This window comes from Micromys minutus, assembly GCF_963924665.1.
Source record: "Micromys minutus genome assembly, chromosome: 8".
Lineage (NCBI taxonomy): Eukaryota > Metazoa > Chordata > Mammalia > Rodentia > Muridae > Micromys > Micromys minutus.
Window position 1 is genome coordinate 44,203,314 of NC_137977.1, and position 72,089 is coordinate 44,275,402.

The following is a 72,089-nucleotide window of genomic DNA, read 5'->3' on the forward strand; positions in this document are numbered from 1 at the left end:
GGGTTTCTAAGGGAACTAGCTGAGAAGTTTACATGAACATTGAATAATAAGGCTTCTTTTGTAAATAGAGCATCAGTGTAATGGTATGTGGTCTGCTCAAGCAGCTGCATCAGGAACTATGTTGAAATTACATTAAAGCAAGATGCAGTCTCTCTGTGTCGTTCATGTCATAATGTGAAGTGAGAATCTCAGCAGCAGAAACAGATTCACACGTCATATGAGAGCTCCTTACAGGGGGTTGGTTCTTCTTAAGAATGTGATCCAAGAAATATAAAACGCTAACACATTTTGTACATTTAGGAGGTGGAAGAACAATCCTCTAAGCTCTCAGACAAACTGACAATTAATTGCCATTATGTAATATTCATGAGCCAGAAATTACCATGGATGATGGTGACCATGATAACATGGTACATAAAGTCAAAACGAGAGTAGTGATAAGGTACCATAGTGACACATGTAAGAGGAAACAAAGCTTGTTTAAGTCCTTTCAGTCTACTGATAAACAGGATGTGTGGTGCATGGTGATGTGTAAGTGGGTCCTTGTCCAGTAAAAACAGAAGAGAGGAAATACCGCCCACATAAAATGCAACAGACACAAGAAGCTTGCTGGAAGTGACGTGCTGCTCGTATTTGAATCTGTAATTGTTCACATTGCTTATTTCCATTAGGAACACTTTAAAAATATACCTTTAAGAACTTGCTACACATGAGAGACTAGTTCTAGTAGGAAAGACACATCTAAAAGGGGTTGTTGTTGGATGATAATTAGACTTTGGTCATTCATTCTTTAAAAGCATACTTACTGATAAATTGGTCGGGGCATTTTTGTTTTGTTTTTGAGATGGGTTCTCACTCTGCAGTCCTGCCTGGCCTGGAACTCACTGTATAGACCAGCTGACCTAGAACTCACAGAGCCTGTGTCGACCTCCCAAGTGCTGGTATTACAAGAGCATGCTACCATACCAAGCTAAAAATATATAGTTTAAAAACTCATCCCCAGTTTTAGTAGATAAAATTGGCATCTAAAGAAATTCTCTAGATACAGTAAATAATTTTTAAACTGAATTAGATAATTGAACAAACTGAGCCTATTTATTTTCAAATTATACTTTCAATCCAGTATTGAAGTATGAATGTGTGAATTAAATCTTTTCAGCATTTCTGGAATTTAAAGGACCATCATATACATTAGGACTTTTAAAGCAGCCCTTTCATAGGCATCTTAGGACTATTTTGCAAAGTGCCATGATAAACAACATGTAACACATTAATAAACAAGTTTGCCCATTCATCGTCTGTGTGTATGTGCTAAAAGCAGGTGTGGATTCCCGTGCATGCAGGTGTGGATGCAGGTGCATGCAGGTGTGGATGCAGGTGCATGCAGGTGTGGATGCAGGTGCATGCAGGTGTGGATGCCCGTGCATGCAGGTGTGGATGCAGGTGCATGCAGGTGTGGATGTAGGTATATGAACTTGGATATATTCATATGACTGTGGATGCCTGAGGAGAGCATCAGGTGTTTTTCTTAATCAATCTTCACCTTTACATTTGAAACAGGTTTTCTCGTCGAACCTGAGATCCACTCATGTAGCTAGGCTGGGTGGCCAGCTAATAGATTCAGGGAATCCACCTGCTTCTGCCTCACCAGTACTGGGACAGCAGACTTGATTCCTTTTATATGGGTGAAGAATCAAACTGGGGTCCTAATGCTTAACTGCAAACTCTATACCACCTGAACCACCTTCTCAGCCTCTGGTCCATTTGGTATTAATTTTTAGATGATAAGTCTTCTCTATGAAATTCAATACATATATCCAAGAGAATAATGCACTCTCATGTTCATTGAAACATTTACAATAGCCATGAAATTAAAGTATGTGCTAATGAATGGAGAAAGAAAACGTGATGTGTGCATGCGGAATACTACTCTGTCATTAAAGTATAAGATTCTGTCATTTGTGACATGCGTAGAACTGGAAAGTTCTGTGATGTGCAAAGTAAGCCAGGCTAAGAAAGGCACACACTGCATGATACGATAGCTACTATGCCAATTTTCCAGAATCTAGAATGACCAAAAAGGCCCCTGGCACATAAGTGAGGGATTTGGTTTTGTTAGACTTTCAGCAAGCTTGTGGGAGATTTCATGATTTCTTGTATGTGTATGCGACATATCTTAATTTTGGTAGGACCTTTACCTTGGCATGGGATATTGACCCGTATAATGGTGACATCTAGCTCAGATCTGTCATACATTCGTCACTCTCTGTTCCTGACTATAGACACAATGCAACTGGCTCCTGCTGCTGTGATTTTCCCACCATGATGATACCTTTGAAATGTAAGCAAAAATAAGCCCTTTCTCCCTTAGGTTGCTTTAGTTGAAATGTTTTGTACAATAATGTAAAAATAAGCTAAGACCAATGATTTCATATGCGCAGTTTGAGAAGATTAATCTCATGGGCATTGAGAGTATAATGAAACCTACCAGGCTGGGATGGGGAAGAGCAGGGAAGGAGGGAACAAGCTGATTAGTGTGTACTATGCTAGTGAGTTTCTCACTGTGGTAACAAAGCAAATGCTAGAAACAAACAAACAAAATGTTAAAAAGAAAAAGGTTATTTGGGCTCAACTTTTAGAAATTCCAGTTCATAATCAGTTGGTTCCAACACTTTGGGGGCCATGGTGCATCACAAAACCTTTACCACATGGTGGCTGAGAAGCAAGAGAATAAATATCTGAGAAAAAATCTTCAGGAAGGGAAGGATGTATCACTTTGTCTCATGGTTCCAAAGACCTTCATCCATCCTACTGGGAAGAAACTTGCACTGCAGAAAACAGAAAGCTGGAACAGATGATATTCCATCCCCAGGAATTTACTTCAGTCCTTTGTAATAGTAAAACCCCCTTCCTAGGTTCCTCATTTTAGCAAATAAGGTTGTTGGTAATACTGTGGGCTGTGATGGCTGTTTCCTTTAGGAATAACAACCACCAAGGTATTGTATTCCTTGTGTTCACATTATTGCCTATAAGTAAAAATATTATTGAGGTCTTTAGGTGCCACAAATACTGTTCTGAAAATATTATCTAGCCAATATTTTACATTCAACCTTACTAAACATACTTGAACTATAAAAACCTGGAGCTAAACTCTATGTTAAGATATGAGAGGAAGGATAAGTCTGCAAAGTTAAGTTATTTGGAAATACAAAAAGCTATCACAGTGATGTGATAAGATCAATGTGACTTAACAGGTAACCCTGATCTATGCAGAGAAAATTTCTATGAAGAAGTGTTTTAAATGGGAAAACAGGTTTCCATCAGAACTAAAAATATGGTCAAGTGTGTAGAATGAGAGTGAAAGCAGTTAGATGAAAGAACATATTTGAACTACAGTGTTGGATCAGAAAAATATCTGAGAAATTAAAAGGTGGCTGTGGTGGTTTGAAAAAGAATGCCCCCCATGGGCTCATGCATTTGAATACTTGGACCTTACTTGGTGAAACTGTTTGGGAAGGATTAAGAGGTGTGGCCTTGTTGGAGGAAGTGTGTTAGTGGGGATGGCCTTTGAGACTTGCACCATTTCAAGTTTTCTTACTCTTCTTCCTGCTTCTTACAAAAATACTTAACATTTGCTGGAACCACAATTCAAATAAATTCTTACATTATAAGTTGTCTTGGTTATGGTATTTTATCACAGCAATTGTAAGGTATATATAATTGGTGAGGAACAGATATAACCCAAAGGCTGGGGGGAGCAAATTTTATGTAAGTAAAAGTGTTTCTTACACTAAAATCAATGAGATAACACTGAAGAACTTTATTCACAGAGGAGACTTCATTGAACGAAAGGAAAAAGTGGAACTATTGTCAGATATATATATATATATATATATATATATATATATATATATATATATATATATATATATATATATATATATATATATATATATATATATATATATATATATGGTTATCAGTTTCTAGAGACTGAAGCCTGACTTTAATCTTTAATTCTTCAACTAGTTTCTTGAATTGGGACAGTTTTAAGAAGATGAAGAATCTGACATCTAGTTGAAGAATAAATAATAGGGTTTTGATATCTTGTGCAAAAGGAGAAAATGAAGTATTAAAAACATTAACTCATAATTAAAAGATATTACATGAATAGTCAATTATGAGAAAGGTAACAGAAATTGTAATTTTTGTCTCACAGGAGTGTGGACAGTCTTCTTACTGATGCTACTCTACAAAAATCTTCTAAACACAATTGCTGAATGCAACAACTACATGTCTTATTGAATGTGAAGAAATCATACTGGTGCTATTGGAGCCTTCACCCCTACTAACTAGTATCCATGTATTAAAAGCACTCAGCATGCTACCATACAAGAGGAGAAAGGTGAGCACAAACCCAGCTACAAAATCTTCAGTGTACATTGGTGAACTGCCTGTAAGTTGCACTGGGGTAATATTGGCGCAAACATGATGGGAGTAACCAACCACTCTCTGGTTGGATTCAGGGTCTACTTCATGAGATGGAACATGTGTCTAAACATCTGAGACTAGATAGTCTGGAAATGTAGGGGAAAGCCAAATACTGTTGTTCGGCTAAAGGAACATAATAATAAAAATGACTCCTGATAATATTTTGCTCTATCCATAGATTATGTCTTGCCGAGCCATTATCAGAGAAGCTTCCTTCTACAGTAGATGAAAAATAATACAGATACTTACAACTTGAAAAAGTGGTGAGAGTCAAAGACCTCAGAGCATTCAGTTTTAAATAGGACTTCTTGGTATTCGGGGAGCTGTACAGAAAAGGAACCTTAAAGAACCAGTAGAGATGGAACACACAAAGGAAACGGTGCCCTCCATATGCAATAGGACTGGTGCTCAGATGAACTCACAGAGCAGCAAGCAGCAAGCACAGGGTCTACACAGGTCCACATCAGATGGGGTCCCAGAACTGAGCAGGAGGGTGAACACAAGCTCCCCTCTCTAATCCAGACATTATCTCCAAGTATTAACCACTTGTATAGGAAAAAATAGTTTTCTATAATGGAGTCTGACTGGATATATAAACCACATGCCCAGAAGGAGAAGATCAATACAAAACAATCTTAACTGTAGTTTTGGAGATTATTTTTGTCTTGTAATATTTTGGATCATATTTTTGGCTGAGTATTTTTTTTATACCTTACCAGTGTTTTGCTTATGCATTATGGTTTCCTATTTTGTTTTTATGATGTGTGAGTATATGTTTGCATGCGTATGTATATATTTATAATGTTTTATTTCATTATTCTTTCTTTTCTCTGTGTTTGTTCTGATGTGTTTGGTTTTATATTTGCCTGTTTGTATTCTAAAGAAACTAAGAAGGTATGGAGTTGGATGGGTGGAGAAGTATTGGGATCTTAGAAGAGATGAGGGAGGAGAAGCACTGATTAGAATATGTTATATACAAATTACTTTTAATTTAAAGAATAACTTAGATTCAAATTAATGCGTCTGTTGTATATTAGATTCCTTGGTTGTAAACAAGAGAAATCATTAAAAATTAAGTAAGGACATTTTTACTACAACATTCACATGAAATAAGGAGATCCATTCAGTCAAGATGACCTTTCAGAAGCCAGGTGAGACTGCTCACTCTTGGAGGCAGTTGGGTATCTAATGAATATTCATACAGTAATGAATATTCATACAGCAAATGAAGGTCTGTTTCAGGACCTAAGACTGTTTTTCAATAAGTTACTGAGGGTATTTTATTATTCTGGATTCTTAGAAGTTAAGGAGTCAGCTGTTTGTTTTATCTTGTGTTATATTATATGTCTGCACATTATGTATTATATTATATTTATTATATTATATTATATTAATTATATTATATTATAATATACATTGGTATATAATATATATAGTGTATTAACATGTATCCCTTCAGTTTTCTTCATGTCTTTGAGTTCTTCTACTTAGATTCATTCCCTGACTGCCAATTTTATTTATTCTTTAATGTTCTCATGTATGTATGTATGAGTGTATATGTACACATATATGTAGATGCCCACATTCACATCTATACTTGTTTGGGAGGTCAGAGGAAACCCTTGGGTATTGGTCCTTGGGCACTTCCCTTTCTTTATTATTTGAGACAGAGTCTCACACTAGTCTGGTCTGACACTTTGCTAGGCTAGGGGACTAGGAATATACAGAGGTCTACCTATCTCCATCTCCCATTGTACCATTGCTGAGATTAAGGGTTTATGCTACCATGCCTAGATTTTAAAATGGATTCTATGGATCAGAAGTCAACCCTTCATGCGTATAAGACAAGCTCTTTATTAACTGAGACATTTCTCCAGATTTCGAATGCCCTTTCCTATAATAGTTGTTGTTGTTGTTGTTGTTATTTAATTTCCTCCTTCTCTTTTTTCTCTCCAACACTTTCCATGAACCCTTGCCTGATCTCATTCAAAGGCATCATCTCTTTTCTTTAGTTGTCATTACATATAGATATGTGTGTTTGTGTGTGTTCCTAAAGATATAAAAACAACTTGCTCAGTCTGCATGATGTTAAGTATATGTGTAAGAACTCAGAGCTGATCACTTAATACACTTAATATTAAACAACCTACTGACAGATCTTTTCTAAAACCCCATCCACTGATTTACTAAGATACATTCTAAATATAATTTTCACCTCCTTAGCAAAGAAACTTCTCTTTGGGACAGATGGAGACCACTACAGAAAACCATAACCAATCAAAATGCAGAGAGCAAAAGCTCATGTAGTTCTAAGCAATATATTCCCAACACAATTTCTGTACCCAAGACTCATGGATCATTGTGAAATAGGAGACAGAAAGATAGAAGTTTGCTGTGAGATAGTGTCTTCTATCAGAAGGCTTTCTATAGAAAAGCTCATGAAATCACATCAACATGGTCACCTAAACAAGACCAATGGGCATGTGAACATCAAACTATACAAAGAACTACTGGCAACTGGAAAACCAATTTTAATTCACAGAAGCCTGTGATTGTTAAGTGAAGCTCTGTTAGGCTACGTCACAGCTGTTTCTCCACCTACATATGGATTAGGTTACTCCCAGTCCTGTGTCCTTTCTGTCCAGTGATTCTTATATTTGCATATAATGTCAGGTCACATCCTCTTTCATTTACGATATTTTGTAAAATGCTTCCTTTGGTAGTGAGTAAAGATGGAGGCACTCTCTCTCATGAAAAATCTATGGGTAAGCCCATCCTCATGAAGATAGAAAAGTCTGCTCCAACATCTTTTATGAGATGTGGATGAGGACCAAAGCAGTGGTGGTAAAAAATCCCTCTATGTGCTGACACACAAGAACCAGTACAAGAGGAGCCCCACCAGGGACTCTTTTATACCTACAGTCACCTTCGTTTATCAACACATTTCAGGAAATTAAAGAAAAAATGGAATAGAAGTTATTTCCTGCCTTTTTCGTTTGCTTTGAAAAGCATGAGGTGTCCTGGTGAGCTCAGTACACCGCATTGATGACGACAGAACTGCTAACAGCTAATATTTTACTAAAGTGACCAGAATAAAAGCATGCTGTTATAACAAATGGGTTGGGTTGGAAGCAACACATTTCAAAAATACTTTTTTCATCCCCCACCCCTCCTCTCTTCCTTTCTGTTTCCAACCTCCACATTTTTGGACATCCTGCGCCTTTTGTATGTACGTCTGCGTGGGTGAATATGATGAGAAGCAGTTGAATAAACTTCCTTTAAAGCCACTAAAGCTCTTGTAGAGGCTAAAAGGGGGTGGGAGGTGAACCAGAGCTTTACAGTTAACAAGAGATCTTTGAGTGCAGATTTTAATCCACTGGAGTCCTGAGCCCCAGTCCATATGTTTTCTTTGAAAAAATATGAAGACCTGACTGGGGTTCCTTAAGGAATTATGACCTTTGTGCAGGGAAAAATCTGCATGTATAATTCAGTTGTAGATCTTCTCCTTTGCTTGTGTATACACAGTTAGAGGCATTTGGAATCCTTAGTTAGAATTTCTCGTTTTGGCTGTAGCCTCCCTGTGGTTTCTAGTCAACATATTATATGCTCTTGGGGAGTTTAGCTAACATTCTAGGAAATGGGGTGGTTCAGTTCCTTGCTTCCAAATATAACTTCTCTAAACAAATGACAGATATTCAAAATGAGTAAGTCATGGATAGTTAGAACTATAAATTTTTGCCATAAATGCAAATCAGCAAATTAGCTCCATTATAAACTCGGGGTTTGAAAGAATATATCTGACCTGCCAAAAAATTAGAGGTAAGATTTGATCTAAGAAGGTTGAAAATTCTTTGATATGTTTCTTTTTATTTTAGAAATGTATTTTTAACATTTATTTCTCTCCAATTACTACAGCTCCCCATTCTTTCTTTTACAATGTTTAAAATGCCGTCACTCACTCACACACACACACACACACACGCACACGCACACGCACACGCACACGCACACAAACACTGGTTTTATCATCCTTAGTTATGATTGGATTCTACCAGCTTACGATGGAACTGAAGTTGACCTTACAGGATTCCTGTATGTGGCATGATATGTATGTTGCTCCTTCTTGCCCTGTATGGTCTCAAGCCTCTCCAAAGCCAATGTTTAGATTTTTAAGATAATGATGATAACAGATACACACCATACTAATTTTATACTGTAATATTAAAAAAAGAAAACATTTTAGAATGTACATCTCTGAAGTCAGGAAGTAAAACAGCAAACAGTTATATTGAATTTTGCTGGAAGATGACATAGCTTACGCATTGATTTATTTTTAGATATGATACATTTTTAAGTGAAGAAAGTGATGCAGAAACCTAAACTGAATAAGCCAGAAAAGCAGTTTACATATGAATATGTTATATGAAAGATTTTATCAGTTCTTGTTAACACTAAATTCAGACCTTTTATTTTACTACTTATAAAAGACAGGAAAATTGTTCACTTCTATGAAAAAAATAAATAAATGAATTTTCCTATTTCTCCTGAGTACAGACATTCATTAAATTACATTAAAAAATTGGCCCCATGCATTATAAAAACATTATCATACGTTAAAATGCAAAATATCAATTTTTAAATTTAAGTTGCCTCCAATAGAAACACCTAGGGGGATTCTGGTGATTCAAATAACTCTTAAAACACCAGATGGAATGACTTCATGCACCAAGCATCTGCTTCATATTTTAAAAGTATTTGATGTCAATTCTGATATTATTAGAATTAGATTGTTGGTATATTTTTAAAACTTTCATGTGGATTAATTCTTATTAATTTATTAAACATTATTACTTAACTCCAGAATTATGAAAAACATTGACTGAACAATGGGCCATGTATGTGTATATTTAGGTTCTCTTGCTTTTTGCCCCCATCCTTCCAGTCTCCTCTCTTCCTTTGAAGCTAAGCGTCTATCTAGAAAACACAGGCCACACCATTCAATGTTCGTTCTCTCTACATTTCTTCCATTTTGAAGTTAGTTGCTGATACTGGTATGCACTGTAGTATTCATTCATGAAGAATAAAATAGGTGTCTTTACCACAATATATATTCTGCCAGATTTTGTATCCTCAATGTTTGTGTGTGTGTGTGTGTGTGTGTGTGTGTGTGTAAAGGGGATTTGTAGCTGAACTAAATAGCTGAGACTGAGATAAACCCAAACTTATGACAAGACCATATTTGGTGCTAAGAACTTGTAGAACTTTCATTGTATGGAGGGCAGATGAAATTTATCCCTCTTACAACTAGATATTGTTCTGGCATGTTCACATGCCTTTCCTTTTATGGAGAATGAGTAACCCTTGCTCAAACAAGTGGGCACAGTAGCTGCTTATCTTCTGCTGTCTCTACCTTTAAGGCAGCAGAGAACTCCTTAGAGTGGGTATCCTCATTGTCAAGCAACAGATGCCTGGCAGAAAGAGTTTGGGAGAGGATGGAAGATTGAGTTTCACCACTTTTCCTTGACTCTGTTTAACTGGCACTCAATTTCCTGACTTTTATTTCTCTTTATTGATACAAAGAGATTTTTTAAACAGCCTTGGTTCTAAATGAAAGAGTCAATCATCGGTACAGACTGTCCTTTTTAAACTCAGAGTAGTAAGATAATACTGAATCGTTAAAATGCTCCATTTTGTTGGCACACAACAACCCAGAATGACTAGATGAGATTAGCCTTTATTTGCATGCACGCACACATACACATATGCACAACACAAACAAACAAAATACAAAAAAAAAAAAAAGAGAATGGCCTCAGAAGCCAGGCTGTATGAACTGAGGGTGACATTGAATGACCGAGATAGTGAAGATGTCAGTGTGACTTAGAGTCAGTAAAAATCTCTGATGAAGAATTGGAAAAAGGAAGGGAGCATGGAGATGGACAGACCAACAAGTGCACAATGGAATAAGTTTGAAATTAAAGCAGATGGAGAAAGGGGAGATGAGTGAGGGCAGAGAGAAGTGGGAGTGAGAGGCAATGGAGATAGAGAGGAGGGGGAGATTGCCTGTGAAAAATGCTCTAGTAAACATCAGTTACACTGTAATGTAAGAGAACTGATTCTATCTACAATATAACAAGTTGTTTCCAGTTGTTTTCTTTTTTATTGGATATTCTCTGTATTTACATTTTTGTCCATTGATGAGAATGGGGTGTTGAAGTTTCCCACTACTATTGTGTGTAGTGCAATATATGCTTTGAGCTTTAGTAGAGTTTCTTTTATGAATGCAGGTGCCTCTGTATTTGGAGCATAGATGTTCAGGATTGAGAGTTCATCTTGATAGATTTTTTTCATTTGGTAAGTAAAGTGTCCTTCCTGTCATTTTTGATGACTTTTGATTGAAAATCTATTTTATTCGATATTAGGATGTCTATTCCAGCTTGTTTCTTGGGACCATTTTCATAGAAAGTTTTTCCTCAACGTTTTACTCTGAGGTAGTTTGTGTCTTTGTTGCTGAGATGAGTTTCTTGTATACAGCAAAATTCTGGATCCTATTTATGTGTCCAGTCTAATAATCTATGTTTTTTTTTTATTGGAGAGTTGAGTCCATTAATGTTAAGAGATATTAAGGAATAGTGATTATTGTTTTCTGCTATTTTTGTTGTTAGAGGTAGAATTATGTTTGTGTGCTTTTTATCTTTGGGGTTTGTTGCAAGAAGATTATTTTCTTGCTTTTCCTAGAGTGATGTTTCCCTCTTTGTGGTAGAGTTTTTCATCTATTATCTTTTGTAGGTCTGGATTTGTGGATAGATAGTGTATAAATTTTGTTTTGTCCTAGATTTTTTTTTTTGTTTCTCTATCTATGGTAATTGAGAGTTTTGATGGATATAGTAACCTGGGCTGGCATTTATGTTCTCTTAGGGTCTGTATGACGTCTGTCCAGGGTCTTCTTGCTTTCATAGTCTCTGTTGAAAAGTCTTATATAATTCTGATTGGTCTGCCTTTATATGTTACTTGTCCTCTTCTCTTACTGCTTTTAGAATTCTTTGTTTTGAACATTTTTTTGTTTTGACAATTACATGTCTCAAAGAATTTTTTCTGGTCCAATCTATTTGGAATTCTGTAGGCTTCATGTATGTTCATAGACATCTCTTTCTTTAGGTTAGGGAAGTTTTCTTCTATAATTTTGTTGAAAATATTTACTGGGCCTTTTAGTTGGAAGTCTGCACTCTTTTCTACAACTACTATCCTTAGGTTTGGTCTTCTTATTGTGTCCTGGATTTCCTGGATGTTTTGGGCCAGAAGCTTTTTGCATTTTGCATTTTCTCTGACTGTTTTGTCAATGCTTTCCATGGTATCTTCTGCCTCTGAGATTCTCTCTTCCATCTCTTGTATTCAGTTGGTGATGTCTATGACTTCTAATATGTTTCCTGGGTTTTCTAACTTCAGGGTTGTCCCCCTTTGTGATTCCTTCATTATTTTTATTTCTTTTTTCAATTCCTTCACCTGTTTGGTTGTGCTTTCCTGTAGCTCTTTAAGTGATTTGTGTGTGTGTGTGTGTGTGTGTGTGTGTGTGTGTGTGTGTGTGTGTGTGTGTGTTTCTTCTTTAAGGGCTTCAATTTGTTTGTGTGTGTTCTCCTGGCTTTCCTGTACTTCTTTAAGTGTGTTATTTATGTACTTCTCGAGGGCCTCTATCATCATCATGAAGTATGATTTTAAGTCTAAATCATTGTTTTCTGGTGAGTTGGGATATGTACTGCTTGCTGTGGTTGGAGGTTATCTGATGTCGCCAGGTTGTCTTGGTTTTTGTTTCTTAGGTTCTTGCGCTTGCCTCTTGCCATCTTGTTATAGGTGATGCAAGGTGATCTTGTTGTCTCTGACTGGACCTTGTCTCTCCTGTGGGTCTATGGCCCGTCGTCTCCAGAGGGAGAATGCTCCTGGGTGTTTGGCTCTCTGTTCTGATGGAACTGCCCAGTTCTGATGCAATTGGTCAGTCAGGCTCTGGCGTTGGGTCAGAAGTGTCTGTTCCCAGGCAGCACTGCTACCTGTTCCATGAGATTTCTGGACGGCCTCTCCTGGGATAGGCAGTGGAGAGGGAGTGTGGACTCACCCCTAGGCTCAGAAGTGAAAGCTCTCATGCAGCTTTTCTGGGTGTCCAGCAATCTGCCAGAAGGCTGCCAGTCCCAATGCAACTCAAGGTATTTTCATATTTATGATTATATATTGATTTTATGTCATAATTGAGTGGAGTCCCACACACATAATGACCAGTGTACATAATCTAGATCTCTATGCTCAGAATGTTAGTCCTTGGCATCATAGATGGGTGAACTGAATCTAATTAATTGCTAGGCAAGTAAAACCATTGTTTGGATCTTAAACTAAATGAAGCAAGTTTTCTGTTATTAAATGATCGGATGTTTTTATTATGCTGTCCAGAGTGAAGATGCTATTTCTGTCCATTGCTATTTATTATGTGTGCTTAAAACTACCGTCTCAAGATGGCCACAGCACATCTGAGACTGGCTGCAGCAGCATCTCATAAAGTCATCTGAGACGAGACGTCCCTCTGCATGGCTATAAATGAGAAGGACAAAAAAAAAGTTTTAAAGGAAACTGATTATTTGAAAGGGTGGAAATAATTGTCTCTCTGAGAGCTGTCCCTTTTAATGTGTTAACTTCTTTTCCTTTGATTTTCATCTTCTCCTGGAGAAGGCAATTATAACCACTGTATACTTTTATAGTAAATGTGACTTTGTCCATTGGTTAACTAGGATTTCAGTTTTTAAGTATTGCCTTTTTAGGCAGAGAAAAAGCTAAAACTTTTGAGCTAATTGAGAATGAACTGACTTTTTTTTTCTTTTTTTTTTTTCTGAGCTGACTTACCTCATTGAAGTTGTCCATTGGGGTAGAATGCATAATAACTAAGGGCCTGGCAGAGGTCCCAGTGACCTCTGAACAGTGCACATGCATGTACCACTACCAGGTGGCCTAGAGCAGACATCAAAGTTCATTGTGTTTGCAATTTCCTGATTTCCACCTGTAGAAGGAGTCACAGCCTTTACCAATTGTTTTAACTAGATTAATGGGCTACACGTTTATTGGTATTTCTTGGGTAGAGGCATTATTATAAGTAAGTGGGTGTTCAGAAAATACTTGTAATAGAATTAGGAGATAGTCAAATCACATTGTGGTTCTGCTATGCTGAGAAGCAAGAGTCCATGAGCCCCTGTTTGTCATGACATAAATATATACCTGTATCATTTGTATCTCTGTATGTTAATTTTTGGTGGGTGTCAGGGATAGGTTGCCATGTATTCCAGTCTGGATTTGAACTTGTTATAAAGCTAAGAAGAAAGTTGTGCTTCTGATTCTTTTGCCTCTGTCTCCCAAACTCGGATTATAGGTATATGTCCCCAGGCTGATTTATGGGGTTCTGGGGAACAAGGATTTGTATATGCCAGGCAAACATACCTATTGAGCTATGTTCTGATAGCTGAAGACATAGCTATATAAAACTATAGTTGTGTATAGAATCTGAAACCTGGGTAATGGTAAGCTTCTATGTAACCTGAAGTAACCAGCATCTATGAGGGGACTGTAGGAAACCAATGCCTGCTATACGAAGAACACTCTGCCATCAGAACCTGCCTTGTTCATCCTTTGAAGGCTTTTGGTGTCAGGGACAGTGAGAAGACAATATTTTGTTCTGGTCCACATTTATTGCATTGTCTTTACCAATGCTCTAGAGAGCTCTGTGGTCTTCTAGCTCATTTCCTTGAATAGGTACTGCAAAGAAAATGCTTCTAGGACATATGGCAGCTGCATGAAATCAGTTCTGCTCTGGCATTCTGTGTCCCAGGCCCCCACACTTTCATTAACAACAGAACTAACTCAGGTTTCCTAGGTTCTGAGGATGTGCCCAGGATGCCTAGGTTCTGAGGATGTGCCCAGGTGGAGGGCATCAGGATGCCTAGGTTCTGAGGATATGCCCAGGTGGAGGGCATCAGGATGCCTAGGTTCTGAGGATGTGCCCAGGTGGAGGGCATCAGGATGCCTATGTTCTGAGGATGTGCCCAGGTGGAGGGCATCAGGATGCCTAGGTTCTGAGGACGTGCCCAGGTGGAGGGCATCAGGATGCCTAGGTTCTGAGGATGTGCCCAGGCGGAGGGCACCGACAGCTCTTCTCAGAGCTCTCAGTGCACAGGGACTCATAGCACTAGGGCAGAAGTCCAGTGAGCAGTTCGCTCACATTCTAGAGTCCTTAGGATTTGTCCCTGAACCATTCAAGCTTAGAGTTCTGCAAGACTTATCGTAAAGCGCCATACTCTCACCTGCCACTGAAGAAGATAATCACTGCTTTGTTAAAGCGAAAGTATAACTTAGCCAAAGACAAGCCAAGAAAAGTGAAAAGAAAAACACAGCATGCTCAGTGACTGGAAACAGAGAATGTCACATGACGAATTCCCCTAGTAGGCTTGAGAATCATCCCTTAGGCTCTGTAGTCACATTCTGCAGAACCCCTATGCTCACAACCACTCCTATGTCCACAACTACTCCTAATTGCCCATAGCTATTCCTAATTGCCCACAGCTACTCCTATGCTCACAACTACTCCTAATTGTCCTCTGAAACTACCAACTGTGTGTACAAACTATGTCATAGTGGAGAGTAAACCAAAAACTTCCCAATGTTTCATATTGCTTAATGAACCTCTCTGTCCAGCAAGAGCCTAAACCCTGGAGGTATATGTTTCTAGTCTAATGTGCATATTCAATGTGTATTACATACATTCAGATGTATTTACATATATACATAGAAAATATACATGAAACAAGAAAAGATCATTGTACTCCCTAGTTTTGTGTCAACTTGACACAACCTAGAGTAATCTGAGAGGAGAAAAATCTTAACTGAAAAAAATGTTTTGACTCCCACTCTCTCTGCCTATATCCTCCACCAAGTCTGTCCCACTTATTTTAACTAGAAAACTCTTTATTGCCTTCGAATGCTACAGATCATGACTAAGAAATTGCTAATGGCGTGTGGACCAAAAGTTCAAGCCATTTGCCACCTGGAACAGCAGAGATCCGGGGATGCAGGCCTTATGAGACTACACTGTGAGTAGCCAGGGCACAGAGAAGTCTGGGCTGAGCATGCAGAAAGCGTAACCCCCGCTCCCTGTTGGGTCAGGGGACTAGAAACACTGGAATAGGGACTTGATATCTGCCCGGGAAGTCATCATGTGCAGACCAAACACTCAGGCTGTTTGCCACCAGGAACAGCAGAGCTACAGGGACACAGGCCTGGCAAGACTGTGCTGTGAGTAGCCAGGGCACAGTGAAGGCTAGGCCTAGCATGTTCAGAAGGCATGGCCCTCCAGTTGGTTCAGGGGAGCAGGAACTATACCATAGGGACTCGGTGTCTGCCCAGTAGGCCCTTGCATGTGGACCAAATGTTCAAGCCATTTGTCACCTGGAACAGCGGAGATACAGGGACATAGGGCAGGTACACGGGAGAGATGAGAACCAATCACTGACAAAAAGAGCACATATAATCACAAACAACAAGATAGCAAGAGGAAAGCAAAGGAACTTACACAATGGAAACCAAGACAACCTGGCAACATCAGAACCCAGCTCTCCCATCACAGCAAGCAGTAGAATGCCAAACACTACAGAAAAAGAAGACTCAGACCTGAAATTATAACTCAAGATGAGGATGGAGATCTTTGAGAAGAGCATGAATAACTCACTTAAACAAGAATGAGAGGACAACCATAAACAAATAAATGCTTTGAAAGAGGAAACGCGAAAAACACACAAGGAAATCAAAGAACTAGAGGAAGACAGAACCAAAGATGAAGGAATTGAAAATGGAAATGGAAACAATAAAGAAAACACTAAAAGAGACAACCCTGGAGGTGGAAAACCAAAATAAGAAATCAGGAGTCACAGATGCAAACATCTCCAACAGACTACAAGAGATGGAAGAGAGAATCTTGGGGGCAGAAGACAACATTGAAAAAATAGATAAAACAGTCAGAAAAGATGCAAAAGCCAAAAAGCTCCTAACCCAAAATGTCCAGGAGAACCAGGACACAATGAGAAGACCAAACCTAAGGATAATAGGAATAGAAGAGGGCGAAGAATATTAACTAAGAGGCACAGTAAATATGTTCAACCAAATTGTAGAAGAAAATATTCCTACCCTCAAGAATGAGATGACCATGAGCATAAAAGAAGCCTACAGAACTCTAAATAGAGTGGAACAGAAAAGAAATTTCTCCTGATACATAATAGTCAAAATGCCAATGCCCAAAGCAAAGAAAGAATACTAAAAGCAGTAAGGGAAAAAGGTCATGTAATATATAAAGGCAGACCAATCAGAATCACACCCAATTTCTCAACAGAGACTATGAAAGCTAGAGGATTCTGGACAAACATCATACAGACTCTAAAAGAACACAAACGTCAGCCCAGACTGCTATACCCAGCAAAACTCTCAATCACCGTAGATGGAGAGACAAAGATATTCCAAGACAAAACTAAATATACACAATATCTGACCACAAATCCAGCACTACAAAGAATTATGGGTGGAAAACCCAATACAAAGAAGGAAACTACATCCTAGTAAAAAACAAAATAACTTAGCAAGACACCAAAAGAAGAAAGACACACAGGCATAATTCTACCTCTAAAAGCAAATATACCAGGAAACAGCAACCACTATTCCTTAATATCTGTTAACATAAATAGACTCAATTCTTCAATAAAAAGAAATAGGCTATCAAACTGGATACATAAACAGAATCCAACATTTTGCTGCATACAGGAAACTCATCAAAGAGACAAAGACAGACACTATCTCAGAGTACAAGTTTGGGGGAAAAATTCCAAGCAACGGCCCAAAGAAACAAGTTGGAGTAGCCATTCTAATATTGAATAAAAGTTACCAAAAAAGATAAGGAAGGAAACTTTTTACTCATTACAGCGAAAATTTATCAGGAGGAACTTTCAATCCTTCACATATATGCTCCAATACAAGAGCACCCATATTCATTAAAAAAAAAAAAACCCTACTAAACCTCAGAAAATGCACTGCACCCCACGCAATAATAGTGGGAGCCCTCAACACCACACTCTCATCAATGACAGATCATGGAAGCAGAAACTGAACAAAGACACAGTGAAATAAGCAGAGGTTATGAACCAATTGGAATTGGTAGATACCTACAGAACATTTCATCCTAAAACTAAAGAATACACCTTCTTCTCAGCACCTCACAGTACCTTCTCCAAAATTGACCATATAATTGGTCACAAAACAAGCCTCAATAAATATAAAAAGATTGAAATACTTCCTTGCATCCTATCAGATCACCAATGACTAAGGCTGGTCTTTAATAACAACAAAGACAACAAAAATCCCATATACACATGGAAACTGAACAATGCTCTATTAAATGATAGCATGGTCAAAGAAGAAATAAAGAATGAAATTAAAGATTTTCTAGAATTTAATGAAAATGAAAACACAACATACCTAAACCGATGGAATACAATAAAAGCAGTACTGAGAGGAAAACTCATAGCTCTGAGTGCTGACAAAAAGAAACTAGAGAGAACATATACTAGCAACTTGATAGCACAGATAGCTCTAGAACAAAAGGAAGCAGATACACACAATAGGAGTAGATGAAAAGAAATAAACAAACTCGGAGCAGAAATTGACCAAATAGAAACAAAAAGAACCATTCAAAAAATTAACTAAACCAAGAGCTGGTTCTTTGAGAAAATTAACAAGATTGATAAACCCTTAGCCATACTTACTAGAGGGCAAAGAGAGAGTATCCAAATTAACAAAATCAGAAAGGAAAGTGGAGACATAACAGCTGAAACTGAGGAAGTTCAAGAAATCATCAGATACTACTATAAAAGCCTATACTCAACAAAGCTGGAGAATCTGGAGGAAATGGATGAATTCCTAGACAGATACCACATACTAAAGTTAAACCAGGACCAGGTAAACAAACTAAATAATCCCATAACACCTAAAGAAATGGAAGCAGTCATCAAAAGCCTCCCAACCAAAAAAATGCAGAGGTTCAGATGGGTTCAGTGAAGAATGCTATCAGACATTTATTGACGATCTAATACCAATACTCTGCAAACAATTCCACAGAATAAAGTCAGATGGAACACTACCTAACTCATTTTTTGAGGCCACAATAACGCTATTTCCTAAACTACACAAAGACCCTACAAGGAAAGAGAACTTCAGACCAATCTGACTTATGAATATTAATGCAAAAATACTCAACAAAATCCTTGCATACCAAATCCAAGAACACATCAAAATGATCATTCACCATGATCACGTGGGCTTCATCCCTGGGATGCAGGGATGGTCTAATATACAGAAATCCATCAAGGTAATCTATCATATAAACAAACTCAAAGAAAAAATCCACATGGTCATCTCCCTAGATGCTGAGAAATAATTTGACAAAATTCAACACCCCTTCATGATCAAAGTCTTGAAAAGAACAGGAATCCAAGGCCCATACCTAAACATAATAAAAGCAATATACAGCAAAACAATAGCCAACATCAAACTTAATGGTGAGAAACTTGAAGCTATCCCAATAAAATCAGGGACTAGACGAGGCTGCCCACTGTCCCCCTACCTATTCAACATAGTACTAGAAGTCCTGGCTGGAGAAATTAGACAGCAAAAGGAAATCAAAGTGATACAATTTGGAAAGGAAGAAGTAAAAATATCACTGTTTGCAGATGACATGATACTATATGTAAGTGACCCCAAAAATTCCACCAGAGAACTCCTACAGCTGATAAAAATGTTCAGCAAAGTGGCTGGATACAAAATTAACTCAAACAAATCAGTAGCCTTCCTCTACTCCAAGGACAAACATGCAGAGAAAGAAATTAGGGAAAGGATACACTTCACAATAGTCACAAACAATATGAAATACCTTGGTGTGACTCTAACTAAACAAGTGAAGGACCTGTACGACAAGAACTTCAAATCTCTGAAGAATTAAATCGAGGAAGATCTCAAAAAATGGAAAACCCTCCAGTGCTCATGGATGGAAGGATCAACATTGTAAAAATGGCCATCTTACCAAAAGCAATCTACAGATTCAATGCAATCCCCATCAAAATTCCAACCAAATTCTTCATAGAGTTGGAAAGAGCAATGTGCAATTACATCTGGAATAACAAAAAATTTAGAATAGCAAAATCTATCCTCAACAACAAGAAAACATCTGGAAGAATCACCATCCATGATCTCTAGTTATATTACAAGGTAATTGTGTTAAAAAAAAAAAACTGCATGGTACTGGTACAGAGATAGGCACGTGGATCAAGGGAATAGAATAGAAGATTCAGAAATGAACCCTCACATATATGGTCACTTGATTTTTGACAAAGGTTCTATAAACATTCAATGGAAAAAGAACAGGCTCTTTAACAAATGGTGTTGTTTCAACTGGCACTAGGTATGCAGAAGAATAAATATAGACCCTTTCTTATCTCCTTGTACAAAGTTCAAGTGCAAGTGGGTCAGTGATCTCCACATTAAACCAGGTACACTGAATCTATTAGAAGAGAAAGTAGGGTAAAGTTTAGAACACATAAGCACAGGGGAAATTTTCCTGAACAGAGCACCAATGGCTTGTGCTGGAAGGTCAAAGATCAACAAATGGGACTTAATGAGATTGCCAAGGTTCTGTAAGGCTAAGGACACTGTCAAGAAAACAAATGGCAGAAAACAGATTGGGAAAAGAACTTTACCAACCCCACATATGATAGAGGCCTAATATCTAAGGTATACAAAGAACTCAAGAAGTTAGACACCAGAAAATCAAACAACCGTATTAAAAAATGGGGTACAAAGCTAAACAAAAAGTTCTCAATTGAAGAATATCAACTGGCTGAGAGGCATCTAGGGTAGTTCTAGACATCCTTAATCATCAGGGAAATGCAAATCAAAACAACCCTGAAATTCCACGGCACACAAGACAGAATGACTAAGATTAAAAATTCAAATGACAGCAGATGCTGGCTAGGATGCGGAGAAAGAGGAATACTTTTCCACTGTTGATGGGTTTGTAAACTGGTACAACCACTCTGGAAATCATTCTGTCAGTCCCTTAGAAAATTGGACATAGTCCTACCTGAAGACCCAGTTATTCTTTTTTGGATATATAACCCAGAGATGCTCCAACATACAACAAAGACACATGCACCACAATGTTCATTGCAGCCCTATTTATAATAGCCAGAAGCTGGAAACAACCCAGATATCTTTCCATAGATAAATAGATACAAAAATTGTGGTATGTTTACACAATAGAGTACTACTCAGCTATCAGAAACAATGACTATATGAAATTCCTAAGAAAATGAATGCATCTCTAGAATATCATCCTGAGTGAGGTAACCCAGTCACAAAAGAACAGACATAATATGCAGTCACTGATAATTGGACACTAACCCCAGAAAGTTCTGAACACCCCAGAAACAACTCACAGACTGTATGAAGCTCACAAAAACAAAGGTTAATAATAATAATAATAATAATAATAATAATAATAATAATAATAATAATAATAATAATAATAAAAGTAAAAGTCTCAGTCCTTCTTAGGGAAAAATATAAATGCATAGCACCCTTCAGAGTGTGGTACACCTGGACCTCAAATCATTAATAGCCTTGTAGCAATTTTTGGTATTTATAGATCATTATGTTCAATCTATACCCAACTAGAAATCTGTTTCCATGTTACGTTCTGTAATACATGCTCTTCATGCTTATGATAACTAGTGGGATTTCAATGCATGCTATCAAACCTCTAAAAGAATTAAGTACTGACAAAAATATTCATATAGTGTTATGCCACAATGCCTTTAAAAATCTGTATATGTATCACTTTTTTAAAAAAATAAAGTGGTAAGAAAAAAATATTTCCAGAAATTCAGGGTGAAGGCAAGTCCATGGGATATTTTCTTAACTGCTGATTGATCAAGGAAATCTTAGTCCATTGTAGGTGGGGCCATTGCTGAGCTGGTGTCCTGGGTTCTATAAGAAAGCTAGCTGAGCAATCCATGTGGAGCAAGCCTGTAAGCAGCATCCCTCTATGGCCTCTGCATCAGCTCCTGCCTTCAGGTTCCTGCTTTTTTGAGTTCCTCTCCTGACATTCTTCAATGATTAACAGTGATGTGCCCATGTAAGCTCACTTACTCTTTCATCTTCAAGTTTCTCTGGTCATGATGTTTCACCACAGCAATAGTAACTCTAAGGCAATAAATTATGGGTATGCAGTATGTATTTCAAACCAAACATGTAAGGGAAATCATGAAAAGACTACTGGAACTAAGAAAATTTTGAAGGTGATTGCTTTGAAGACTAACCTGGGAGAAACAGCAATTTTTAAATGCATTGATGGTGACAATGAGTTCACATGAGGAGACCCATGGCCCCAGGTGCATATGTAGCAGAGAAAAGCATTTTCTGGCATCAATGGGAGAAGAGACCTTTGGTCCAACGAAGGCTTGTTTTCCCAGTGTAGGGAAATGCCAAGGTGCTGAGGTAGGAGAGGGTGAGTGAAAGAGGGAGGGAGAACCTTCATGGAGGAAATGGGATAGAGAGGGGGGATGAGATTAGGGGAGAAAGGGATAACATCTGAAATGTAAATGCAGAGAATACCCAACAATAAAAAAAAGAAAGTGTGCTGGAAGAGCATCCTAGTCACACAGAGTGGGATGACTTAGATGTGAATATAAAACAAACAATACAGAGCCATATACAATTACACATACAGACAATACAACTAAATACATATATAGGACTAAAGGCATCTGAGATGAATATCAAAATAGTTCATAATTTATAATTTCCCTTTAACAAAGGACTGGGATAGATCTTTCAAATACTTTATTTTTTTTAACGCTGCCTTTCTGGTTTTTTTTTCCAACTTCTCCATTTTTTTTTTGTTTGTTTGTTTGTGTGATTGATTGATTGATTGACTCCAAGGGCTTTTTCTGTCTTTTTTTCCCTGGAACTCAGTGTCCCCTTTATTGCCTTGAAGCTGATGGAGGTGTCAGAAAGTACACTTCTGGCAGTCAGTGCAGATTGTTTCTTTTCTCCAACCAGGACCTTGTCCCAGTTCCCACCACATGTACAATAATGACATGCAAAGACAAGGAAGAGAAAATGAGGTATTTTCTTGGCCCTTGGAAAGGCCAAATGGAGTCACCAAGGGAGTAGAGCAAGACTGAGCTGTCTAAGGACACTCGGACCGAAGCATGCCGACGATCCCAGATCCAGTCTATGAGAAAGAACCAAGTTCAAGATAAAAGAGGGAAGAACATAAAAGTGTGTCCTACAAACTGTATGAAACCATATTTCATGTCCAAATGTCTTACCAGTGGCAAATGGAAAAGGCCATTCGAATGTCAAATGAGATAAGTACCAAGAATTAATAACTGATTTAGAAGCTTGGAAGTCAGGGCCATTGTTATGGAGAAAAGAAATGCATCAGTCTCTCACTGAGGAAACACTTTCAACATCATTTTTAGCATAAGCATGTGAGTATTGCAGCTGGGTTGCAGTCAGGACATTCAAATTTACAGCAAGGCTGAGAAGAGCCGGGCATCTGGATGAGAGGAGGCAAATGTCACAGACCTACACAGTGCTGTCCAGGTTTGAAGGCATTTCAGAAGCGAGCAAAAAATATGAGATGAAGATGGGAAGATTTCATTAAGAACACAATGATGTTTAAAATAACTACAACTTTATTTTCACGCACACACACTCACACGCACACACACACAAACATGTGCAAACAGAAAAGCAAATTTAGCTGTCTTAACTTGCATGTCTTCAAATTCAGTAGCTGCAAATCAGTACATATTTTATTTCATTATCCTGGTTCATTCAAGGTCCTTTCATATTTTTCTGATAAATGCTGTTTTAGGCATTTAATAGACAATCTATAAACTAATAAGCCTTGGATGTGCACGAATACAGGTTCGGGGTGTGCAATGCCATAGTGCCTAACAGAACAGTCTCTGGCTGCTCTCACCCTGTAATTATCAGCTTCAGCTTTTTAAGGTGGCAGCAGCAAAAGCAAAAGCAGAGGCAGGGGCAGGGGCAGGGGCAGGGGCAGGGGCAGAGGCAGGGGCAGGGGCAGGGGCAGGGGCAGGGGTAGGGGCAGGAGCAGACATTTCATGTTAGAGGTGTGGGAGCTTATGCTGAGTTCTGTGTTGGAGGAAATACCATTTGATTTCAATTCCTTGTTTTTAATGTCCTTTTTCCACTACTCTGGTGGAAAATTTAGGGGCCTAATCTCCATGCAGCCAAGCCAGTTTTAAACAGAGCCCTCTTCACACAGGGAACTACCAAGAGCATGTGATAAGAAGTAAGATAACAGAGCCAGGCACATCACTGAAAGCCTCTGAGCCTGTTTTCCCACATGAAACAAAAGATAGCTAAATGTCAACAACCCTAGTCACAAGACCCTGGTCTCTCAGGCCAAAGAGTTAGCATGCCTGAGACCAACGTGTCAGAATCAGATAATACTCTGAATGCTGTGGGCTGTCCCTGTCTGAGGTTTCCTTTGCTACTCAGTTTGACAGTGCATACATAAAGACTACTTTCTACTCTCCCTAGATGAGATCTGCAAACACTGTGCAATGGTCTGTCCCTACCTTTCCGACCCCATGGGCACTGCATTCAATATGTACCACACTACAATATCCTGCCATTCTTAGTTTTCTAAGAATACTCCCCCTCTTCCCGGAAACTACATACACTCTTTTCTTTGACAAGAATGTCCTTGTCTCAATCATATCTCTAATTTTGCCTGAATAAATCCTAAGTTAGTAGTGTCTGTAAGCCTAGGACATAATGCTTAGCAAAGAAGATATACTAAGAAACATGTCATTAGAAAATTTGTGAGGACATCATATAATTCAAATTATTGAAGGTTCCAGCAGTAGTGAAATGAGACCAAGAAGGATGTTGTAGGCCTTCATCATTCTTCTTCTGGTCTTTTGAGACATGGTTTCTCTGTAGCCTTGACTGTCCTAGAACCCCCTATGTGGACCAGGGTGGCCTTGAACTCACAGAGATCCACCTGCCGCTACCTCCTGAATCCGGAGATTAAAGACACTATCACCCAAGATTACTTTTTGTACTTTATTTCCAGATCGATTCCTTGATTATGCTTCTTACAGGTAACATTACTGGGGCATTGTGTAGGTGAACCAAACACTGTGATTAAAGCCAGCACAAGAGAAAGTAATGCAAGAAAGAGAAGGCACCAGGAAACATGGAAGGGTGCTGCTTCCATAAAATGGCGTCTTACAATGTATACTCTAGAACATATAAACCTCACATACAGTTGAAACCTAAATATGCAGACTCCATGGGTAGTCTAAAATGCCAAGCTAAAATGTGACTGCATGATCCTTAGCTATTGTTGCCCTAAAGATCACCTGGAAGAACCCAATATGAGTCTCTGTAAGATCCTGCTCATATGCTAGGTCTCAGCCAGTTCCCATAATAAACTGAAGTGCTTCAAGGATGATTAAATGTTGGAAATAATTGTGCATGTTTGATTGCTTGTATAAAATAAGAGACTACTTAGGAAATTATAAGCAAAAACATTCATACATATATGTGAAGTGATGAACGTACACGCCCCAGGGCAACATAAAATTCTACAAATAAAAGATCAATTGGACTAAATAACTCGCAGGATATTTTTAATCCAAAAACGAATCTGTCAGGAGAGTTATTTAGTTAATTAACGTATCTAAAAATGTTTTGGGCAGAAGGCAGAGTTCAGTAAGTAGATAAGAATACTTTCCACACTAGCATGGGGACCTGAGTTGAGTCCCCAGGACGCATGTTAAAAGCCTGATGGAGTTATGCATAAGCCTGCAACCCCAGTGGGAAGGGGCTGGAGACGGGAAGATAGGATCACTGGGGCTTATTGGCTGCCAGCCTAGCTCCAGATTCAGTGAGAGAACCAGTCTGGTCTGAAAGGAATAAGGCAGAGATAGTATCGTGGTGGAAACTGAAGAGAGGGTGAACTGCTGAGTCTACAGCACCAGGGATGAGAAGCGAACACTTGAAGCTGGCCATGAGATAGCCAAGCCTCACAGATAAGGAGGAAGACAGGACTCTGGGAACAATGCCAGTGTTGGCTGGCTGGCGTCAATGGAGCCCCCTTTCCCTACAGAACATGCACAAGGCACCATTGTCCTTCCACGGAGTGCTCGTAACACAGCTAATTGTAACGGACTAAACTTGCAAGGAAAGATAGCTTCGAGAAAGAAATTTCCACCTATTCCAGAGAAGACGTCACCCAAGATTAGCCCCAGAGACAAAGACCTAACTAAAGAGGTAACCAAAGAAAACAACAGCAACATTTGAATGGCAGTGATAGGTGATAATCTCTCCTGTAACAGAATCAAAGAGAAAATAATTTAACTTGCAGCTAGCAGACCCTGCCAAGGACATGGGTTCTGGGGATTTAGTCTAGGTCCCCATGCTTTTAGATCAGTAGGATTGAAACACTGGTAATGCTGAGCAAAGTCACAGACTAGTAAGCTAGCCCAAGCTTCACTGCAGGGCCACACCTCTGACTGGATGGGAAACAGTAACACTGCCTTCACACCCCTGGCTGGACCAAACTAATATGTGCACTGTGTGGGGTTCCCCCATGGCTTGACCTTTACATGTCCAAAGAATTAATCAATCTCACTAGAAATGACCCCACTCTTTGACTAGTTTCTGCCCACACCCTATGAAAAGCTCCTAGAATCTAGTGCCTAGGCCAACAGCTCACAAGCAGCCTTTCCTTTGTGGGACTTGTGTTGCACAGGAGCTAATCTAATCTCTGGAGTTCTGTTTGCTTTCTTCCACAAAGCTTTGGTCTTTCTTTTTATAATAAAAGCAATTCTTTTAGATTTATAATAATTTTTTTTTCTCTATGAAAAAATCTCCTTGGTAGACTAAGCTGTGGTTCCACTGCTTATGAATTTCCTCTTTGGTCATGAAACAAGGATCTGGAGACACTAGTCAGTAAACATGTGAGGGCCATGAGCAGGACTGAAGTCCTAAGTTTAATCTTCTGGAATGAGAAAGTCTGCATCATGCCCCAAGACCCATGACGTTCCAATTGTCACATTTTAATAGAGTAAGAAATAGAGCATTCTCCCATAGCCTGCTCACACACACACACACACACACACACACACACACACACACACACAGAGAGAGAGAGAGAGAGAGAGAGAGAGAGAGAGAGAGAGAGAGAGACTCTTGGGTCCATGTATTTGTATGCACATGGGCACACACACTAAGTTCCATTACCTGCTTTCATACAAACACATACTCATATACAAATATACATACACAATAAACAAAAATATGGAGAAAGATAAAAGTAACTGACAAAATGACCACAAATATGAACAATGTGAAGGTCAGATTAAAAACAGCTGAGAGGCTAGTGAAAAGTTAGCTTACTGAGATCTAAGGAGGGTCCATTAGCATCTGTATTGATTAGCTGTGTCCACTTGAAACAAATAAAACCACCCTGGCTGAGAGTCTGAGTGACAGACAGTCTAAGTCAGGTAGGTTGGCTTATGGGCATGTCAGTGGGCAATTATTTTAGTTAAATTAACTGATATGGAAAGACCCACTCACTGAGGGTGGGCCATTCCCCAGGCTCTGGGTTCTGGATTGCATCTGAGTATTGAAAATTAAGTGAGCACAGACACACATGCATCCATTTTCCCTCTGCTCTTGAATGTGGATGTGACTAATCGTTTCAGCATCTTCCTCCTCTCCAGTGATACATGGATGATAAAGTGGAACTGTGAGCTGAAATAAAGTCTCTCTCTTAAATCAGTTCTATCAGGATACTTTAGCATTCAGATGCAAATTCAAAACAGAGTAAATGGGAAGGCATCTATATTTTGATACATTTTGGTATATGAAATTGTGCAAAACAAAGAGAAGTTTTAAAAATGTGAGAAATAAGTTATGAAAGTAGATTACTCATTTACCTTTATTCAGCATTTTCAAACACAGCAGGGAACCTGTACTTGGCCATGTATGTGACTTCCCATTGTTTAATGTTTATTTTTCTAGGCCATTTTAAAAAACTCATTCAAATGTATGTTAAAATTTGATCTGCTTACCATACCAGCGCAATGAGTGTATTGCTCATCTACCTGGAATTCTTTTGTAGTGAATAAGATGGTGTTTGCTTTGTACTCTGATATTTTCACACTGCAGAGTTTTTAATCAATGAATCATGAGACCTTTGGTGGAAAGGGGGTCAAATGACTCTTTTACAGGGTTCACCTAAGACTATTGGAAATATCAGATGTTTACATTACAATTCGTAACAGTAGCAAAATTAGAGCTATGAAGCAGTAGCAAAGGTAATTTATGGTTGAGGGTCAGCACATTATTAAGAGGTCGCAGCATTAGGAAGGTTGAGGAACACTGCTCTAAAGTAATAATAGGAAACAATGTCTTAAAAGCTGTACAATCAAACAACCTGATGCAAATGTGTAGGCTTAGGGTTTCTATTTTTCAAAACCTAATTTAGTAAGGGTTCTCAAGTGCTTTGACACCCACATCCAAAGGTAGGTAAGAAAAGATGGCCAATAGGACAAGGAGATTTAAACCTGTTTAGAAGCCGTTCTTTGGGGCAATTCCAATCTCTGTTGTCAGGATACCAGCAGTCTAGTTTAGCAGTGTCAGGATTCCAACAGTCCAGTTCAGTGTCACCAAACATGAATAAGCAGCAGTGGCACCATTCAGAAGGAACAGCCAGACCTCCACTGAATTTGGCAGGAGTCAACAGAGGTGACAAGAACCAGCCAGAAAGCCAGGGGAAGTTTTCTGCCATGCCTCTCTCAACCAAGAACAGTTAAGACACAAGACCAATGAAGCATTGGGTAGCAATGCAAGTGCCCTGTCACTGCTGTTGGGTCCTCCATATACTCTTTCCAAACACCACATGTCTTTCACATCTCTTGCTTTAGCAGAACATCACCTGGGTCTGCACCAGAGGACACAAACAGAAATTCCCTCTTCACAAATGAGAATGCTCTAGTAAAGAGAGAAGCATGTACAGATACGCAATGCGTAAATAGCACACATGTATACAATGTAACAAACTCAGACATTATATTAGATTTGAATATGGAACTGCAATTAGACATATGTCAAAATGCATCTTTGAGCTAAAAATGGAAATATGGCAGCTTATATTGTAATATCATTTATTGAAATTAATGTAGACTGTCCATTAATTCGGTTACATGTAAACCCATGTTGGAATGTGAGTACAGAGGGCATAAATGAAATGGGAATGCAGATCTATTAGGAAAGAGAATGGGCTCGGGGATAAAAAATAAAGGAAAAAAAGCAACAAGAAAAAAAAAGAAACAAGACAGTTGGGCTTTGTATAGATCAGCAAAAAAAAAAAAAAAAAAAAAAAAAAAAAAAAAACTGTGACCATTATAATTGAAAGGAAAGAGGAAAGTATCGTCAAGTAAGGAGAGAAGCAAAGGCACTGATGAACCAGCAGCTATTTCATACTGTGATGTGAGGGCAGCAGGGAAACATGCTTGGACAGGATGATGCTTATAGTGAGCTCTGACTTACAAATATCATTAGCAGGAACACCGGAGGAAAGATCATGTGAGGGAGAACAGCATGGGAAGCTGTATGACGAGAGAGGTCTACATACTAGCACACAGATTCTAAAATTAGCTCAGTGGCATCTATTTTTGGCAGTCTGGCAAGAGCCATCATGGTAAAAATAACAAATAAATACGATTCTTAGTGAACATATAAAAGACTCAAATAAAATAACCAATCAGAATAATGGAGAGTAAAGATACCAACAGACAATTGGTGGAGTGGAAAATCTGATTGGCCAATAAATACAGGAAGAGTATAATTTTGATTTACTAAACTCTGTAATTTAAAAACCACACTTGATGGAAAATTCCAGCTCTTGTTCAAATGCAGAAATTTATAGGAGGGACTTGAGGCCAAAAAGATGTTAGTCTGGAGTCTGTCCAGTACTCCAGTCCCAAGCTACAGCAAAGAGAAATCTCTGGTTCCACTCTGTAAAAAGACTTGCAGCCAGTGGTTAACTAAATCTGGAGCTGTAATAAAGCCAAAGTGTTTCTTGGTCAGATACAGGTTAGACTGACAGTTCATACCAGTAGAGACAAAAGAGTAAAGGATACATTTTAGTGGGAGGGAAATAACTATTATGTAGGTCTTAGCTTTATATTTAAAATTTTGACAGTTTTATATATGAATACTGTATTTACGCAACTTCTACCACTCTCTTCTTACATCAGCTCCTCCCATACCATGTTCTTTTACACACACATATGTTTTTTTTTAAACTCAACACATAAAGAGGTATCAGTCTCTTCTGTCTTTCTGTACCCTGACCATAACAAAATTCAACAAGCAAAAGAGAAATTACACACCAAGATAGGAGACCTAAGCCAAACTGCAACATTCACTACACTAAATATAAGTGATCTAAATATTCCAAAGAAATATTAGGATGTCACAAATTGAACGAAGGACTGTCTTGCTTGTAAGGTTTATGTCTTGATTGCTCCCCCTCAATCATATGTCTCATTTCAGCACTAATCACTGAAAACTGTCCTTGCTCCACGGTATTTATTTTGCTTATTTATCAAGGAATAAGTTAAATACATACGTGCTGAGTTCTTTGCAGTTCTATCAATTTTCTCACATATACTGATGCTGTGTTGTTAGCTGTGCACATTTGAAACATTGTATCTCTGTCTGTATCTGCTCTGCGCTCTTTGAATCTCTAACCACCTCCCTTGCCTGGAAGTCTGTTCAGATGGCAATATAGCTGCCTCCACATTCTTTCATTAGTGTCAGTATTCTACACCATTCCGCATGTGTCTTCATTGTTACTGTTAGGCCAGCATTTGAGGTGGTCACTGTTACAGGTAAACTGGCACCTCCACCATTTGTTGTTACGGTTTTCAATTCATCATTCCTGTTCTTTTTTTGTTTGTTTGCTTATATGTTTGTTTTGGGGTTTTGTTGTTGTTCCTAATTCATTTATTTATTTTTATTGGTTATTTTATTTATTCAAATGTCAAGTGTCGTCCCCCTTCCTGGTCTCCCCTCCACAAACCCCACATCCCATTTCTCCTCTCCTTTGCCTCTAAGAGGGTGCTTCTCAACCCATTCACCCACTCCTGACTCCCAACACTGGCATTCCCCTACACTGGAGCATCAAGCCTCCAAAAGACCAAGGGCATCCCTCCCACTGATGCCAGACAAGGCCATCCTCTGCTACATATGCGTCTAGAGCCATGGGTCCCTTCATATGTACTCTTTGGTCGATGGTTTGTTTCCTGGGAGCTCTGAAGGGGGGGGGGAGTCCTGGTTAGTTTATATTGTTGTTTATATTTTTTATTTTATAAACTCTTAACCATCTTCCGGAAATTTAACTGAACATGTTATAAGATTCCATATTCTTTCCTTTGGTATAGCAATCATACTTTTTTCAAACAAACAAAAAGAAAAACCAACTCTGTATATGGTAGATCCTGTCTATAGAGCCAGCATTTTGGAAGGACTGGATGGAAATATTGCCAAGAGGTCAAGGACGGCCTGGGCTATAGAATAAGACTCTATTAGAAAAGCAAGGTCCCACAAAGTTAAAAAACTGTCTTTTCTGGCTGGTCTAGAGTTGTTGTGTATGTTTACATCTTCGTCCAGTCTATTTTCAATTAACACTGAACAATGTTAAGTACCTACTAATAAAAATATGCTTGGTCCTTTCCACCCATGCTTTGGGTTATTTCTAGCATTCATCTTATTTTTGAATTAGTATCTAAATGCATATCTATACATAAGTATATATAATCAAATATACTGTAATAAAATTTGAAAATGCTTTTGTTAAATTGAGAACATGGAAACATTCATCCAACGTTTATTCACTTTCTGTTGCTTTTGCTTTATTTATTCTGATCTGAGTGGCTGAAATGCAGCGTTGTCCTTTTACTTTCAAAAAATACCTTCACTGTTTTTTGTAAGCTACCCTTGTAGTGAGCCCATTCTCCTCGTTTTTATTTGGGGAGATGTTAATTTCTTGCTTGCTACTTTATTAGTTATGTTTATACCTTTGCAGCTTGACACACGTCTAATACAGTCGAATCATCCTTAGAATTCAGCTGCCTTGTCTCCCTACCCCGCCCCCTTCCTCATCCTTGTTTTTCGTTTTGTTTTGTAACTTATTAAGTTTATCCAGGACCTGTTGTGTGAACAAAGGCTGGAGATTGGAGGGTTAATTCCTTCACTTCTAAGAAATAATACCACAGGGTACATAATTCTGAGTTAATAAACCCCTCCCCCAGTCTCTCTGTAGGAACATTAAGGACTTCATTTTCTCTTGGCTGGTTTCTGTTGAGAGCCACATTTAGTTCCTATCTTTGCTCTCCTGTAGGTCAAGTGCTTTCTCCTTCACTTTCTTTGGATTGTTTTATCTTTGATTTCTTGATGTTTAAATATATGTCCCCCTCCCTCCACCCCTCCCTCCTTCTCTCTCTCTCTCTCTCTCTCTCTCTCTCTCTCTCTGTGTGTGTGTGTGTGTATGTGTGTGTGTGTGTGTGGTGTGTGTGTGTGTGTGTGGTGTGTGTGTGTGGTCTGTGTGTGGTATATGTGTGTGTGGTGTGTGTGTGTGTGGTGTGTGTGTGTGTTTGTGGTGTGTGTAGTGTGTGTGTGTGGTGTGTGTGGTGTGTGTGTGTATGGTGTGTGTGTGTGATGTGTGTGTGTGTGGTATGTGTGTTGTGTGTGGTGTGTGTGTGTGTGTGTGTGTGTGTGTGTGTGGTGTGTATGTGTATGGTGTGTGTGTGATGTGTGTGTGTGGTGTGTGTAGTGTGTGTGTATGTGGTGTGTGTGTGTGTGGTGTGTGTGTGTGTGTGGTGTGTGTGTGTGTGGTGTGTGTGGTGTGTGTGTGTGTGTGTGTGTGTGTGTGTGTGTGCTCGAACTTGTATGCTTCTCTCTGTGGGGGAGTGTGTGAGCATGTCAGTATGGAAGTGAGTGTGTGTAGGCTGAAGGGGGTATTTATGTCATTGGTTTTATTCCATGCTCTTCCAGAATCTATGATTATTTGATAGGGATGAGGTAGAATTCGAGTCATGATTTGTTCAAATGATTTCTTCATTTCCTGTGGGGATAGTCTTCTGTGTATTCTGTATTATTTGCAGTATTCTCACAGGGTTTTTATTTTTTAAACTCCTTTTCAAATATTTTTTCTTTCTCAACACTTTTCAGTTCTATAAATATTTCCAACCTAATCATCTGAAGCAGTCTTCCTTCCTGTCCTACTGACACCATTTCTTCCCATCTATTGCCTGGCACCTTCACTGTTTTGCATACAGTATTAATGGATTCTTTCCTGTTGTTTCCTTTTTCTATTAGACCCCCCTCAGTGTATGCCTCACAATGAGAATCACCTGTCCATAATTCTAGCACACATTTGCCTTATCACCTTAGCTGAGCCTGGTTCTGATCAATCCCTTTAAAGTGTATTGTTCGGGGTTTTGGTTTGGTTTTTGCCTTTTTGGTGTGTTCTATAATTCTCTGACAGACAAAGTTGAGATGCATGAAAACAAACAAGTGAAATACAAACCGCCAAAATAAGCCTGAGTAAATAGAGCAGTAATGCAGCAGTCAGATGTGGGGCGGGTGGCATGTCCTGCCTTGTGCTTAAATCATTCTTTTGGTGCCCTGAGTTGTGAGGTTCCCTGGTGCTTCTTAGCTGCCCTGGGAAAATATGGTGGAGGGAGGCTGAATGGGAATATTCTTTCTCCACATGGAAAAAGTGGCTCCTTAGGGTCTACATCCTTACGAGGAACACAATGTTCTGGCACATTTTAAAATAGTTTCTTTTTATTTTCCTTCCTGCTGGAAGCATAAAAGGAGTTTCTGTTATATTTCCTGAGGAATCCGGGAGCATTTCTGGAGGTGGAAGTCCCATGGGCATCTGGGCCTTCTCATGTGTTGCAGGATTATCGGATCACACTATGAATCTGAAGATTGTGTTGTTGACTGGAAAGACCTGTTTCTAGTTGTGGTGGGACTCAGCCTTAGCACCCAACTTTAATCCCAAACAATGAAGGTAAATTTAGTTTGTAGAAGGAAGCACCCATGTTTGAATGTGTTGTCTAATTGAGTGACAGATACGGTGACAAGTCAGAGTGGGACATTCCCAACTCTGTTGAGAGGAAAGAGAAGCCACTTGAGCAATGCAGAGGAACAGAAGAGAGAGGAGGCAGTTTTACCAGGACAGTTGTAGAGAGATATGTTGCAGAGAAAGAACAAGCTATCAAGTGAAGACAGAATGAACCAGAGAAGGAGAATGAACCAGAGTTACTTTGAGGCCGGGCAGAGCAAAACTTCAGAGGCCAAGACGGAGCTAGATTGAATCAGTCAGCTTGAAGAGGTGTTTGGGGCAGAACAATTGAGTTAGGCCAGCCAGTGAGAAATCAAAAAGAACTAGGAAGTGGTGATTTTATTCCATAGCAGTTCTCAGAGGCTGGAGACATTCTCGGTCTAGATTAGTTTAGGTTAGAAGCCTCCAGGATTTGCCTAGGTCTGCAAACGGAGACAGTAAGCCTCAGAGATGCCAATTACATCAGGCAAATAAAAGTTACTTTTCCACTTGTGGAGAGCTTTCTCTGGTGCTTTACATTCTCAGGCTTGTTCATACCAGGTCTCCAGGAGAGTGAGTTAGGTTTTCTCAACCACAGCTCTGACTTCCGTGGATGTTTTCACATGAAATTGATCTAGACTCTGCCTTCACTTGTCTGTTTCTTTAGATATAGGGATGTCAGTTTGCCAAGGGCCTCGTTTTCTAGTGCATTTTAGGAGAGCTGCTGAACTTCCATTTCTTCAGCTTTTAATCTATCAGTGTAGATTTATGTTAAAGCAATATATGATTGGACAGTGGGGGAGGTAGGCGGAGAAAAGGTAGGAAAACGGAAGAGGAGCAGAGACTGAGGAGAAGATCTAGATGGAGCTGGAGAAAGCTGATTGGGATCCTGGTGGCTGTAATGGGTGATAGGTAGCTAGAAATATTTTAGGGGATTCTATAGGTCTTTTATCTCATATGGGCAGTTTGTGTCTTTGCCCATTGGATGTAATCATATTATACAGAGTGTTTGTGAAATGAAAATTTAATTATAAACCTACATAAAAAGCTATCAGGCATTGGAGTAATGTCTGTGATGGGTGGTGAAGGAAAGAAAACGCCAGGGCAGTAACCACCACCCATGGCAGAAACTGCAGGGCAGACAGAGTGAAGCACCCAGGAAAGGAATCCTGTAAAGAGGGCAGCTGTGGACCAAGTGACTGAGTCTGTGTGTTTGCCTCCATACTAAAGAGGCACCTGAGGAGTGAGACCACGGGGGCTGATAAAGAGATAAGCCAATCCATTTTTAATATTTACTGCAACAGGTGGCACACCAAAGTGTTAGGCAAGAATCCACTGAAAAGTTTACAGCTATCAGACTAAGAGTTACTTAGAAAGTTTTTATTTTCTAAGTAAGAGGGGGTCAGCACCATGTTGAGTCACATGATTTCTCAAGTGCAGGAGCCTTAAAGGAAACACAGAGGGAGCCTCTGCTGACTGGCTGTAGATGCCATGCTGTGAGAAGGCAGGGTAATGCAGATTGAAATGCTTTTGCTGGTTTTCACAATATTGTTTAGATTATGTATTAAGAGATATTTGTTTGTTTTAAGATGGTACACAGAATTAATGATCAAGTCAAGTTTGTTTGTTTAGTTAGAAGAGATTACAGAGTTTATCTGAATTTCTTGGGAATTTTCACAAGTGGTTTGGAACTGAGATGTCCGTACACCAGGCAGATGGAATACAGACATATATTAGGGAAGTTATTTTTTTATATAAATTGAACAACTTTAATTAAAAAGAGAAAGATAAATGTACAGATTTTAAGCATTTTTGCATAAAAGTATACGAATACATTTATGTCAGTACTTGATTTTTTTTAAAGGTTTGATAGTATGCATTAAAATCTTACTAGTTACAATGAGCATGAAGTACATGTAAAACAAGATGTAACCTGGAAATAGTCAAAGCTTTCTTGGTGTGTAAAGATTAAGCATAATGGTTTTTCATTTTTTTTTCTTTTTGGCCTTTGTTTTTTCTTGAACTTCATATAGTCTGTGCGTTGTTTCTGGGGTGTTCAGAGCATTCTGGGGTTAGTTCCAATTATCAGTGACTGCATAGTATGTCTGTTCTTTTGTGACTGGGTTATCATACTAAGGATGACATTCTCTAGATGCACCCATTTTCTTGGGAATTTCATAAAGTCATTGTTTCTGATAGCTGAGTAATACTACATTGTGTAAATATACCACAATTTTTGTATCCATTCATCTACTGAAGGGCATCTGGGTTCTATCCAGCTTCTGGCTATTATAAATAGGGCTTCTATGAACATTGTGGTGCATGTGTCTTGTATGTTGGAGCTTCTCTGGGGTATATGCCCAGAAAGGGAATAACTGATTCTTCAGGTAGTACTATGTCCAATTTTCTGAAGAATCGCCAGACTGATTTCCAGAGTGGTTGTACCAGTTTACAACCCCACCAACAGTGAAGTGGTCCTCTTTCTCTGAATCCTCCCCAGCATCTGCTGTTATCTGAATTTTTGTTCTTATCCATTCTGGTTGGTGTGAGGAGGAATCTCAGGGTTGTTTTGATTTGCATTTTCCTGATGGGTAATGATGTAGAGAACTTCCTTAGATGCTTCTCAGCCATTCGATATTACTCAATTGAGAACTTCCTGTTTATCTCTGTACCCTATTTTAATAGTGTTGTTTGATTCTCTGGTGTCTAACTTGTTGAGTTCTTCGTATACCTTGGATATTAGGCCTCTTTCAGATGTGGGGTTTGTAAAGATCTTTTCCCAACCGGTTTGTTTTCTTAACAGTATCCTTAGCCTTAGAGAAACGTTGCAAACTCATTAAGTCCCATTTGTCAATATTTGACGTTAGAGCACGAGTCATTGGTGTTCTGTCCAGGAAATTTTCTACTGTGCCAATGTGTTCGAAGCTTTTCCCTAATTTCTCTTGTAATAGTTTCAGTGTACCTGGTTCAATGTGGAGACCTTTGATCCGCTTGCACTTGAGCTTTGTACAAGGAGATAAGAAAGGGTCTATTTTCATTCTTCTGCATGCTGAGTGCCAGTTGGACCAACACCATTTATTGAAGAGGCTGTCCTTTTTCCATTGAATATTTACAACTATTTTGTCAAACATCAAGTGACCATGTATGTGAGGGCTCATTTCTGGATCTTCTATTCTATTCCATTGATCCATCTTCCTATCTCTGTACAACTACCATGCAGTTTTTAGGACAATTGCCTTGTAATATAGCTTGAGGTCAGGGATCGTGATTCCCGAAGATGTTTGCTTGTTGTTGATAATAGATTCCAATATTCTAGGTCTTTTGTTATTCCAGATGAAATTGCACATTGTTCTGTCCAACTCTGTAAAGAATTGTGTTGAAATTTTAATGGGGATTGCATTGAATCTGTAGATTGCTTTTGGTAAGATGGCCATTTTTAAAATGTTGATCCTTCCAATCCATGAGCATGGGAGATCTTTCCATTTTCTGAGATATTACTTGATTTCCTTCTTTACAGATTTGAAGTTCTTGTCATACAGGCCTTTCACTTGCTTAGTTAGAGTCACACCAAGGTATTTCATATTTATGTTACTATTGTAAAGGATATCTTTTCCCTAATATCTTCCCCCCCACATGATTGTCTTTTGAGTAGAGGAAAGCTACTTATTTGTTTGAGTTAATTTCATATCCAGTCACTTTGCTCAACTTGTTTATCAGCTGTAGAAGTTCTCTGGTGGAATTTTTGGGGTCACTTACAACACTATCATGTCATCTGCAAATAGTGATGTTTTTATTTCTTCCTTTCAAATTTGTATCACTTTGATTTCCTTTTGCTGTCTAATTGCTCCAGCCAAAACTTCCAGTACTATGTTGAATAGGTAGGGGGAGACTGGGCATCCTTGACAAGACCCTGATTTTATTAGGATAACTTCAAGTTTCTCACCATTAAGTTTGATGTTGGCTATTGGTTTGCTGTATATTGCTTTTATTATGTTTAGGTATGGGCCTTGGATTCCTGTTCTTTTCAAGACTTTTGACATGAAGGGGTGTTGAATTTTGTCAAATTATTTCTCAGCATCTAGTGAGATGACCATGTGGTTTTTTTTCTTTGAGTTTGTTTATATGATGGATTACCTTGATGGATTTCTGTATATTAGACCATCCCTGCATCTCAGGGATGAAGCCCACTTGATCATGGTGAATGATCATTTTGATGTGTTCTTGGATTTGGTTTACAAAAATTTTGTTGAGTATTCTTGCATCAATGTTCATAAGTCAGATTAGTCTGAAGTTCTCTTTCCTTGTATGGTCTTTGTGTTGTTTAGGAACGAGAGTTATTTTAGCATCACAAAAATAAGTTAGGTAGTGTTCCATCTGACTCAATTTTGTGAAATAGTTTGGAGAGTATTGGCATTAGGTCATCAATAAATTTCTGATAGAATTCTGCACTGAACCCATCTGGACCTGGGCTTTTATTGGTTGGTCGACTTTTGATGACTGCCTCTATTTCTTTAGGTGTTATGGGATTATTTAGATGGTTTACCTGGTCCTGGTTTAACTTTAGTATGTGGTATCTGTCTAGGAATTCATCCATTTCTTTGAGATTTTCCAGCTTTGTTGAGTATAGGCTTTTATAGTAATATCTGATGATTTCTTAAATTTCCTAAGTTTCAGTTATTATGTCTTCATTTTCCTTTCTGATTTTGTTAATTTGGATCTTCTCTCTTTGCCCTCTACTTAGAATGGCTAAGGGTTTCTCAATCTTGTTAATTTTATCAAAGAACCAGCTCTTGTTTTTGATGATTTTTAATGGTTATTTTTGTTTCTATTTGTTCTATTTCTGCCCTAAGTTTGATTATTTCTTGAGGTCTACTCCTCTTGGGTGTATCTGCTCCCTTTTGTTCTAGAGTTTTCTATAGTGCTGTCAAGTTGCTAGTGTATGCTTTCTCCAGTTCTTTTAGAAAGCACTCAGAGCTGTGAGTTTTCCTCTCAGTGCTGCTTTCACTGCATCCCATGGGTTTGGGTATGTTGTATTTACATTTTCATTGAATTCTAGAAAATCCTTATTTTCTTTCTTTATTTCTTCTTTGACTCTGCTATCGTTTAAAAGAGCATTATTTAGGTTCCATGTGCATATGGGCTTTTTGTTGTCTGTTTTGTTATTAAAGACCATCCTTAGACCATGGTGATCTGAAAGGATGCATGGAAATATTTCAATCTTCTTATATCTATTAAGGCTTGTTTTGTGACATATTCTATGGTCAGTTTTGGAGAAGGTGCCATTAGGTGCTGAGAAGGTGTATTCTTTTTATTAAGGATAATATGCTCTGCAGATGACTATTAATTCCAATTTTATATAATCTCTGCTAATTTCGCTGTGTCCTTGTTCAGTTTCTGCTTCCATGATCTGTCATTGATGAGAGTGGGGTGTTGAGGTCTCTCACTAGTATTGTCTGGGATACAGTGTATCTTTTGAGCTTTAGTAGGGTTTCTTTTATGAATATGGGTGCTCTTGTATTTGGAGCATATATGCTAAGGATTGAGAGTTCCTTCTGAAAAAATTTCCCTGTAATGAGTAAAAAGTGTCCTTCCTTATATTTTTTGATAACTTTTGGTTGAAAATCTACTTTATTTGATATTAGAATGGCTACACCAGCTTGGATCCTGGGACTGTTTGCTTGGAAGTTTTTTTTCCAACCTTTTACTCTGAGATAATGCTAGTCTTTGTCTCTGAGATGAGTTTTCTGTATGCAACAAAATGCTGGATTCTGTTTATGTATCCAGTCTGATAGCCTATATTTTTTATTGTGGAATTGAGTCTATTTATGTTAACAGATATTAAGGAATAATGATTGCTGTTTCCTGCTATTTTTGCTTTTAGAGGTAGCATTGTGCCTGTGTGTCTTTCTTCATTTGGTTTTCTTGCTTAGGTATTTTCTTGTTTTTCCTAGGATGTAGTTTTCCTCCTTGTATTGGGTTTTCCACCTATAATTCGTTGTAGTGCTGGGTTTGTGCTCAGATATTGTGTTAATTTAGTTTTCTCTTGGAATATCTTGGTCTCTCCATCTATGGTGATTGAGAGTTTTGCTGGGTATAGCAGCATGTGTTGACACTTGTGTTCTCTTTGGGTCTGCATGTTCGTCCAAGATCTTATAACTTTCATAGTCTCTGTTGAGAAGTCAGGTGTGATTCTGATTGGTCTGCCTTTATATGTTACATGACCTTTTTTCCTTACTGATTTTAATATTCTTTCTTTGCTTTAGGCACTTGGTTTTTTTACTATTATGTGTCAGGAGGAATTTCTTTTCTGGTCCACTATAATTGGAGTTCTGTAGGCTTCTTTTATGCTCATGGTCATCTCATTCTTAAGGGTAGGGATGTCTTCTTCTACAATTTTGTTGAACATATTTACTGTGCCTCTTAGTTGATATTCTTCGCCCTCTTCTATTCCTATTATCCTTAGGTTTGGTCTTCTCATTGTGTCCTGGTTCTCCTGGACATTTTGGGTTAGGAGCTTTTTGGCTTTTGCATCTTCTCTGACTGTTTTGTCTATGTTTTCAATGTTGTCTTCTGCCCCCAAGATTCTGTCTTCCATCTCTTGTAGTCTGTTGGAGATACTTGCATCTGTGACTCCTGATTTCTTTTTTAGGTTTTCTATCTCTAGGGTTGTCTCTTTTAGTGTTTTCTTTATTGTTTCCATTTCCATTTTAAATTCCTTCTTCAATTTCTTTATCTCTTTGGTTTTGTTTTCCTCTAGTTCTTTGATTTCTTTGAGAGTTTTTCTTGTTTCCTCTTTAAAAGCTTCTATTTCTTTATGTTTTTCCTCCTGGTCTTGTTTTAGGATCTTTATCATCATCTTAAGGTATGATTTTGGTCTGACTCTTCTTTTTCTGGGGTGTTTGGCATTATGCTGTTTGCTGTGATGGGAGAGCTGGGTTCTGTTGTTGCCAGGTTGTCTTGGTTTCCCTTGGATAAGTTCTTTTGTTTTCCTCTTGCCATCTTGTTGTCTACGGTTATACATGCTCATGTTGTCAGTGATTCCTTCCCATCTCTCCTGTGTACCTGTCCTGTGTCCCTGGATCTCAGATGTTCCTGGTGGCAGATTGCCTGCGTGCCTCTTCTGCATGCACAGGTCCTCCAGTTGGAAACCAAGTCCCTATGGCAGAGTTCCTGCTCCCCTGAACCAATCGCGGGATGGGGAAAAGGCTTTCTGGGCGCTCAGCCGTGAGCTCTCTGTGCCCCAGATAATCGTAGTGCAGTCTCACAAGGACTGCGTCTTTTGACCTCTGCTGTTTCTCAGGAAGTTATTAATAAATGAAGATCCGATGCTCCAGACGAGAGAAGGACAGATTGAAATACTTTGGACTAAAGTCCAAGTTTTATACAATTGTTTAGCAACTGTATAAAACATTGGCTCAAAATTAGATAAAATTAGTCACTGTCTCTGGGAGAGAGTGGTGATTTTTTTCAAGTGAAAAAGGTCATTATTGATAGAGGTCTGTAAACCAGACAGAGTGAATATAGAAATATTTCAGGGAAGTTATAAATAAACAAAGATCTGACACTCCAGATCGAGAGCTGGACAGATTGAAATACTTTAGACTAAGGTTCTAATTTTTCAAATTGTTTTCTTATTGATTTTTAACTAAGAGTAAATTAGTTTGTTTTGTGAATTACCCCACTAAGGCCATGTGGCTTATCAGATGCCAGCTAGTGAGGGTTTGTTATTATCTTACTTGTTTATATTGTTTCAAAATAAATATGATGTTAAGTTTTGTATTTATATTATTTCCCTGGGAACTAATACAAGATACAAGATATTCTAGTTGTTGACTAAGGGACATGGTATTTTGAAAGAATGGTTTCGTCTTTGTGTTTGTAAAAAGTGTGATTCGGTTCTGTGTGCCTTCCTGAATTATATGGATTAGATTTTATAGAGGTAGATCACATGAAAAACTAATTTGTCTTATTTAGTCAAATTACTCTTCTAAATTAATTTGAATTTCAAGAGATTCAAACAAAATATATCTCAAAACTGAAATGTTTTCTGTTGAGTTTTTTTTAATGTATTACAGAATGTACAATTATGGTGAAGCTTGTTATCAGAATGCTAAACTGGTCTGATTCTAAACATAAGAGACTGCGAAATTTATCTACAGACTAATACTGTTCAGAAAGGGGTACTTTGTGCAGAATAGTTGACTGATAATCTTTGCTGAGCCAAAATTATTAGCCTTTCAAGATTTCTGCATTTTAAGATCTGTCGGTGATCCTGGGCCAGAAGACAGAAGACTTGCTCTCACATGTTGCTAACATCTGACTTCTAGTGGAGATTTGTCTCTACAACCTGTCTCAGCTCTGGAAACTGTGTTAGGTTTTCTATGTTTTTAGATATTTGGCCGTTCTCAGATTTCTGATAAAGTTGAAGACTAATTCAGTTTTATATCCTACTCAAAATAATTAACTTTGGAAAAACAAAGTCATTTGGAATATTTTCAAATGGTAATAGTTGTACACAGATTACATTTAAAGGGTAATTCTTTTCTTTTGTTTTTGTTATTTTTAAAAGGTGATATGTATATTCATATTCAGTTTATATATGATTGAACAATGGAGAGCTAGGTTCAGAAAAGATAGAAAAATGGAGGAGGAACAGTGATTGAGGAAGAAATCAAGATGGAGCCAGAGAAAGCAGACCTGAATCCTGGTGGCCATAATTGGTGTTAGGTAGAATTGAATGTTTTAAGGGATTTTATAGGTCTTTTATCTCTTATAAAAGGGTGGTTTGTATCTTTGTCTATTGAATGTAATCTTACTGTGTAGATGGTTTGTGAATTGAGAATTTAATATATAAACCTGCATGAAAAGCTGTTGGGCCCTACAGTCATGTTTTTTCTGGATGGTGGAGTAAAGAAACGCACCTGGGCAGAAGCACCAGGGTTGGCAGAGTGAACCACCTGGGAAGGGAATTTGATGAAGAATTTAGCTCATGGACCGAGTAACAGAGTCTGTGCACTGAGCTCCACACCAGAGCAGTGTCTGCAGAGTGAGACCATGGGGGTGAGATAAAGAGATAAGCCAGATCCATTTTTAAATATTTACTGTAACAGGCATCTTGGTCCTCTGGATTTCATATTGTTTCTATTACCTCTTGAGACATTCCCTTAACCTTGAATGTAGGGATTGCATTTTAGATAGCATGGCTTCAACCAAATCCCTTAGTGAGGGATCCTGTGCCTTCTTCCTCTTCATACTTTTATTTATGAAACTAAATTTTACATTAAATATATGTAATAACTAGGGTGACAGATCTGAATCTTATTTAGAAATGGAAAATGTAAAGTAACATCCAAATATGAACACAAAGCATCAGCTCACCTTTATTTCCCGCCCTGTCTTATGCTTTCTAGAATGTATACATCCAGCCAAAAGTGTCACTTTACAGGATATCAACAAAGGGCTGCTAAATCTCAGCTATAGTTAAGCACAAGCCACAACACTGGGAGAAGTGGAAGCTTTTCTAAGTATAAATACTGCAGTGTGTAATCCTTAACCACAGTAGACAGGCAATACCAGCAAACAATAGCATGTAAATATATTATTGTTTAAAAATTAAATTCCAACTGTTAGGTTATCAAATAAAGACTCAGGTGTGAGACTGTAGTGAAATCCTGCTGTCTCGGGGAGGTAGAAAAAGCACTCAGCTGACCTTCCTATTCCACTGACATCCTAGAAGAAAAAATTTTCCCCCTCTCCTCCATTCTGTCTTAAAACCCAAAGTCCCTCCTTTCTGTTTACTTATGTTCCCTCCATGTTGGCTTGTCACTTGCTCCTTCTCTTGACCTAGGGCTGACTTTATTTAGCTCTGGGTGAAAGGTGTGTGCTAAGTTTGAGCCATGCCACAAGAAACAGATATTTCCAGTTCACAATTACAGGGTTCAAAATGTGATCAAGTATCCTGCAATAGCATGTAGTTACTATTCAAAATGCAATCGACTGTCCTGATAACATAGTTTAAACTATTGTGTTTGAGGCCCAGTATCTAATCCAAGATTATATATTACATCTAATTCCCACTGAGTGTCCTTCTAGTCTGCTTAATTTAGGTTTACACTTGTACCTTCCTGTTAGCATTGTCTGACCTGTAAATTAGAATAAGTAAAATCTATTTATAAATGGTTACTAAAATTAAATTTTCTTGATATTTTTTCATAATTGTACTCAAAACACATGTTGAGAGGAGATTATACTAGTTTCTTTTTCTATTCACTACTCAGTTGTTGAATGTGAATTTTTACTTTTAATGGTGATGCTAAATTGAGTATTTAGTTGATCTAGTATCTGTCAAGTTTTCTAGTGTAAGTTAATAAATCTGATCAATAATTTGAAGCACTCTAATTTGAGGGTAAAAGGTTTAGTAACTCTCAAGTTTCTTTTAATCTAGTAGTTTCAACATTATTAACCATTGCCAGTATCAGTAATGTCTAAGATGATAGCCTGGAAAGTCCTCTAACCCTGCAATTGTTAATTGGAATTCTGTCTATTTTCTTTATTCCTTGTCAGCCATCTTTATATCTATATATTCAGATTTCTATGGAATGATGCATTTTATTTTGTAGGTTATAAGCCACTGTGGATATTTATTTTTCTGCTCCAATTGACCCAGATTTGGCACCTGTGTAAACAGCCTTTCTCATCTTCTGTCTAGCTTTTGATTTTTATTTTTCTATGAAACAAGCTACACACTTTGAGAAAGGCAGTAATTATGGGTTCTGTAATTGAGAAAATCTTGTGTATGGTGAGTCATTATACGTTTGTTTACTAATGATCTATTGAAAGCATCCTGCAGTACTGGGCCATAGTTCCAGGGTGCATTGGTCAGGATTTAATGAATCAAGGAGATGATGGGGGTTGATTTACTTTGTGGGTTGGTCATCAGGAAGTTTTTAATTTAACTCTGTCCATGATTAGCATGCCACAAGGACTAATATGAACATATTTCTTGCTATAACTGTTTTTTAAAAAAAAAAAAACAGTTCAGCAAATTTCCATAAGAGCAAGACAGCAATTGGCTTGGATATGGTAGGGGTTGGAGGGAGGAAAGGGGAAGTTTTGATATGATTTTTTTCTCATTAAATGTGGAAGGGGGGGCAGAAAGAGACAGAGACAGAAAGAGACAAAAAGGCAAACAGAGAGACACAGGGAACTCTTCAGTAAAATTCTAGACAGAAAGCATAGTTAGCTCCAGCTCAGACCCAGCTTTGCATGAAAGTGTGGCCCCTTTCTATGCTAGATAAGGAAAACCTGTGGGCTTACAGGATGGTTAAAGCCTTTGAAAGTCTATATGGAACCCTTTTCTTCCTTGCTCTTATGCACTATTTGCTTTGTTTGCTTGCTTGCACACTAGGTTGAGTGGAACCCTAGATAAGAGTGCAAATGAGGTAGAAAGCTAGACATGTCAACCACGCAGCCTTGGCTACAGTAGCAATGACAGCTCAGTGCTTCCCCATTCTTACTTAGATGTTGGCTATAAATTCCAACACACAGCAAATCACCTGAAGGATTTTTAAAAGTACAAACTCCCAGGCCATACCCAGTATTGTGGATTCAGCCTCTGGTAAAGGATGGAGAGACAATTATTTCAATTATTATATCAGTTATTATTAAAAGTCACTAGGACAGTCTCCTAAAGGTGTCCTCTTTGAATCTTTTCAAATAAAATACAACCATAAATAATTACCTGTTTTTCTTCCAAATAAGCAAGAAGAATTACCTAGCTCCTAGTCAGTTTCTAAAGAAAGAAGCAAGCAGGTTACACAAAAAACATCCAGAAGAAACCCACCTGTAATCTCAGGAATCAGAGCACCAGGCACATGCCCATCCCTCACTTGAATTCAGAGATTTCCACAAGTCCGAGTCTAATAGTTCTGAGTTACTTGACATGAGTGAATCTTAGACCATGTTAGAGTGAACATAAATGAGAGAAAAACGAGGGCCAATGTAAACGTGTCTAGTATTGTATAGGTCTAAAAAGACCTGTCTCACATGGTAACAGTGATCCAGCACCAACAAATACCTAGTAAAGATTGACGCATGGCCTTACCAAATTCATATGCAGGCAGACAAATCTGATGCATAACCTCTTTTTTCCTCAAACAACATTTTGATGCATAACTACATCAAAACTGTCATCCATGTCCTACAAGGCAAGGGAAACTTTCTTTTACTTTTCAGGGTAAAGATGCCATGGTTTAAATGTACTTGGCTCAGGGAGTGGCACTCTTGGGAGGTGTGGTCTTGTTGGAAGAAGTGTGTCACTGTGGGCATGGGCTTTAAGATCCATGTCCTAGCTGCCTAGAAGTCAGTCTTCTAGAGGCCTTCAGATGAAGATGCAGAACTCTCAGCTCCTTCTGCACCATGCCTGCCTAGATACCTCCATGCTGCCACTTTGATGACAATGGACTGAACCTATAAACCTGTAAGCCAGCCCCAATTAAAAATTGTCCTTATAAGAGTTGCCTTGGTCATGATGCCTGTGAGCAGCAGTAAAACCTTAACTAAGACAGATACCTCTTGCAGCTTTAAAAAATTCTTTGCAGCTACCTGTGGGGCCACTTAGGTAGTTTCAGGTTAAGTATACTTCTCTTCCTGAGATATCACACCCCTCCCCTTCCTGTGCTTGAGATCTTTACTCTGCTTAGCAACCTCCTGACAAGCCCTGCTCTAAATTCGAAGAGGTGTCCTAGCATGCAGTGCCTATGAATTGGAAGCATGTACTGCTTTTGGTCTTCACTAAATTTTTCTATAGCCTTTTTATATCTTAAATTTATATCTTAGCTTTATTTATATTTTAGTTTTCAAGAGATATAGGTGATCTTTGCCTAGTCGGATGTGTCAACTGGCTGATGATACCAATGTTTCTACTTTTGTTGTTTAATTGTGGGTTTTAGGCATGGCTTCTGACTTTAGGATTTGAGTGGTGGGTGAGAGTTTGGATCTGGCCTTCAGTGTTATGTCTCTGCATGTCTCTGGCATATCCTCACTCAGTTATGTGGAGACTGTCCTAGATCATCTAACTTCCTTTGGAAACTTCTCTTGGCCACAAATGATGAACTCAGGACTCATTTCTCTGGCCCTTTTTCTGCTGACATGCCATTTGTTTTTCAATGTGACTTTTGAGGTTAAATCACAACAACTTTTGTGACTATTTCCTCTCTGAATTCAAGTAAGAGATGGGCATGTCCCTTGTCTTCTGTGACTCCTGAGGCCACCGGTCTGGTTCCTTCTTGATGTTTTGCGTGTAACCTCCTTGCTCCTTGATTTTGAAAGCGACTAGAGGCTAGATAATTCTTCTGGCTTATTTGGAAGAAAAGCAAGTCATTGTTTATGGTTCTATTGTATTTGAAAAGATTAAAAGGGTTCCTTTAGGAGGCCATCTTAGTGGCTTTTCTCTGGCTGTCATAAACAGCATGACCAAAGGCAACTTGGGGAAGAAATGGCTTATTTTATCTTACACTTTGCCACCCATCATCTGGAAGCAAAACCGGAAACCCAGAGGCAGGAACGGAAGCAGAGAGCATGACTGATTGCTGTCTTCCCCCCAGACCCCATTCTGCTGCCTCTCTTATACAGCCCAAGGCCACCTGGCTAGGGACAATACTGCCCATGCTCTGGGACTTCCTACATCAATTAGCAATCAAAAGAATGTCCCGCAGATGTGCCCAGAATTCAATCTCAAGGAGACACCAGACAATCCCCGGGTCCCTCTTCCCAGACTGCTCAGCTTGACAAGTGATACTAAGTAAGAAAGGTGCAATCATGTTAGCTCTTTCAGCATGAGAGATTATGGTGGGTCATCCAGTGTGGCTTTCCCCTGTGTGCACCCACTGTCTCATGGTGCTCATGCTTTGAGATCATCTCTGGACCTGGGTGATTTGTTCTCACGAGCTGAACGCCTTTCATTGACCCACTACTAATCAAGTTGTTAATGATGTCAAACTTTCTGCCTTGCAAAAACTGTTTTGGACATTCGAGTTTTGTTGTGTGACAATATGTTGAATTCTTTGACATAATTTTAATGTTGAATTAATTCCAGTGCTTATTGTTAACCTCGTGTATATTATGATGTTCAGTTTAAAACATCTTTTAATTTAGCATCTTTTATGTCCTATTATTGAGCGCTCTCTAAGAAGGAAGTATATACATTAAATCAATAAGCTGTGGCAAAGGCAATGATTTCTGGCAGGCCTACAGAATGTCACTCACCCCCAGCCCTGACAGGCTGTGAGAATTCTGCTCTCTTTCTCTCCATTTCTGTATCTGCTACAATCCAAAGATAACCCCTGGATATAGAAATGAGGGGCAATGAGAGATAGGACTTACAAATCATAACCTTCTGGTTTACTCAGAAATCCAGATTTTGAGATGGGAACTCTGAACCCTGATTCTGAGAATTTGGGAGGATTCGGAGAAGGCTTTAATGTGATCAGTGGATGAACAAGCAAAAGTATTCACACTTCCTCAGCCCTACGGAGTTAATTTTTAAAATTTACACAAGGCGGGCTGCAACCCAACCAAGTGTTTCTGTTTACTTACCTGGCAACTAATTTCAGACAAAAGGAAGACGGAAGGGATGAGGTTGCAAAACAGCATCCGTTCATCTTTAGCAAAGTAAAGTGACTAGTTTTTTGTTACATATTCTAACCTTCCAGTGGGCTGTGAGTCCACCTGATTTATGTGACTTACTTCACAGCAGAGACTTTCAAGAGCCCATCTTGCACCACAGAGCGGTGCCACTAGCTGGGTCTCCAGCCCCTTGGAGCAGTTGGTGGAATGGAATTTCAGTTCCACAGGAAAGCATTGCTCTGGACTAAGGGCTGTATGGGGATCTGGCCTTGGCCTCACAGCCTGATGTTCATGTCTGCTGAGAAGCAGATGGCTTCTTGACTGGTGATCTTCCCACGAGGGGACAGAACATGGAGGTAACAAGACTGTGATTGGTGTGTAGACGTACTGAGCAGGAAGCCGGGGCTCCCCCCCACCATGGCGGGGCGCTTCCACATCATATTTCACGGAGTCACAGTTTTCTGAGAATGTCCTAACAGTTTCAAAATGACATTTTTATGTGGCTTAATGTTCCTAATTTGCTACAACTTGTATTACGTCTCTGCTTGCCTAAACCACGGACCAGATGGAATACATTCTGGTCAGACGCTCAGACAGTTACTATTTAGGGGATAATGTAGCCTTTAAAATTTTTCACAAGAGACCATAAGTCTGATTTTAGTACTTTCTACTCACAGGATAGAATTTATTCCAAGATAACTTACCTTTTGATGGGAGACATTTTATTTCAGTTTTGAAAGCATCGGTTTGATTTCCTTATATGCTTTGTTAGCAGTTAGCTAATACATATAATGAGAGGTAAACATTTGTCAGGGAATATATAAACAATTTCTGTTATACACTGAAAAAGCTGAATTTTGTTTAAGCACAAAAAATGCAGCCATAGAAATGATATATTTGGATTTGAAAAACTTGTATATTCAAGTATTGGAACATATTTCTACTAAGCCAATTCAGTATCTAATATAATTTGAAACAAGTAATATGTGGGAAAATGTACAACGAATTTCTGATGAGCCAGTCATTCCTTGAAAAGCCACCATTTACATCCTGTCTGTTGGCCCCATAACTTCTTTTTAGTCACCATCACATTTGATATCATAAATGGTGGCCTTCTTGTTCTTTCATTTCTTTATAATTTCATGATGACTTTACTGCCCTCCTCCCTGATCCTGACCGTTTTTAGTCACTGTCTGCTCCTCATTCTTTCCCTTGTTGCTGCCTTTTCTAGCTTCCCCTTTGTGTGGTGGTTCCTGTTCAGTGTCTTTCTATTTACTCTTTCCTCCTTTCTGTTTTTTGTTGATGTTGACAGGTCCTTAAATTTTACCAGACTCATTTACGTCTCCCTTACACCCAGCTGTCAAAATAAAAACATCCTCACTTGGTCATGTATTCAAGGAGAGAGTTCATGCTCAGATCCCCAAATTATTATTATTAATTTTTGGATGCTAATTCTAATTTCTTACTGGCTACTTGCACTTCAGTCTCCACAACTTATCTAACCACCAACACAGTAGGACTGAATGTTCCCCCTTAAAGACTTAAATCAAGAATATCTCTTTGTGATACTTGTATTTTATACTGTGATGGGGAATTCTAGCCACAGAAGTAAGAAAAGAAAAAATAAATAAATGGCAAGATGGGAGAAAAGGAAGTAAAGCTGGGTCTACCTGCATATGATCAATTTGCATGCAGAAAATTCTAAAAAGCCCTACAAACTATGTTAAAATACTTTTCAAAAGTTATAAGATATTAACTATATATAATACACCTAAAACATACAATATATGAAAAACATAGAATTTCTACATATGGCAATAAAAGTCTAGGAATAAAATTAATGAAATAATTATAGTACAATTATCTCAAAATAATAAAATGTTTAGGAATTAATTAACCAAGGTTTGCAAACTAAACAACTTAAAATTCTATTGAAAGAAATAAAAGACTCAAATAAATAAGAGCATCTACTGTTAAATGATCGGAAGACTTAATACAGTTTAATGTAGAAGATCTCAAAACTGATCTATGTGTCAACCACAATAACCTCAAAATTCTAACTGGGTTCTTTTTAGACATTCACCAGCTCACCAGAAAAAAAAATGTTGTATAGGAATATACACACCCAAAGTAACAATTTTAAAAAATGCCTAAATAAAAAATGAAGTTGTAAAATGAAAGCTCCAGCTTCAAATTTAAGGCAAATACCCATGATTAAGGGTTGTGGATTTAAAACCAAAACATAGGGTCAGTTGGTCTTTGAACTGGAACTCAAGGTATTGCAGTTGATAAAGAAGTGTTTTCTCACCAGTGAAGCAGTTGGCTCTTCACATAAAGAAGGAACCTGAGTTTCTTGCTAGCATTTACACAAAAATCAAATAAAAATTGATTAAAGCCAAAATCCTAAAACTTTTTATAAGACAGTCTTTATAAACTTGAAGTAGAATACTCTGACTTAGACACAAAATTAAATATAGTACAAAATTAAAATAGACTTCACCAAAACCAAAAGTTGTATGCATAAAAAATAGTTTAAAAACCTTACGACAACTCACCGAGTAAGGGGAAATATTTTCAAATCAAGTATCCAACAAAGAATTTGTTAAAAGATTATATAAATAACCTTCTGAAATCAGTGATAGGAAGGCAACCCAACTGGGAAAAAAAATGATACTGGGTTTATTTGGTTTGGTTTGGTTTCTTGGGGATGAGTCTTGGTGTGTACTCTGAAGTAGCTGTCTTCTACCTCCAGACCCTGGAACTATAGAAATGTGCATCTTTGACTGACTTTAACAGTTCATTTTAATACACAGTGCATACAATCTCTAATACAAGTGCTGGCTCCTACGTAGACAACGGGAACATCCACACATGTAAAGGGGCATAGGAAACAGCAATGGCTATTTGAAATTGTGTACACTTCCTTAAACAGCACAGGGGCCCATGGTTCTACTTGTGCCTGTGTCCCACAAACTCTGTTTGTGACTGTCCATAGTATCAAAAGTGCAGAAACAACTGACCTAAGAAATACGTGGAACATTACTGGGTATGAAAATTGTTTTGTACACAATGAATAAACTTCCCAGGCACGATGCTAATAAGTAAAAGAAGCTAGATTCAAAGGGTCACATTCCGATTATTTATTTAGATGGAACCCCATTCTTATAAAATGGGCACAATAGAAAATTTTATCAGAAATCCCAATGATGCCTACCTAGAGTCAGCTGTGGGGGAGGAAGAAAATGGGGGGCCCTGGTGCTAATGAACACAGGGTTTCTTTGAGGGGGCGGTACATTTTGTTTTAAATTGTTTGACCATGTTATGATTTCCGGCTTATTAAAAACCAACAATCACACAATTTACAAGAGCGAAATGAATATCCTAAGAATTAAATTTCAACAAAGTTGTAAAAAAAAAATGTTTGCAGACTGAAAAGTGGCTACATTTAAAGTAGCTCCCCGCCCCATGTGATTATAGGGCTCTAACCTCTTCATATTACCTGTGGTTGAAGGCAGTTTTCATTTCTATGGAGATTTGTGTGTCTGTGCTCTTCCTGCAGGCTGGATGCCCTTGGAAGCCAGAAGGTGTCAGATTCCCAGCTTCTAGAGTCACAGTTGGAGGTCACTGCTCTTCCCCACTGATTTGTAGGCAATGTAGCACTTTAATTTTCATCAGAAAAATGATTGTTTAATGTGAACGCTAAATCTTTTGCCCTGCTTATTTAAATAAATTTATATAAAATTATTTTTTTATTTGTGGCAGTTTTAGACCTTATTAAAAAATACTAGTCTATTGTCCATCTTTATGATTTTTCCTTTTTTTTTTTTTTTCAGTTTAAGATTTACCTTATTTTAAATGATGTGGCGGATGGTTGGGGGTATGTGAGTGCAGATGTCTGCAGAGACCAAAGGGGACATCAGATTCCTTGGAGCCAGGATTATAGGTGGTTTGGGGCAGCTGTGTGGGGTTCTGGGAGCTGAATCCCAGGCCTCTGGAAAGGCAAGAAGTGATCTTAATCCCCGGACTGGTTCTCCATCATCTTAAACACTTTTCTTAATTTGCATCTTTCCAAGGATGTTCTTTTCAAGGTTAAAGGTAGTTCACATGATTTTCTGTGATTTGGGGGGGTAGTGGTACTGGAGATCCTTGTTTAAATATTATGATTGTGCAGCTACTGTGTGAGTTTTTGTCAGCATATATATATATATATATATATATATATATATATATATATATATATATATGTATGTATGTATGTATATATATGATATATGTATGTGTATATATATATATATATATATATATATATATATATACATACATATTCATTGCACAGAGTAAGGACTTTCATTACAGTGTTCCCCTGCAGCCATGGTTCATGTGAGTTAGTCTTACTTACCACCCTCCCACGTTCCCACTCCTTTCCCAGCCCTCATCCTCACCACCTCTCTCTCTTCTCAAACAGTCCTGTGTTTTGCTTCAAAGGTAAGTTTAGTTTCAGCAGATGGGAGAAACCAAGTGAGACTAGTCTTTCTGGGCCTTGACAACCTACTTCATCTGCTAGAATTTCTAAATATTATATCTTCATAATTAAAACTCTGACCTATCTGAAATGCATATAGAAATCCAAGTCCAGCCTCACTAGGTCCACAGCATATTACATCTAGATAGAGATAGATAGATATAGAGATTAGATACAGATAAATAGGTAAATAGATAGATAGATAGACACAGAGATGAAAACAGTAATAGATATAGATAATTTTTCAGCAAAGTTTTACATCTCATCAAGGATTGTGTATATATTTGGTACACAAAAATATTTTTGCTTTGTTGGTGGATCTCTTCCCCTGCTTTATTTTTTATTTAAAATATTATATTACACTGAATAATAAATGTTATAAAGTTCAAGATTAATATGAAGAAATTTTGCCCATTTCACATGGTTGAAAATAACTAATAACTGGTTATTAGAAAGAAGATTTGTATTGCTTAATTTTGATTAATTCTTTAAAAACTGCTGTAGTAGAGGGCTGGGAGGATAACTGAGTCAGTGAAAGGCATACCTACCTGAGAATCCCGAGTTTGAATCCTCAGCCATCACGCAAGAAACTGTATGAAAGTACATACCGTAATCCTAATGATGGGGAGGAAGCAGGGGATCCACAGAGCTTATCGGCCAACCAGTTTGGCTAAATTGGTGATTACTGGAACACATGAACATGCACACACGCACACACACGCACATGTGCACACACTACTGCTGTGATGGCAGCCATCATTACTCCTCAAATCTTTCTTGTGCATTCACACTTGAGTTTTATTGATCAGTGCAGGCAGATTCCCCTACCCTTTCAGCATTTGCATCTTGTCATTGTTAATAGATTTCCTTTGTGAACACACAGAAGGATTTTTGTATGGATATTGATAGCAAGGTATCCTATCATCCTTCATTTCCTGGTCCAGTTTCTTATTAGGCTCTGCTATATTGACTTATATTGTGTATGTGTGTGTGTGTGTGTGTGTGTGTGTGTGTGTGTTGTATTGTATCAGTAGTTTAAATGATGAGATTTCTAGTTTCACTTTAATTAAATGTATAAATTTATCTTTAGTGTTTTATGTTCAGAAAATGTGATCTTACTATTGATGTTTAAAAGCTCTCTTAGAAATGCATTTTATGGTATACTTTCTCTTTGTGAAAGAGTATAATAATAACTCAGCTGACAAAAGAGCTACCTATTATTTCTGGAAAAGAAGTGCATGCAGATACAGACCTGAGCTTAGAGGTAGAGGAAGGAGAGAGGACCCTAGGATGGAACCTGAGGACTGAGCCAATTCCGGAGGTGCCACAAGCAGCTGGAGAGCTCTTTGAGTACAGATGTGTTAAGGGATCACACGTTCCCAGCAATCTGCTCTTCAGACCACACGTATAAAGTTTTTCATATGGCCAAATCTCCTGAAGAACAAGTGAGGGGGGACTGCAGAAGATGAGAGGGAATTCTAGAAGGATCACTTCCTTTGTGGAGGTATCTTGTGATAGGAAGGTAACAATTATAGACTTTAACAGTTAGTGGACAGTTACTATCTTACAGCAGTACCATCTGTCAAGCTCTGCAGCCCCACCCCCACTAAAATATGTTATGGCTTTGTATTCCTTCACAGATATGGAGGAGACACCAAGGCTTGTAGGGTTATAACTGAACTTTACTTTGGAACAAAGCAGCAGAGGACTTCTTCTTGTCATCCCTTCTCTGGGCTGTGTGTCTGATCCAGAGTAGGACTGGGATAGAGGGTTGGGGTTTGGTGCAGTAGAAACTGGCAGAAATATAGGCTTCTGGGATTTTGAGTTCTTCTTAAAAACTACTTTAATAATGATCAATAGATATTGTATCTAAGCTGAATTTACCTTGATTTTCAGGCACACAATCATTCCTGTTAAGGAAGAAGCTGAATACTGTACAAAGGTTAGAAGATAAAAATAGGGCTGTGAGCCATCACCTGTAACAAACAAAGGGAGATCAACCCATTATCTAAATGTACATAGTTAGCATGTGGTCTCTAAGACTGACTTGCAAGAATCAGACAATTCTCTCTGAGTCCCTTGCTGAAAGTCACGCAACAGAACAGTCCCTGCAACAACCCCAAATACACCTAGACTAGTAATAACTGGCAGCTGTCTTATTCCTACTTCCAATTTGTGCTCAACTGGAAAAGTCTAAATACACACACACACACACACACACACACACACACACACACACAGGCACACAGGCACGCTCCCACGCATGCACGCACATCAACAACCACATGGCATAAACTGCTTCTGCACAAGTTAGCTGTGGCTTCCCACACCTATGGTTTTTACTGAGGCACACTTCAGCCATCCCTCTATCTCACCATAAAGTTTTCCCACTCTGCCTGCCTCTGCATGTTTGCTAAACAGAAGTGATGGTGGCTGGCTCCCTTGCTAACACACTCTAAATAAATAGCCTTTCTCCTTTTCATCTGGGTGGTCCCCATTTGGTTTCCAAAGTGTTGTTCTTCTGAGTGCTGCTCGTGTGTCTGTATTTTCCATTACATTGGGATCTTGAAGACAGGACCCTTTATTTATCCTTGTGTTCTGAGCATAAATTTGCTGCACTTTTTTTTTCATATTGAAAATACTTGTTGACTAGCTTTCTCAGTGATTTAACCTGCTTTCAATATCCATTTGTACTGGTTTTTGGAAATGCCTCTTTTTAGCAGCTACTCAGCTCAATAAATTATGGAGGAAAGACTTGTTGCTTTGTGCAGCAGAGGTAATGATGACAATGGTGATGGTAAGGATGTGTGTTAGTGATGCAAGCATTCATTAGACACACACCACTGTTTTAGTTAAACATTAACTTCAACACAGCTGAAAATGTGGACATTAGGATGATTCCCACTAGAGGCATATAGAAGGAGACAACAAAAAGCCCACGTACCTTCAACAAAAACAGGACACTAAAGGAGCAGAGTTTTAGTTCAGATGCCTTAACCTAGAGTTGATCCTCTTAACTGATAGTCTATATGATCTCTCAGTCTTAGAAGCAGATTTAATATTTCTCACTTTGGTTCAGAAATCTACACGTCATGCCCTGAGAATACAAACATAAATAAACTAAGGTTTGCCTTGAGGAAGTTTGGCATGATGTAAGCTTGCATCTTTGGAGAGAAGAGAAAGGTCAGAGGCTCACAGAGAAGGGAACATGAAGAGGGAGGGTGTCAGAAGGGGGATTTGTGGCAGAAAGTTAGTTCGCAAAGGGAACCAGAAAAGGCTTGACTGGAAATAGAGGTCTCTGGGGAAGTGGGGAAGCAAAAGTGTCCTTGGAGAGAAGAAAGTAGACACTGGACTTTGGTGTGAGGACTTAGTCCTTTGCCAAAACTTTGTTTTTTTAAAAAAAATGGAATAAAAGAATTATAAGTGTGGTGGTCAGAGAATATTAGTTGATAAGCTACAGTTCAGTTTGCCTATGCTCCCTTCATTTTGAGTCAAAACTCTCTGCAGGGAAGAGCAGTCAAGTCAGTTTTGCAGAAGACATTCACTGAAGGATAGGGGCAGTAATGTGTGTGACCCCACTTAGTGTCTCACAGCCTTTGTAGGAAGGGGCAGGAGATAAGCCAGATGGGGAGCAGGGGGTGAGATGGGGTAGTAGTGAGATCAGCATTCCAGAGAGCTGCTTCTGGAGCTCCGGTTCTATCTGAAGGAACTATTCTAACAGCTTTGGGTCCTTAATACATAAAACATAAAGAGAGGCAGCATTACCCTCAATTTTTAAAATTCTGAAATTCTAAGCATAGAAACAAAATTAAACTTTGGTGAAAGGCTTCACCTTTTCAAATAAAGACAGAGTTAGCAATCTCTGTGTAGAATCAGCTGAAGTTCTGTCGCCCATAAAAGTGACCCCAGGGAGAAGGTTATTGCTTTCCAAACACAATAAAAAGCCCATGAAACAAAAGTGTTTGAAACCCTCCCAATATAAACAGAGTGCTTCTTTTCTATTAAAGCATTAAAACAATTCTATAAAAAGCAGAAAATTCCTTGTGGCTTCAACTGCCAAATCTACTCCTGAGTTCCAAAGGGTCTGCCTCTCCCAGTTCACATTCTGATCACAAAGATGTTGTGGATGGAGATGGGGGTAGGAGGAGTTCTGGCCATGGCCCAAGTATGTCAGCCTTGCTCCTGGCTGTGCTTTCCTCCTCCGTGATGGCCATTTCTAAACAATGGCCTTTTAGGCTGAGCAAGCAGTAGAGTAGCCTTCTCCGTGCAGAAGAACCACAATAACAGAAGCTGGAATTGCCTTACATGATGCTGACAAGATGGGAGGCAATACCAGAGGAAACCCCAACTTCCAAATCTGTTTAGAAAGTCAGGGTTACCCAATAAAAAGTTAGCTTGCTGTAAAATTAGTAATTTTTATAAATGGAAATCAAGAGTGTAGGTTTAAAAAAGAAAGTTAAACCATATTCATTTGGATACCATTGACAAAAAACGTCTAGTTTGTATAAGAAATAGTGCATTGTTACATTGTTACACAGCTTTAATCTTATAACAGTAACAATGTAACCCACTGTCTACCTCCTCCAGGACTCACCGCCTGCCGGAATGCTGAACTTCCAGAGAAGCCTAAGGGTTCTCTCTCTTCTGAGCCCATGGGTCAGTCCCCAATTTTTCTTCATGTGGGGATAGAATGCCAGGAATTCTCTGGGCTCAGGTATTTTGGTGCTGCGTGGGAACAGACTGTTCTGGCCTTCATCTGTACCCAGAGCAAGAGCCAGCCCACTGCCATTGGAACTGATAGCCTATCCGCAGAGAGGTGAACACCCAGGAGCAATCTCCCTCCTCAGCCCACAGGCCCACAGACCCACAGAGGAGACAAGCATCAGTCAGAGACAACAACATTTTCTAGCATTACAGATAACAGGTGGCAAGAGGCAAGCATAAGAACATAAGGGACAGAAACCAAAACAACCTGGCAACATCAGAACCCAGCTCTCTCACCACAGCAAGTACTGGATATCCCAACACACCAGAAAAGCAAGATTTGAACTTAAAATTATACCTCATATTGATGATGGAGGGCCTTAAAAGACACATAAATAATTTCTTTAAAGAAATACAGAAGAACACACATAAACAAGTAAAAGCCATTAAAGAGGAAACGCAAAAATTACTTAAAGAGCTACAAGGAAACACAACCAAACAGATGAAGGAATTGAAAATGAAAATACAAACAATAAAGAAATCACAAAGGGAGACAATCCTAGAGATAGAAAACCTAGGAAAGAGATCAGGAGTCATAGATACAACATCACCAACAGACTGCAAATAATAGAAGAGAGGATCTCAGAGGTAGAAGCTATCATAAAACAACATTGACATACCAGTCAGAGAAAAATGCAAAAATCAGAAAGCTCCTAACCCAAAACATTTATAAAATCCAGGACACAGTGAGAAGACCAAACCTAAGAATAAAAGGTGTAGAAGAAAGTGAAGACTCCCAACCAAAAGGCCCATAATATATCTTCAACAAAATTAGAGAAGGAAAATTCCCCAACCTAAAGAAAGAGATGACTATGAACATACAAGAAGCCTATAAAACTCCAAGTAGATTTGACCAGAAAAAAAAATTCCTCCCTACACATAACAGTTAAAACAGCAAGTGTTCAAAACAAAACAAAAAAAAAAAAAAAAAAGAATAAAAAAAAGCAGTAAGGGGAAAAGGACAAGTAACATATAATGGCAGACAAATCAGAATTACACAAGAAATCTCAACAGAGACTATGAAAGCAAGAAGATCCTGGACAGACATCATAATGACACCAAGAGAATACTATATCAAGCAAAACTCTCAATTACCATAAACCAATATATTCCAGGATAAGACCAAATTTACACAATATATCTGTCAATAAACCCAGTCCTACAAAAGAGAATAGATGGAAAACTCCAACAGCATAAGGGAAACTACATTCTAGGAAAACCAAGAAAATAATCTTCTTGAAACAAATCCAGAAGAAAAAACCTACACAAACATAATCCTACCTCTAATAACAAAAATAACAGGAAACAATAATCACTATTCCTTAGTATCTCTTAACATCAAAGTACTCAACTCCCCAATAAAAAGACATAGATTTTCAGATTGGATATTGAAACAGAATCCAGCTTTTTGCTGCATATATGAAACTCATCTCAGAGACAAAGACAGACACTACCTCAGAGAGTAAACAGCTGGGGGAAATTTTTCTATGCAAATGGTTCCAAGAAACAAGCTGGAGTAGTCATTCTAATATCAATATCAACCAAAAGATATCAAAAGAGATAAGGAAGGACACTTTTTACTCATCAAAGGAAAAAGAAATCTATCAAGATGAACTTTCAATCCTGAACATCTATGCACCAAATACAAGGGCACGTACATTCATAAAAGTAACTGTACTAAAGCTTAAAGCATATATTACACCACACATAATAATAGTAAGAGACTTCAACAGCCCACTCTCATCAATGGACATATCATGAAAGCAGAAACTGCACAGAGACACAGCAAAACTAGCAGAGGTTTTGAACCAAATGGATTTAACAGACATCTATAGAGTATTTCATCCTAATCTTCTCAGCACCTCATGGTACCTTCTCCAAAATTGACCTTACAGTTTGCCACACAACAGGCCTCAACAGATACAAGAAGATCAAAATAACCCCATGCATCCTATCAGATCACGGTTATCTAAGGATGATCTTCAATAACAACAAAAACAACAAAAAGCTCACATACACATGGAAACTGAACAATGCTCTGCTCAGGGATATCTTCTTGGCTAAGAAAGAAATAAAGAAATAAAAGGTTTTTATTATTTAATGAAAATGAAGAAACAACATACCCAAACTTATGGGATACAATGAAAGCTATATTAAGAGGAAAACTTATAGCTGTGAGTACCTCTAAAAAGAAACTGGAGAGAGCATACACTAATAGCTTGAAAGCATACCTGAAAGCTGTAGAACAAAAAGAAACAGATACACCCAACAGGAGTAGACTACAAGAAATAAACTCAGAGCTGAATTCAACAAAGTAAAAACAAAAAGAAGTATGCAAAGAAACAACAAAACCAGGAGCTGGTTCTTTGAAAATATCCACAAGATTAGTAAATTTTTAGCCAGACTAAATAGAGTATCCAAATTAACAAAGTGAAAAACTGAGGAAATTCAAAAAATTATCAGATCTTACTACACAAGCTTGTACTCAACAAAATTGGAAAATCTAGAGGAAATGAACAAGTTCCTAGACAGATACCAGGTGCCAAAGTTAAATCAGGATCAGATAAACCATCTAAACAGTCCCATGACCCCTAAAGAAATAGAAGTCCTCAAAAGCCTCCCAAACAAAAAATCCCCAGGACCAAATGGGTTCAGTGCAGAATTCTATCAGATCTTCATAGAAGACCTAGTACCAATACTCTCCAAACTATTCCACAAAATAGAAACAGAAGGAACACTAAGTCAATCTTTGAAACCACAATTACACTTATACTTAAACCACACAAAGATCCTACAAAGAAAGAGAACTGAGGAATACCAAATGGTGGAGATGCACCTAAAGAAATGCTCAACATCCCTAGTCATCAGGGAAATGAAAATCAAAACAATCCTAAGATTCTACCTCACACCAGTCAGAATGTCTAAGATCAAAATCTCAGATGACAGCAGATGCTGGCGAGGATGTGGAGAAAGAGGAATACTCCTCCATTGTTGGTGGGGTTATAAGCTGGTACAACCACTCTGGAAATAAGTCTGGCAGTTCCTCAGAAATTTGGACACAGTACTACCTGATGACCCAGCTATACCACTCCTGGGTATATACCCAAAAGACGCTGCAACATATAACAAGGACACATGCCTCACTGTGCTCATAGCAACCTTATTTATAATAGCCAGAAGCTGGAAATAACCCAGATGTCCTTCAATAGAGAAATGGATACAAAAAATTGTGGCACATATACACAAAGGAGGTACATATACACAAATATCTACTCAGCTAATAGAAACAATGACTTTATGAAATTCCTAGGCAAATGGATGGGAGTAGAAACTATCATTCTGTGTGAGGTAACCCAGTCTCAAAAGAACACACATGGTATGCACTCACTGAGAAGTGGATACTAGCCCAAAAAGCTCAGAATAACCAAGAAATAATTCACAGATTGTATGAAGCCCAAAATAAAGGAAGGCCAGAAGGTGGATGCCAAGGAGCTGAGGTGAAGAGGGTGGTTGGGAGAGGAAGTACCTTTATGAAAGCAAGGGGAGGGGAGGAGCGGGTTGAGAGTATGGGAAAAGGGACTAACATTTGAAATGTAAATACAGAACTATTCAATAAAAAATAGTAACAATATACATTCAAGTAGCACTTACTCTTAGTACAAATGGCAGAATTGATGTAACCCCTACTATACCACTAATTTTTCACATTTCTTAGAATAATTCAGGAGGTCCATAGGAAACAGTTGTAAATCACTAATCCCACCTTATATAACACACTGATATTCCAAAATGTCATGCCCTACATGACGTCTCAGGAAGCATCAGACCAAGTATGGGACAGAAACATATACTGCTGTCTTCCCTCCTGCTTCCTGGGATCTGGGAGATACTGTCTTAGTTCTGACATTTCATTTTTGTCCTAGACAAAATCAACAGCACTTGACAATTTGAATGACGTATGTATAACTTCTTCCCTATTTAAAAGACTAGTAGTTTTGGTGTGACTGTAAAATCGCCCTATATTTAATGGTATTTAAACAAAATCTGTGCAACTTCTAACACTGAAACTAAATAGGAAGTTCAGGTGCTGGATGGTGTTATGTCTCTGTGCTGCCCTGCTTCCCCTGGCTTGTGGCTGGGTTCCCATAGTTAGTTGATATTAAGTGAAGGAGCTGTTGTGCTTGATCCCGTGTGAATCAGTAGATTCTGCTTAAGCCCATGCTTGCCTGGTTCGTTGTCTACTTGCAAAGGCATGATTTTGGAGAGAGTAATAACCAACTAAGATAATAGGTGATGAATATGAGGGGATGCTATTGACATTATTACTGACTCCTCCCTCAGAGAAGAAGGCAAGGGGCAGCATGTACTACTTCTAAAAACCAAAACTGTTCCAATTCACATATTTGAGAAGTAAAACAGTAGCAAAAGCTTAGTTTCTCTGTGGTCATACTCGTTAACTCTCCCCCAAGGAGGCTAAGTATAGTAATAAGCACATAACCATATTCCAACATCTTTTCTCTTCCAGTTGTTTTCAATACCCCAATTGCCTCGGTTAAGACTTCTACTGGGCCTGCTCCACAGTTCTATAATGTTTTTGAGAGGGCAGTGTCCTTATGCCTGAGACCGAGAATTCCTTCTCACGGGGAAGCAGCGATGACATTTTGGTGTACTATAGGATCTTTTCTAATCTTCCCACATGCCTAGATTAAACTCTGTTCCTCTTATCACTCAGTTCCTTTGATCTCATATCCTAAAGCGCCAGTTTGACAGGTTGGTTTTTGACAGCCTGGTCCGTCACTTTTTCCTTGGTCATTTGCTAAGTCCCCTCAAGTTTTAGATCTAGAAGAGGAAAAGGAGCCTTTAAGAATGAAAAGCTGCAACGTCTGGGAAATGTAATGTAGAGTGATCATCCATTCTGATGGATGAAACAACATATTTACCCCTGTTGTGACCTGTAAGTAGAGCACTGTCAGGTTGTCCCCATCACTGGCCAACTGCATGCCAGAGGACGTGACTGGGTGGGTGCCACCCTCTCTTGATCTCCCCAAGCCTTCTTGTGCTTATTATCCTAAACATCAGTCCTATTCTGGCAGGCAGGATGGAGCTTGTACTGGCGGCCAAGTCTATTTGTTGTTTTATTAAGCATACGGTTATTGTCTGTTTCTTTGATTTATAGAGAAAAACCAGAAATGAGAAGCTTAGATTGGCAACAACATCCAGATGACGGCCTTCTACTTTCAGAATCGTGTTATCTCTACGATGAACATTTCTCACCACCAAATAAATGTCCAGCATGGTAGTTCTATGATCTAAAGAGAGAATGAAGAAAATTTAAGCACTTCGCAGAAAATCTAGTGCCCCTGAGAGTGGATGTACACATGCATGTGTGTGCGTGTATATGTATGTGTATATGTGTGTGTGTGCATGTGTTTATACATATGTGTGTATTTGTGTGTATTTGTATGCATGAGAGTATGCGTATTGTTGTAGGAGGATAGAGGGATGTTAAGAGTATTAAGGATTTTTGTGTATATGAGTGTATGTATTTATATGTGTTTGACTGTATATGTGTATATGTGTGTGAGAAAAAGTATGTGTGTGAATATTTATGTGTATATGTATAAGTGTGGGAAGTTGGGGTAAAGCAGTATTTGGATGTGTAAGTGTGATCTTATGGGGGGAGAGATTGTGTAAGGTGTGTGTGTGAAGGGTAGGAGTGGAGTGTGTAGGGCTGGATGGTGGCAATGTGTGTGTGTACATGTGTGTGTATGTGTGTTTGCAAGTTTACACAATCCTTTTTCTCCAGTTTAAAAAATAGCAGAATGATGGCTTAATGTAGAAATTTAAAGTATAGAGAGGACTCTGGAAATGGAAGTGCATCTCAGGGCCTTCCTCCTTCCTTCATGGTCCCAGGAACTCTAATTCTGAACATTGCCAGATGTTTGTTGCTGCACGGTGCTCAGAAAGATGCTGCAGACAATTCTAACGTTTTGGGGCTGGGGAACCATGTTATGCTCGAAGCTTCACTGGTGGAACATCAACATTCTTTGCTTTCTCTTTGCAAAATATTTGCTGTAAAGTGTAAATAAAGAAAGGCGAGCATTTCTTCCCATTGCTGTACGGAAACATCTGACATCTGGGCTTGTGTTTGTGCCCCTGCGCCGCAGGCCTGTCCTTCAAAGCAGTCTGAGTTTTCCTTTCACTTGCTTCAACGTTCAGAAAGTAACTTTAATGTTTTTCTTAGGAAGATGATTTTTTTCCAAGCATATGGTGTATCTTAAATACTTCAGCCAAAAATACAAGTCACTAAAGGGGGACGTTTTTCAGTTTATCTTTACAGCACACCTGTCTGTGTCCCAAGGGCTCTGTGTCACTTAGGGCTCCACCTACATAGTCTAAATATGAGATCCAAAAATAACACAGTGCCTAGGGAGATATAATTTTAAGACATATTTCCACCTTGCCTGCCCCAAACAATATGATTACAAAGAATCATACAGCAGAAGCAAGCAAAAAATAAGAATTGAGAGAGAAAATGGGCAGGCGACGGACTGGAGGCTCGGCATAAAGTGAGGGTTGGACAGACGGAACCTTTACAACCTTAACACAGAATGTGTTGTGTGCATGCACTATGATGTGGCTGTCCCTTGTCTCTGAACGTCCTTGCAAACAAGTAAAGAGCAGAATAAAAATTGTTGTGTGAGTTTCAACATTGGGAAAGACAAACCAGTTGCTTTGGAGAAGTTCTTTTGGTCCGTACCAGTGGCTATTAGAAATTTTTCTGTAGGAAATATGTTTATTTACAAAAATACATTCAGTCTCATTCTTGTTATAAACATGGCAATCACTTTTGTAGGGCTTCTCCCATAATGTTTCTTAACACAGGTCTAGGAAGTCTCCGCAAGGCAGAGTCCATAAAAGGAACCCCATGTTGTCATTTGAGAGTGCAGACCACTCACTGGTGGCCTCGAAGAATTCAAGGTCACATTTCAGTCACAGTTTAGCTTCAAGAGGATTCTTCATATTCTCCATAAATATCTGTCTATCTGCATGTCTGCTCAGCAAAAATACTTGTAAAGCACATTGCTCCTGGTGCTGTGGAAATACTATTAAAAAAAAAAAAAACAGATCTCAGTTTGTGAGGATGTCATCCTGAAGATGGGGAAAGGGGCTGATCAAAGACGAGCAGGGAGTATTTCCTTAGAGAGCTATAGAAAGCCTGTGGGGGAGCAGTTAAATGGGGACCATTTTGAGGGCCTTGTCAAAAAGATGCTTCTGTCTGTTTATGCCTCTGTTTCTCCTTTTTTCCTCACAGAGTGTGTGTGTGTGTGTGTATGTGTGTAAAAGACACAAACAGACAGACAAACTGGCACATACACATGCACAAACACACACACAGAGGGGGAAGGAAGGAAACAGGGATAGAGAGGGGTGGGTGTAGGGCAGAGGCATCTTTTTCACTCTCCTTATTTTTTGAGACAGGGTCTCTCCTTGAATCTTACTAATTTGGTCAGACTGACCAGGCAGCAAGCCCCAGGTAGTGTCTTAATTCTACCTCCTGAGCAGTGGAGTGACAGGCCTGCCCAGGAGTTCCTGGAAAAATGTTAAAGCATTCTCAAGGAGATTTTGGAGTCTGTCAAGGTGACAATATAAACCACCACAGAGATTTCTAAAACAGTTTTTTGATTTATACTGATTGCTGCGTAAAAATGGCTACTTCACTTTGTGCTCAGCAGAGACCCGCACTTCGCATGTCAGTCAAAGTCAAACAATAGCTAGTCACACTGTAGAGTCAGCCTTACCAACTTCACCAGCAGCACGCATCTTATTGTGAAACTACAATGGTTTTGTGTCTTCCAGAGGAGAGAAAAATCAATGTTAGAGGTGAGGGGATTCTGTCGGGTGCAAAGGAACCACTGGGGGTACTGTATTAGAGAGATATGAGCCAGCACACAAGCTGTAAGCCATTAGTTTTTATTTAAGATTTATTATTATTGTTACTATTATTATTTTCTATGTGCACACATGCGCATTGCACGTACCCATGGACTCAGGTGCTTGTGAGTGCTAGAGATGTGGGCTCCCTCTGGAACCGGACTGATGAGCAGGTGTGAACCTCCTGACGTGAGTGTACACTGAACTCTCAAGGACAGAACAGGATCCCAGTGAAGCCGTGGTTTGTCCTTCCTCAGGGTTTTTAAATGTGAGCAATTCCTCTGTTCTCGGCAGGTTGAGAGTATTGTAGCGACAAGACAAGAAAAGAGGCTCCCACATGGGCAGATTTCGTCTACTACTTTAGGAACTTCTAGACCCACTGACGAAACTTGCTGAGGTACAGAAATCATGACGGACAGTGACATGATGGGAAAGCAATCCCAGAATCTACATGAAATCTACCATATGCAGCTCCACAAGTGTTGTGTCAATCCCAATGCTTAAAGGCAGCACCATTCGATGGTCTAGTCCCTGCTGTGCGGGGTGCTTGAAAATGGCAGACTTTTCTTTTAAAAGTACCTTCTTTGGACGAGCACAGGCACCAGCTTTTACTATTTGGCAACATCTTGGAAACAGCTGCCACAGTGGCTCCCTTTTCTATTTTCTTAGTTAACAACATTGTGACATCAGCTGGGGGCTGCCAATAAATTATCATTAAAGCAAAGCTGCTCTACTCTCAAGATCCCAGAAGGAAAGCTAGTTGCTAAACGTGGAAGCCAAAACACAACAACATACCTGATTGTCTGCCCTACACTGTCTCTGCATATCCTAGGAAGATCTGGCTGTCCTCTTGTGCTAAGGATTGAACCCAGGGCCATCCACATGCTGTGTTAGCAACCTACCACTCAGCATCCTCCCCAGTCTGAGAAGTGGCTTTTGAAAGTGGCAGTGTTGTTCCTACATCTTCTGACTGCAGTTGATTGCAAACTTAGACTTTTATGTTCTGCCAAATAAATACTTACTATATCCATGTCTTTAGAAGTATGTCTTCCTTTCAGTTAGTAGGGGACTAAAATTATGCAATATTTTCTAAGGGATCCCAGGCTTTGACAGAGCAGCATGAACTGATCGTTTAGGACCAGTAAATGTTACTGTTTTCTGTAATCCTTACTTCTTTTTACACTAGAGGAGTCTCCATCAACTCTTAGCATTTTCCCCTCCTTGCCCCTGTCAGTGTTCCCAATGGGTGTGAGAGATTGATAAGTTGGGGTGGGAGTGGGGAAAGAAAGCTCAAAAGATTCCAAGCACCTTCCTGGGTAAATGATGTCTTTGGTCAGGAAGAAAAATTAGTCTCCCTACAAACATAGAGTTTTACAAATCCATTTGTATTAGTCAGAACGTCTCACAGTAACATACACATGCCCTTCATGTGGATTTGAAGATTTACGTGCTCACCGTAATCTAACTAAAAACACTTTGCTTTGCTCTTGTTAGACACAGCATGTTTCTTGGATGGCCAGCTCTCTGTCACTGATCCTGAGGAATGTAAGTCAAGGCTGGGAGGCTTTGAACTTCCTTGATTTAATGAAGGCCCACTGTCCGGAATTGCTTTAGCAATCTCTCAAGCGAATTTTATTTTCGATTAACTGCTGCACCACGTCTTTAGGCAGGGTTAACAGAACCAGCATCAATGATCACGTTCTGTATTATTCTAGAACAATGCCAGACAATGTCTAAAGGTTTGTGGTATATGTGGACCTCATTGCTTCCAGAAACAAAGCATCAACTTCTCCAGGAAAGTCTTTCGAACTCAGTGACATGCTAGTGACCTCTTGCTCTGCTGGGCTCCCAGTTGAGCTCCCGTGGGCAGGACGTCTCTGTCTCAGATTCTCAGGGGACTCGGCTACATTACTGTCACACAGCATGTTGGCCTCAAAATGTATAGGAATCTACCCGAGTTTAGAGAGCTAGCAAGCTGAACCTTTGATTTTAAATATTGCTATCTGCCTTCACAGCCTCTCTTTAAATTACCACCACGAGCGCAGACATTACTCAGACCAACAGGGATCCCCAGCAGTGTCTCAAAGGTCTTTGGATTAACTGCCTACTAATGAGTCAATTAAATCATGCTCTTATTTACAACTATGGTGATGTCACCCTTCCATTAAAGCTAATATTTTAGACCTTAGTCCTTCCAAATAAAACTTTGACCTACTAAGCTGGCAGAACTATTAAAGTCTATCAACACAGAGCAACCGTTCCCTCTGTGTCAGAAGCTGCTATGGGCACTGTCTTCATTTCACCCTCCAAAGGCTTTCCAGGCTCTACCACATCTTCACCGTACAGATTAGGAAATGGTGTTCATGTAATATTTTATAGCTAACAAGGCAGAAATATTACTTCAAAAAGTATTATCATAATAATGATAAAAGGTATGAGTTTTGCTACTTACCAGCTCTGACACACTTTTCTATATGTGTGTGTGTATGTGAGTGTATGTGTGTGTGTGTGTGTGTGTGTGTGTGTGTATGAGAGAGAGGGGGTGGAGGGAGACATGACAGTTTCATGCATTTATGGCACAAGGAAAAATGAGGTTTTTATTAAATAGAAAACAGACTAACAGTTTTAACATATTTAACATAATTCCTCTCATGATCATTATTTGAGCCACAATATTATGTTGTCATGTTAACAACCTCCTCCTAATTTGGATGAAATGTTTTAAAAAAATCAAATAGTAATATGTGTCAGACATGATACTTAGGCTTCCCCTTGATATATGTGTTTGTGTGGGTGTTAAGATTTAGCACTTCTTAGACCACAAATATTGTGGCATGAATCAATGTTGTAAACAAAACTAGCAGCATTCAGAGATACATACATCTTTACACTTTAGAAGCACTGTGGGAATTTTTCTCTCTTTGAATCTTCAGAGAAAACAGCAGGAAGCAGAGACTGATAAATACAGGACAGGGATGCAGAACCCCTGCTGTGAGAAGGAAGATGTCCTGTGGGATACTTCCTGTTCTTATCAAGTGTCTGGTAAATTATCAACTAAGTGACATAGAAGGAAGAGGAGAGGGTCAAAGGGACACATTCAAGAAGTCTGTCTTAGTTATAACCATGGGATAGCTTCATGCATTTACGGCACAAGAAGAAATGAGTTCTTATTAAGTAGAAAATCGACTAACAGCTTTTAACACATTTAACTTAATGCCTCTTACAGTCATTAATTGAACTACAATGTTATGGAGTCATGTTAACAACTCCCTCCTAATTCGGTAGAAAGTAAAAGAAAAAAGTTCAGATAATAAAATATAAAACCGGATTGATAATGCAGCAATGCTTTCATAGTAGATAATAAAAATGAATTTTAGTTAGTTTAGTTTAGGAAATGAATTTCTAAAACTCATAAATAAAAAAGAAAGCATCAAAACAAAACAAAAAAAGTTTAAAAGTAAATTTTAATCATGCCCATGTATTATAAACGGTCTTTTAAGATATCTTCTTGGCAGACAAAGTATAATGCATTCTGTACTCGAATGGACCCAGTGTTCTGGTCTGTCAGCCGGTCTGTGGCATGGGGCTCTGTACGAGCCCATTCACACAGATGACATTCATGATGAACTTTCACAGGTAACAGGCCGCCTGCTCCGTTAGTAATTTGTTTCTGGGATTGGTGGAAACCGTTGTTTAATTGTTCGTACTTTGAAATACTGTCTCCCGTGACTGTGACTCAACATGACCTTCTCATTTTTCAGAGTTTGATGTGGAAGACAAGCTGCAGCTTTCCTATCAAACTGCCAATCAAGATTCCCGTGGGAATAGGATTTTGATAAAGAGCCAGTCAAGATGCCAACATGTCCCAGGGCTGTTACCTGTGATGTTACAAAGTATCGGTATCCAAAGTCAGGCAAATGGAGGCCAAGAGTTTTGTTGAGAATATCTGTGTTACTTTAAACAAAGGGCACAAAATGCTTTCTTAAAAGGTCATCTTTTAAGATCTTATTGTCACACCATGAGATCCCGCTCACGGCTGACTGGCACAGTCACTACATCTAAATAAATAGAAGGGAGCGCTTAGAGAGGAACTGGAGAAACTTGCCGTGTCTAACCCCAGCTCTGACCCTGACGTGGTGTGTGGTCCTGAGAAAACCATTTAACCTCTTGGTGGCTCACATTTCCTTTGGAATCTCAAATTTCAGGGGGTGGGGGGTAAAGTGAGGATAGGATTTGGGAATTATCTTTCTTAAGAACCAGGAATGTTGAAAGAATGAATGAATAATTTCTAGTCGCAGAGTAAAAATAAATTTTAATACAAAAGTATTTTGAGTAGCAACGGTGTGGGGGTGGATCAAGGAGTTTGAACAACCTTAGAGTGTGGGGTCAAACTAATCCTTTTTTCTTTCCCAGTTGCAATTTAATACTTCTTGTAGATATACAGAGAGAGAGATTTTATTAACAAGGAGAAAACCTGGGTCCACCCAACACAAATTTTAGCAGAACACATATTCACTCTTGTGTTCAGGTTTATGAATGTGATCAGGGCAGAAGAACATCTTCCAGGTTTACCATGGAAGGAGACCTTTTCTGTGTGATAAGAACTTAGTTTACATGACAGGGGTTTTTCTAAAGAGCCTTCGCAGCAATTCCAGGTTACAGTACTCAAAACAGTTTTTCATGGACTAGTTACACACACACCACAAATACATACCACAAACACACACTGCACCACACACAGTCACAGACAGGCACACACACACGGGTCACTTTAATCTCTGAATTTCTAGTCTACAGCTTCCTGAAACTGTTTTTACACAAAAGCCAACATTAAGCTTATGATTCTTCAATGATCATATAGTGTGTAATTCATTTTTAAACGTGGAAATTTTTACTAGTAAGAATGGAAAGATTAGTGCACAGGCTGTCTACTTGAGGAGCAATTCAAAAATTTCAGAAGCCTGTGAGGTAGAGATCATTATATCAATTTTGTATAAAAGACTGAGGCACGGACAGGTTAGGTTTGCAGAATATAAGTGGAAGGCTGGGTACACTCCATGTAGACTTGTGGGGCAGGCAAGAGATAGAAACCCCTGGCTCTGCCAAAAAGCAGGTGTTTGATCTCAACAGATTTTAGGGTTTTCTCAATGTGTGTACTAATTGAGAACTGCCATTAGCATCCTCAGGAGGACATATCAGCATCCTTCATGCAAGCACCTCCACTCTGGCTATGCTGAGAAATGGAGGTGCACAGTCACAGTCAAGAAGGCTGGAGATCCCAGTGTCAGGGAATCTGTCCTTCTGTTTTATGAAGTTCATCTGGTTGGAGGGCTTCATTTAAACTCTCTCCAGTTTTCCCAGGTGTCAAGGATTGTGAATTACTAAGGTTTTAGACATGACTGATCAACACTCCAAGACTTCATGGAGTGTCCAGCATGATTAGATGGTCTGTCTTATATACAGAGGCTCAGAATTCGAGGTGGAAAGAACTCTACAAGGTAGCAAACAAAATGGCATAAGAGACAAAAAGAAGGCAATTAGTGCTGCTTAGAGCTGTGATCCAGGTTAAGAGTAGAAGGGGGGTGAGGTGGGGGTGCTGGTGGGGGTGGGGGTGGGGGAGGCAGACACAGGGATGCCAGCAGGAGTAGAGACACAGATGAGATGCACATGGTGGCTTCAGGATACAGCAAGCAGTCCTTAAACCCTGGACCCAGAAACAAATGCAGGAGTAATAAGTTAACATGAAGGGCAAGATCACACAGATGCCATGCAAAGACGTCATGTTGTAGGCACTTCGGCACAATCAGAATCTATTGTTTTAAGGTTAGTGGAACGATCAAATGTGAGGTTTAGAAAGATAGGTTTTAGATCTCCGTAGATGAGAACTGAAGTGGGAAGTCCAGTTTAGATGTGTCTGTGATGTGACAGACAAGACAAATCAGAGAAAGCAAGACTGGGTGAATGTTTTGGAGTAATATGCCTTGTAAGAGTCTATCTCTTGCCATTGTACGAGGGTCAAGGATAATGGGAATCCAGGCAAGTCAAAGCTAAATGCAAATTTCTTGCTTGTTCAGGAGGGCTGATACTAGTGATAGTCAAGAATATAAGTATGCACAGTAGGTCTGTTTGGAAGGGGACCTTGGGTGTACCATAATGGGCGTATGGTTTTGGTGGCTCATCCCGCGAAGTAGAGATGGCAGGTCAGTGGGTAGGAGTCAGCCTCAGGGTGTAGGTGTAGTTAGAAGATCTCTGATAGCAAATAACAGATGGGGTACAGGCACAGGCAAGTTATCTTAACAAAAAGATATAAAACAACAGGAAAACAGGTAAACAGTAAATATCATCACATCTGCAGTACCAAAGCACAAGATACTGGCCTCAGTGTGGGCACAATCAGACCGCATCATACATGTTTATACAAATGTCACAGTGAAAATTATTATTTCGTAGTTAATATACACT